The sequence below is a fragment of the Cupressus sempervirens genome, chromosome 8, assembly GCF_028749045.1.
Source record: "Cupressus sempervirens isolate cs-2001-9-10 chromosome 8, ASM2874904v1, whole genome shotgun sequence".
Lineage (NCBI taxonomy): Eukaryota > Viridiplantae > Streptophyta > Pinopsida > Cupressales > Cupressaceae > Cupressus > Cupressus sempervirens.
Genome location: NC_143125.1, coordinates 377,779,230 through 377,851,318, shown reverse-complemented (window position 1 = coordinate 377,851,318; position 72,089 = coordinate 377,779,230). Strand labels below are relative to the sequence as shown.

The following is a 72,089-nucleotide window of genomic DNA, read 5'->3' as shown; positions in this document are numbered from 1 at the left end:
TGATGCAGAGAAGTTGGGTATCCTAAGGTTTCTTCACTCCAAATACTACTTTGTTTTCTCTAACCACCCAATGGTTTAGAACCTTTCCTTAATTAGGATCTCCAAGATCCTTGGGATCAACTTATCTCCAAGGTATAGCTGATCTTTGTAAGATTCCAAGCTTACAAGGTGGAATTAGTCCAACTAGTACTCATATACCTAGTCTTCTTTGCTAGATTTCCCTCCTAGAATGTCCAATCTCCTACCTAGGGTCTCTCCACATACTTGCTTAGACACTTACTAGTCTATTCAATTATTTAGAATTCCTCTAAACCTTCACCCACACTTCTAGACTCTTCACTGACCTAATTGGTTTCAAATTCACTGGGAGACCTAATTGTTCCAAGGCCTATTAGGCTTATTTTCATTGTTTGATGAAAAAAATCCCAATTTCTCCAAATGAATCCACATAAGACCTTAAGAATCTCTAAGTTACTTGTGAACACTATTAGATTCCAAAATCTTGACTCTTGATTGCACCCATAACCCCAATTTTAACCAAGCCCTAGTTTTAAGCCTATTATGCCTTTAGACCAGTGAGCACAAAAAAATGTCAAAATGCCCCTCAAACTTAAGTTATACTCCTTCCATCTCTAGATCCTATTAGGGGACCATCTAGGGCTTTCAAAAATACCTTTCAATCTTTTCCACAAAGCTATGGATGCATGTTCCAAAGCATGTTGTCCCTGTGCTGGCTTACCTGCTCTCAATAGTCAACCGTAGGCCTTCCAATTTGGCCATGGAAAACCTTTGCAAAAATAGAAATGAAAAAAAAAACCTTATTTAGAAGCTCTAACCCTACTTACACCATGGTTTTAGTCAATTCCACCAATGGGTTCTTAGGTTAGAGTCATTTATTTACAAACACCACTATGATTGCTCTGTACAAACAACAAGCCTCCAAAAACTCCTACCTCTACACGCCTACAACTTGAAAGAAAACTATTTAACTTAAATGTAAGTCAATAAAACTCTCTACATTCCCACGAGCCTTGATCTTCCAAATTAATCTATATAGTCCATACAACATCAAAGAAACAACAAAGTTCTAGGCTAATACAATCAGAACAGTTCTTACAGAAGTGCATAAAATATGAATTGTAACCAAAACTTCCATTAACCTTCTCCAAGAATCAAATCCATGCTTATATCCCAAGAATGGGTGATTATAACCGATCGAACCCATAGTTGCAAAAGTTGTCAAAGTTGCTTGAGCAACTTTTTGCACAATGAACATTTTAAACCCATATAGACAACTTGATGTGAGTGTGAGAAACTTGACTCTAGAAAACATACATAGAGTCCTAAATCACCCATCAACCTCATCCTACCCCAAAATAACACTATTCCCCTAATCTAAGCCAAAATGGCAACTTTTAAAACCTTTCCCCCTATAGAGCACTATAGTCTCTTACAACATATTTGTGATCGACCATAGATCAAAGCCCATTGTAATTTATTCCACACACCCAAAAACATCAAAAATAAAGGTTCCATGCACCATAATCCCCAGGGAAAAGAAGTCAAGTCCCTTGAGTTAGGAGGTCAACAATGGTGACCCCATGTTTCAAAATGTCTTCCTATGTCATCCAAGTAGTCTTAGAATCAGGTAGCCCCTGCCACCTGGTGAGGTACTCTTTATAGTTACCCTTTCTATTCTTCCTAAGGACTTTAGAATCCAATATGTTGTCCAACTTCATAGGTGTGGGAGTAGGTAAGTCTTTTACCCAATCATCATCCTCTAAAGCTCCAAGAGTGGATTGACCTAAGTCTAAAGGTGTCCCCTTGTAAGGATACATATCAAAAACATTGAAGATTGGTGAGATTCCTAAATCAGGAGGTAGCTCCACTTCATAAGCATTCTTTCCATATTTGTGCAAAATCTTCAATGGGCCTATCTTCTTCATGAGTAGCTTAGATGGATGACCCTTGGGTAGCCTCTTTTTTTTGAGGTAAGCAAGGACCAAATCCCCTACCTTAAACTATAAATCTCTTCTTGATTGATCAGCTTTAGCCTTGTACTTCTACACTTGTTTGTTCAAAATTTTGGTGACTTGTTCATGAAGCTCCTTCATCTACTCTGCAAAGGACTCCCCTTGTGTACTCCTCCTATCTAATAAGTTGAGATCCCTTAGCTCTAAGATCACTCTAGGATGAGCCCCATACACCATTTCAAAAGGGCTTTTACCAGTGCTCCTACTAATGGATTCATTAGAGGAAAATTTAGCTTGCACTATGATGTGATCTGATGACTGGCCATGTTGCTTAGTTAAACATCTTAGGAGATTCTTAAGTGATCTATTCACCACCTTTGTTTGACCATCTGATTGAGGATAGTAGGCTGAAGAGAAGGACAAATTTATACCAAGTTTCTTTTGTAAGGTCCTCGAAAAGTGACCTACAAACTTACTATCCTTATTACTTACAATATTTAGAGGCAATCGATGAATTCTCACAATGTCCCTAAAGAATAGGCCTACAATTTGAGATGCACCATTAGTTTGTTTAGAAGGAATAAAATGTGTCATCTTGATGAAATGTCCCACTACCACAAAAACACTGTCATTACCCCTTATCTTTGGAAAACCCAACACAAAATCTATACTAAGGCACTCCCAAGGTGTTTGGGGTATGGTAAGTGGTTGATACAACCCACTATTGCTACTCTGTCCCTTTGCTCTTTGATAGATTTGGCATTCTTCCACAAAATTTCTGATATCAGACTGCATCTTATGCCAATAATAATTCCTATTGACTTGTTCTAGAGTTTTATCCACTCCAAAGTGTCATCCTAAAATACCTTGATGTTTCTTCTTTACTATATTCTCCCTCATTGACCATTGAGGTATACACATGAGATGTCCTTTAAACAATAAACCTTCCTACAATACAAATTCACTAAAATCTACCTTGAATCCCTGTTAGAATTGCACACATGCTTAATAATCTTCTCTAAAATGTATGTCCTCTTTGTAGAGGTCCTTCAAATCATCTATCCCTATGCTCTATAGTTGGATTTCTTGTATGGCTAAGACCCTTCTACTCATAGCATCAGCTACCTTGTTACTAACTCCTTTCTTATGTTTGATAACAAATGTATAGGCTTACAAAGATTCTACCCACTTTAAGTTTCTTTGATTTGGTTTGTCTTGCCCATTCAAGAAACTTGGAGCATGATTATCAGTGTAGACCACAAATTCCCTAGGTAATAGATAGTATCTCCATTTTTTAAGAGCTTGCACCATAGTATATAACTCCAAGTCATAGGTGGAATATTTTGTTTAGCCTCATTCAACTTTTTTGAGAAAAATGCCATAGTGTGTCCTTCTTGGCTTAGTACAACTCCAATTGCCAATTTTCTGGCATCACACTCCACCATAAACAACTGGTTAAAGTTAGGAAATATATAGTAGGTAGCTTTGCAATTCTCTTTTTCAACATCTCAAATCCTTGATTCATTGCTACTATCCATTTAAAATGAGGTTTGATCCCACCTTTAATGGTGTTGAGGATAAGGGCACATACATGATTGAAGTTCCTTACAAATTTCCTATAGTAGGAGGCCAAACCATGGAAACTCCTAACATCCCCTATGGACCTAGGTGTATATCATTCCAAGATTGACTTAACTTCATCAGGGTCCATCTTTATACACCCATTAGCAACACAACACCAAGGTAAAACTAATTCAGTCATGGAGTGCAAGAGGCATACAAATAAGCTTGGAGGGCTCTCAATTGAGCCTTATAAATGCAACCCTTGCTAGTGAACCATGAAATGGGAGACTCTTTAGACAACATCAAGAGCACTAGTGTCAAAGAAACCCTTGAGCATGCAATTCAAGAATAAAACTATGCTAAGATGAGATGTACAATGAAACTAAACTAAGAAAAATGAGTGTATTACAACCATATCTAATTAAGCTAAGTGCACTATGCCATAAAAAAGGAAACTAAGCTATTCTAAATTAATCTAAGCTAGAATAAAAAATACAAGAATGAGACAAGAAGATAGAAATTCTCCATAAATAGTCCAAGAAAATATGTAAAGAAAATTGTAGCATAGCAATAACTAAAAATCGAGACCCTTAGAGAAGGAGAGAGTTCTCCCTTTTAAAGGTGTACAGACAGTTGAGATCAAGATCAAGAAGGGTATGATCAAGGGTGGGAGTTGACTTTTGGCATGATCCATGTGAAAGATCATGTCAAGCAATGAGAAAGAGTTGACTTTTCATGTGAGACGAAGTCTTTTCTTTTAATTTGTAAATAGGGAAAGAATAATTATGTATACATTAGATTGAGTTAGAAGAATGGGGTCTTTTATTTGATTAAAAGGGGACATGTCCTTTTAATCAAATGTGGACTTATGATATTATAGTCAAACTATAGGTTAAAATTAAATAAATAATTTTTTAGTAATTTGGCCTCTCCAAATGATTAAATAATTTATCCAAAATTTTGAGAAGGGGGCTAATAGTCTAGAGGACAATTTTTAGGTGATTATAGTGAGGAACTACTAAATAAATGTACTAGTGCTAGCATCATTAGCACGAGGAGGCAATGATGACCTAGTCTAGGTGACTAGTAAACTACTCAAGTATTGAATGAATTTAATAGATGATGCACTAGCCTCAACAATGGCATCATAATTATGAATTGGAGGAGGGGCAAGCATATTAGGGGGATAAATGTGGTGGCTTTCTTTTTCTTTGCCTTGAGTCTATTCTCCAGAGCTCCACCTCCTATGTCCATGTTGGGCTTCATGATCCAATACTTAACTTTATGCCCTTTGATAAAATTGCCATATAAGTTTCTAAGGAAATATATGGGCACCTCCATATTGTTGTGTGGTGATTTGTCAAAAGCCATCCACCAGCAATCCTAGAAACACTTTCTAATGACCTCATTAGTGCACCATTTGATTAATTTTTTTGGTTTTCTAGGATCAACTACTATACTATTTTTGGGGTCGTAAAATAGGTCATTTAATTCCTTTTTACTAATATTAAGGGTCGCAACCCCATCATAATCCAAGTCATAATCAAACTAGCAGTGCATCTTAGTAAGGGTTTCAATATTAGCCACAATAGTATTAAGGGTGGATAGCATGTGAGATAAAGAAGTGATAACGTTATATGTTTGTTGCACAACCCTCAATTGATTTATATTTTCTAGAATTAAGTCTTGAATGTGAGGAGGGTTTTGAGGGATGGTGGTGGTTGTGGATTGTTTTGAGGATCATCATTTGATAGGGGATTGTTCAGAGGTTGGTTAGGGTTTTTCATGCATGTTTATAATGAAAATAACATAAAATTATAATTTAAATGAAAAAATTATAAATCAAATTAAAAAAATTTCCATTTTCTTTACAAAAACTTTCATTTTCATTTACATCAAAAAAATGAAACTAAATAAATTGAAAAAAAATTTGAACCTACTTGTGGTTGGATGCAAAATGAAATGAAAAAATAGATTAGTTTTCATATACTTAATCTCCTTCCCTGTACCCAATTTTGGAGGTTGTTGTTGTTGGAAAATAAATGAGAAAAAGCATTTGGATTTTTTTAAAACTATGTGCAAGTATTGAGTATCAGATATATCAAATACTTGATATGCTTAGGAATTTTTTTTTTTTGCACTGGTATTAGTATTGGGGGGGGAAGTCAAAGCGAATATCAAATCACTTTTGGATTTTTTTGACTACTTGTTTTCACATCACCATTTTTTGGCCCACCGTAGTCCTACACATGCCCAGCTAGTATATATTTCATTCTGGCATTGGTAACACAATGTAAATTCCTTTAAATCAATTAAGTGTTTAGTCATTCTAGTTTGCTAAAAATATATTGGTAGAAGTATTCTCTTTAAAAATATTAATCTCTGGGATGTATAATTCTCATCGCAAGAAGAATATTACAAAATGATCTTGTATAAGTTGGCCTAATATTGGCTTATATTTCAATAATACTTTTTAAAAAAATGCATTTTGGCACAATCACATCCTTCGTGAGAAGATAATCATATCATTTAAAATTAGTAGAATAGCATAGAAAATATTTAATACTTCAATCATGCAATATTATCTATTTGCAAAATATATTGATTCATATGAGGAGATAACAAAATGACTTGGTTGTTGGTCAAACTTGCACAATAGGAGCAGCTTTAGATGATGCACATAATGCCTTCTCCAAGAATTTTTTAATTGCAATGATTGATTATGCACTGATATAGAAACTTTATTTGTAACACTATAAGTAGTGAATCAATTTCATAAAAAGTATAGAAAGAAAAATAGAGATAAAAAATAAGGTAATAATAATGTCTCGAATTGCAAAGAAGAAATATACACAGAATCAAGAGCTTTCATCTTAAATGAGTCATTCTTGGGTTAGTTACAAGAAAGATACAAAAGTGGCATGAGTTACAAGATTCCTTGTCATCTTCTCTTGTAATAATATTAATATTGATAGTGTGGTCATCCAAAATAATAATAAAAGACTAATGAGAGCAATATAGAAATGTGGCTGCTAAAAGAGAAAAAATATACTATTTCCAAGAATTATTAATTCATGTACAGTAACACTTAGTACACTAGTTTCATCTGCCACCTATTTATACTTGTGTATGTGTGTACACACATATCTCTATACACCTAGTCTATCAACAACATATTTAACATATACATCTGATTCATGCATACATACAAACATGTGTATGTGTGTGTGTGTGAGAGAGAGAGAGAGTCTAGGTAAATGATATGACATTAATGTACTAAGGCATGTCAACATCACAAGGAGTTCTAATATCATCACATATCAAAAGGAATTTCACTTTAATTAAATGCTTAGTGTTTTCTTATTAGTGCACAATTATTGACTAGGTAGCTCATGGTATTCCTTAACATACTCTTCTTTGCCTAGTCATTTTATCCCTTAGCCTTGGTGGTTAGGTTTCAAACTTGTTGATTCCTAAACAAAGTGGTGTCCCTCACACAACTCCTTTCTTGGCAATGCTTTCCCCCTTCGACATGTTCATATTCTTCAAAATATTCAAAATTATTTCAACAAGCTTTCAATCATAATAGTTAACTACCATTTTATTTCTTATGAAGGAATAACCAACTTTCCAATATTTCAAAATAGGAGTATAACAATATCTTAACTGATAAGTAACATGTCATCTTCACATGAAATCCTAATGATTAACCATCTTAGTATTTCACATGATTCATAACCGATTCTAACTGCCAACTGACTTCACATGAAAAGAACGACTATATGAGTAGTTTAAAAACTAAGTAAAAATTTTAATGTAATGAGATTGGTATTTAGTCTCTTACTTGACAATTCTTTTGATAGTTTAGAAGGAATTATTAAATGCAAATGTTTAATTTTCTTCTACAATTCCTCATGATTTATTTATTTTGTCTTTTCTTCTTCTTTATCCCTTTGTCACTTTTGGAGGGAATTAATCAAGAGATTTATTTTTTATTCTCCTTTTTCTTTTGATTATTGACATTTAACTTTTCCTTTCCTACTCAACCAAATTTCTAGAAATAAATCAAAATTAATATTTACTCTTTTTGCTATTATTTGTGCAATTTTCATATAAATAGCATTAACATCAATGAAATAAAAAGATATGATTCTATTAAAAGGAATTTATGAATTTGGTTTGCAAATGTATTGTTGTATGCAAAACTTATATCTAAATTAATTAAATCTAATTGACAACTAGGTTGTGTTAATTTTACATACACAATGAAGAAATGTAAATGAAGTTAAATAAAAATATGACTCTTACCTTCAACCTACCAAATGTAGCTTGCCTCCATTGTCCTCTTAATTTTGAGTTTCATGGTTGGTGAGCTTTCAAATTCTAAAAATATTGTCCTTCTTCAAAGATGCTTCAAAGGTTAGGAGATTATGGAATTCAATGCAAAAATAAGAGAAAAATTGTAAGAACTGAATTCCCTAAATCAAGCCACTGAAGCAAAATTTTCCCAAAAATACAGAAATAAGTTTGAAATATCAAGAAAATGATATATATTACAAAATTTATTCCATTTATTTAAAGTTGAAATCATACATAACGACATTTATTTGAGTTGAAACTGGGATAACATGTCATCATTACATAAGCACCGGGTAAGTGCACCAAATTGTGGTGCCAAAAGGGTGGGTATAAGTGGCCACATTTTTTCTGAAATCAATAATTTCTAAACTTCAACAAGAATTTGAAGATAGTTACGCTCAAAAATTTAAGATATGACAAAAAAAAGGTAGTAGTCCATTGAATCTAGTTTCTAAACTACTATTTTTTTTTTCAAAATGGTATAGTTTTAGGTCCTCAAAAAAGGAGGCCATAGAAAGTGGTATTGTTCATTCAGAAAAAACATAACACAGTACAAAGAGTGGCCCCCCTAAAATTTTAACTTTTTTTTTTAAAATTCTTTAATTGAACTAGTCAAAAGTTACCTAACATTGTGTAGTTTATCCCAGATTGTTTGAGTAATTTTATAATTTGTATTTTTAAAATTTTTTTTAATTGGACACATCTCAAAAACATGAAATATCTATGTGCTCCCCCTATAAATGATTGAAAACTAATCTAAAATCAAAACTTCTTTTTTTCAAAGTGTGTAGAATGGAGTCTAGTTTCTAAAAAAACTAAGTTGCTATGAAATTTGATGAACGAGCTAAAATCTATAGCCTAATTAGTACACATTGGTTTTTGACAAAAAATGGACACACATTCAAAAGAAATTATAGTTGAGAGGCTTGAAATAGTTGAAATCAAAAATAAATTATATGGTTATATAGCTAACACAAAGACCTACAATGTCATGTAACCTAATTTTATCAATGCCCAACCATGAGGAAACTTGAATGAGAGCACACAAGAAAAATAAATCATTTTTTGTATGTTTGCAGAAAAACATGTCTCAGACCAATTTAGAGACTCCAAACCTTTTGGTTGGACCCCCAAGGCAAAACTAAGCCTTAGGCTTGGTAGAATCCAAAGCTTTAAATAACACATGCACTCAATAGCATGCACACGCTATTTAAAGAATTTTTAAATTTAGGCCTTTATAGTGCATACACACTCTTGAAGCCTAAATTTCAATAGAGAGGGAAGGAGAGAGATTAGAAGATGGGGAGAGAGTAGGAGGTGGGATAGGGAGAGAGAGAGGGAGAGAGAGAGAGAGAGAGAGAGTTGGGGATCAAAGAAGGTGGGATAGGGATAGAGAGGTAGAGAGAGTAGGGGATGAGAGTGTGTGAGAGAGAGAGAGAGAGTAGGGGATGGGAGAGATAAGGGGTTGACTATGTGTGTGAGAGAGAGTAGAAGATGGGAGAGAGAGTAGGGGATGGGGGAGAGAGAGATTAAGAGAGTAGAGAGAGAGTAGGAGATGGGAGAGAAGAGAGAGAGAGAGAGAGAGAGAGAGAGAGAGGGAGTGAGAGACAAAGATTAGGGAGATAGGGAGAGAGAGAGAGAGAGAGAGAGAGAGAGAGAGAGTAGGGGGTGAGAGAGAGAGGGATGGGAGTGTGTGTGTGAGAGTAGGAGATGGGAGAGAGAGTGTGAGAGAGAGATTAGGGGGTGGTAGAGAGAGATTAGGGGATGGAAGAGAGAGAGTGGAGAGGGAGAGGGTGAGAGAGAGAAGAGAGGGAGAGAGAGTGGGAGAGAGTAGGGTTGAGAGAAAGATAGAGAGAGAGAGTAGGGGATGGGAGAGAGAGAGTGAGAGTGAGAGTAGGGGATATGAGAGAGAGATTTAGCAGTGAGAGAGGGAGAGTAAGAGAGAGGGGGGATGGGAGAGAGAGAGTAGGGGATGGGAGAGAGTGAGTAGAGAGAGAGTATGGGTGCGAGAGAGAGAGTAGGGGATGGGAGAGAGTAGGTGGTGGGAGAGTGAGAGCGAGAGAGAGGGGAGATGGGATTGTGTGTGTGAGAGAGTGTGAGAGAGAGTACCTTGAGAGAGAGAGAACATAGGGGATGGGGGAGAGAGAGAGTGAGAGAGTATGCGGTGGGAGAGAGAGAGTAGGGGATGGGAGAGAGAGTGTGTGAGTGAGAGAGAGTAGGTTGTGAGAGAGGGAGTGGGAGAGGGAGAGCAAGATAGAGAGAGAGGGAGAGAGAGAAAGAGAAAGCAGGGGATGGGAGTGTGGGTGAGAGAGAGAGAGTAGGGGGCAGGAGAGAGAGAGAGAGAGTAGGGGGTGGGAGAATGAGAGAGAGAATAGGGGATGGGAGAGAGAGTGTGAGAGAGAGTAGGTAGTGGGAGAGGGAGTGGAAAAGGGAGAGTGAGAGAGAGAGGGGGGAATGAGAGCGTGTGTGTGTGTGTGTTAGAGAGAGTAGGGGGTGGAAGAATGAGATAGAGTAGGGGATGGGAGAGAGAGGGAGAGAGAGTAGGAAGTGGGAGAGGGAGTGGGAAAGGGAGAGAAAGGGGGGATGGGAGTGTGTGTGTGAAAGAGAGAGAGTAGAGAATGGGAGAGGAGAGAGAGTGAGAGAGAGAGAGTAGCACGAGAGAGAGTAAGGAATGAGAGGGAGAGCGAGAGATGGGGTGATGGGAGTGAGAGAGAGAGAGAGAGTAGGGGGTGGGAAAGGGGAGAGAGAGAAGCCTAAGAGAGAGAATATGGGATAGGGGAGAGAAAGAGTAGGTGGTGGGAGAGGGAGAGTGAGAGAGAGGGGGGATGGGAGTGTGTGTGTGTGTGTGAGAGAGAGAGTAGGGGGTGGGAGAGAGAGAGAGTAGGGTATGTGAGAGAGAGAGTAGGTAGTGGGAGAGGGAGAGAGAGAGGGGGTATGTGAGTGTGTGTGTGTAAGAGTGAGAGAGTAGGGGATGGGAGAGGAGAGAGAGTGAGAGAGAGAGAGAGAGTAGCCTAAGAGAGAGAGTAGGGGATGAGAGAGAGAGTGAGAGAGGGGGGATGGGAGTGTATATGTGTGTGAGAGAGAGAGTAGGGGGTGGAGAGAGAGATATGGAGAGTGAGAAAGAGTAGGGAGTGGGAGAATGAGGGAGGGAGAGTAGGGGATGGTAGAGAGAGGGAGAGAGAGAGTAGGTGGTGGGAGAGGGAGTGGGAGAGGAAGAGCGAAAGAGAGAGAGGGGGATGGGAGTGTGTGTGTGTGTGTGTGTGAAAAGAGAGAGTAGGGGATGGGAGAGGAGAGAGAGTGAGAGAGAGTAGCCTGAGAGAGAGAGAGAGAGTAGGGGATGGGAGAGAGCAAGAGAGAGGGTAGGTGGTGGGAGAGGGAGTGGGAGAGGGAGAGAAAGAGAGAGAGGATGGATGGGAGTGTGTGAGAGAGAGAGTATGGCATGGGAGAGGAGAGAGAGAGAGAAGCACACGAGAGAGAGAGAGACAAAGAGTAGGGGATGGGAGAGAGAGTAGGAAGTGGGAGAGGGAGTGGGAGAGGGAGAGCGAGAGAGAGGGGGATGGGAGTTGTGAGAGAGAGTGAGAGTAGCATATGGGAGAGAGAGAGAGAGTAGGTGGTGGGAGAGGGAGTGGGAGAGGGAGAGCGAGAGAGAGAGCGAGGATGGGAGTGTGTGTGTGAGAGAGAGATTAGGGATGGGAGAGCAGAGAGAGTAAGGGATGGGAGAGAGTGAGAGAGAGTAGGCGGTGGGAGAGGGAGAGAGAGGGGGGGATGGGAGTATGTAAGAGAAAGAGAGAGTAAGGGATGGGGGAGAGAGAGAGTAGGGGGTGGGGGAATGAGAGAGAGTAGGGGGTGAGAGATAGAGAGAGAGAGAGAGAGAGAGAGAGAGAGAGAGAGAGAGAGAGAGAGAGTGAGAGAGAGTAGTTTGAGAGAGAGTAGGGGATGGGAGAGAGAGTGAGAGAGAGTAGGTGGTGGGAGAGGGAGAGAGAAAGAGAGAGAGCAGGATGGGAGTTTGTGTCAGAGAGATGGTAGGGGATAGGAGAGGAGAGAGAGTAGCCTGAGAGAGAGTAGATGATGGGAGAGTGTGTGTGTGTGAGAGAGAGAGTAGGCGGTGGGAGAGGGAGTGGGATAGGGAGAGAGAGAGGGGGGATGGGAGTGTGTAAGAGAGAGTAGGGATGGGAGAGAGTGAGAGAGAGAGTAGGGGGTGGGAGAATAAGAGAGAGAGTAGGGATGGGAGAGAGAGAGAGAGAGAGTGAGAGTAGGGGGTGAGAGAGAGTAGGGGATAGGCAAGAGAGAGTAGGTGGAGGGAGAGGGAGAGAGTGAGAGAGAGAGTATGGGGTGGGAGAATGAGAGAGAGAGTAGAGGATGGGAGAGAGAGTGAGAGAGAGTAGGCAGTGGGAGAGGGAGTGGGAGAGGGAGAGTGAGAGAGAGAGAGGGGGGGATGGGAGTGTGTGTGAGAGAGAGAGAGTAGGGGATGGGAGAGGGGAGAGAGAAAGAGAGAGTAGCCCAAGAGAGAGAGAGGGGGGATGGGAGTGTGTGAGAGAGAGAGAGTAGGGGATGGGAGAGGAGAGAGAGCAAGAGAGAGTAGCTTGTGTGTGTGTGTGTGTGTGTGTGAGAGAGAGAGAGAGAGAGAGAGAGAGAGAGAGAGAGAGAGTGAGTGAGAGAGAGAGAGAGAGAGAGAGAGAGAGAGAGAGATGGGGATGGGAGAGAGAGTAGGCAATGGGAGAGGGATTGGGAGAGGGAGAGAGGGGGATGGGAGTGTGTGTGTGTGTGTGTGTGTGTGTGAGAGAGAGAGAGAGAGAGAGAGAGAGAGTAGGGGATGGTGAAGAGAGAATCCAAAGAGAAAGAGTAAGGGATGGGAGAGAGAGTGAGAGAGAGAGAGAGAGAGTAGACAGTGGTAGAGAGAGATGGGGGATGGGAGTGTTTAAGAGAGAGAGTAGGGGATGGGAGAAAGAATGAGAGACAAAGAGAGTAGGGGGTGGGAGAATGAGAGAGAGAGAGAGAGAGAGGGTAAGTAGGGGTTGGGAGAAGAGAGTGAGAGAGAGAGTAGGTGGTGGGAGAGGGAGAGTGAAAGAGAGAGAGAGGAGGGATGGGAGTGTGTGTGTGTGAGAGAGAGAGAGAGGGAGAGGGAGGGAGAGAGAGAGAGAGAGAGAGAGAGAGAGAGAGAGAGAGAGAGAGAGAGAGAGTAGGTAGTGGGAGAGGGAATGGGAGAGGGAGAGAGAGTGTGGGGGGATGGGAGTGTGTAAGAGATAGTAGAGTATGGGAGAGAGAGTGAGAGAGAGTAGGTGGTGGGAGAGGGAATGGAGAGGGAGAGGGAGAGAGAGGGGCGAATGGGAGTGTGTGAGAGAGAGAGTAGGGGATGGGAGAGGAGAGAGTGTGAGAGAGAGAGAGAGAGTAGGGAGAAAGAGAGAGAGTAGGGGATGGGAGAGGGTGGGATACAGAGATAATTTTTCACATAGTGTGTACACACTATAGAGCACATGTGCTTTAGAGGGCGTACATACTATAGTACATATGAACTATATTAAAACACCAAAAAATGGTTATAACGAAAGTTTGGGTCCCTATTGATCCATATTCTATTTTTTGTCTGTTGTGTGTTTTGTTGTTATGAAAGAAAACATGGGTTTCATGCTATTGGAAGTTAGAAAACACCATTTTCAATCATTGGATACACTATTTGAAGGCTTTTTGAATATTCTTTCTATAGAAAAGGTTAGTGCAGTCCTTTTAAAATATTCTTTGTTACTATATAGAGACAAATTTGATTATAATTTGACAAGTTATTTAATATATAGTAAATTCATTAAAATTTGTATGTTTGAATGAATTGTTATTTGGAAATGGTTAGAAATTTGACAAGTTGTTTAATATATATTGTGTATTCATTGAAATAATTGTAATTTGTATATGTATTTAAATGATTTGTAATTTACAAATTGTAAGTAATTCAGATGTTTGAATAATTTGACATATAGAAATCATCATCATACTAAGAAGGAAACCAAAAAATCAAACAACAGAAGAGAGGGAGAGAGATTTGGCAATTAAAAGAGATAAAATGAAGCTACTACGTGAACAAAGAGAATTGCAAAGCAATAATGAAGAATTGTCTTTCCAATAGGAACAAGAACCACTGATAGAAAGAAACAAAGAGAAAGATTTGGAAAGACAAAGAGAATTGCAAAGCAATAATGAAGAATTGTCTTTCCAATAGGAACAAGAACTAGCGATACAAAGAAACAAAGAAGAAGAATTGGAAAGACAAAGAGAATGAATGAGACTATTGTGCTCAAGAAGATAATTGAATTGTGAATCTACACCATCTTCCAATGTTGGACTCATATCATCATCTCATGTTGAAAAGATGCTAATTTGTACATTCGATGATGTACACACTCCATCATGTCATGCTGAAGGCGCAACATTAACATATCAAGTAGGTAATATTCCATCTTTTTCATCTTATTGCCAAGGCACATTATCTTCGGTTCAAGGTATGCAAAACACTCAACCTTATGTTGATGTTCAAAATGTTGAGGGAACGGAAGAGATTATAACACCTTCTATTATTCAGTTTAGAAGACTAAAATATTTGATTGATATTGATACTAACATTTTGAAATCAATGCCTGACAAGATTAGCAAGCGTACTTGTCAAAGAAAAGTTAATCATATGTGGAGATTATTCTTTGGATAATTAAATATTATAGGTCAATCCAATTATTTATTAAAATGATGAGGAATTTGAAATCTAGGCCTATCATGAAGATGCTTGGGCTAAGAACAATGGACAATTGAAATGGAAAAAGCATTGTAAAGAATCTAATGAGTGCTTATGAAAAAGAGGATTCTAAATCACGCACCAAAGATAGTAATATCACAAGATGAGTACTTACATCGAAAAAAGTAAGTACCCAAATGAATAAAGCTCGACTCATGAGAAAGACAAGAAAAACATTGAAAATCAGTGGAGGTACTCTAAGGAGAGCCATGCTAAGGCGTGAGATTGGGAGATCCAACAAAAAATGAGTTATGGACATTTAGCAGTAGACTACAGAAAAAGAATAAATAAATTAGTGAAGCTTTGGAATCATTCATCAAAGATTTTTGAAAAAATAACACATGTCTTTCCCTAATCAAAAAGATGTTGTAAGAAGGAGGATTGGTAGCCAAAATTGCAACCCACATGCGAAACATTTTTTGAACTCAACTCAGACACAACTTTTTGCAAAATTTATTGGTGTGTCTCCTCAAATTTGAATAAGTCAAAGATTTTTTGAGATGGGTAAACCTTTTTATGTTAAGATAAATCACACATGCACAACTTGTTGTAGGATACATATTGAATTTTCTAACCATTTTGATGTTTTTAGGCATATATGTGTTTTTTTGCATTCTAAGTTTGTTTTACAGGATTGTGACATGAATGAGCCACCTAGATCTTCAAGGGAATTCATATCAAACATTTATGTGAAATAGGGGATGACCAACAATTTTATAAGACATCAAGTTTGGATGGTACATGCTTATTTTGTGGTTCTTTGCAACTATTATGAACTTGTGAACATATGGATAGTACACATGCAATTGGAAATGAAATAGTAGATTACGAGAAATATAAGATAGTGGCATATGCTCTAAAAGATGGGAAACAAGGTAAAAGATGTGATTTATTCATTAAAAACATTTCAATTTATGAGTTCAAGAATATTTTTCATGAAAACATTATTTACGAGTATTCAAGGTATACACATAGATCTCGATGGTTGAATTTGCAATTCAAGTTCTCCAAGGATACATTTCCACTGGATACCACTATTTCAGTTGTAGACTTCGTAGAGAACTACACACTACAACCACAAAATGACAGGAAGATTTTGAGGGAGTACCATTTTTACATCAACGATGATCGATCACATTCTACGGAGTTTGTACATGATTTTTTTCAATTATTTTATGGAGATTTGGCTAACAGGGGCATACCATATTGTTAGCACATTATTTGGTTAGACAATTGAGCATCTTAATTCAAGAATGCACAGATGTTCTATTAGTTAAGCAAGATGCACAGGTTGTCTAGAATTCAATATATGTGAAATTTTAGAGAGGTTGGTCATGGAAATGGAGAGCACGATGGTGTAGGTGCATATATCAAAAGAGCTTTAGCTCATGAATAACTAAAGTAAAAAGATGGAGCAATATTGATAGATGCAAAATCCATTGTCCAGTGGTGTAATGCTACAATTTGTCTAGGTAAGGAAGGTGAGTCCATGGTTCGTAGAATTTTTTGGTTGATAGATAATACCAACATTGCACCATATGAGGATTGTTGCACACTAATAGGATCAAGTGAGTTACACTCTTTTAGAAGCTCTGATGTGGGTTTATGGAGTATCCACACACAAAAAATGGCATGCTATTATCCATCATGTGTAGAGGAAAATTGGGATGAGTGTGAGTTGACTAAATGGGTGGACAAATGGGATATATGGGTTTTGGACCCAATTGATACCTATCATCCCCCACAAGCATTGGAAATGGTAGAGATGGATTCATCCATTGACTTTGACTACTTCTATGATCTAGTGTAATCTTGTTTCATACATACATACATACATACATACATACATACATACATACATACATATATATATATATATATATATATATATATATTTGTTATTTCAATATGTACCTTTATAAATTTTACCTAAGTATTTTTCGAATTAATGACTGCATTTTGTACATTTATCACTACAGGCCATGTTTTTTCTATTATTGCACCTAAAGATAATGAAGAAGGAACCGATTATTATTTGTGTCATTGTGTCCAAGCTAAACAAAAATAGGATCACTCGATTATAGATGGTGAAGGTTTAGAGTACCATATCGGTGTGGTTGTTGTAACTGGCATATGGCTTAGACAATATTCTATGAAGAATCTTAACTTGTGGTTATTTGAGGATTGGCAAACAGAGAGGAAGATTATTCATTATTCGAAACTTGTTGTTGCATCAAATTTCCACTTGATAAAATATGGTAGAAAACCACATAATAAGACTCTTTCAAAAGTTTGTGAGTTAGACCACGAGGCAATACTTGAGACATTAAAATATAGAGTAGATCCATTTGGTTCATTAGATTGAATAGGGAGAGAGAGAGAGAGAGAGAGAGAGAGAGAGAGAGAGAGAGAGAGAGAGAGAGAGAGAGAGAGAGAGAGGCAACTTGAATCATAGGGCCCTCACTTTTTCATTTTTGTTGTGTTATGCTCCAAGTGAGCCTTGTAAGTAGAATAAGGGTCATTGGACCTAGGTGTGGTAGTTAGGGTATTGGATGTCATTTAATGTCCTAAGAAGAGTCACTATTTTGGCCTAAAAATCAAGGCATATTGTACCATACTGCAATGAGTAACCTAAGGGATGAGTCATTAGCTTAGGGAAGGATCCCTAGGATTGAATTGCTAAGGGATAGCCTAAATAACAAGTTAGAAGTGTTAAGAAGAGCAAGCGAGAAAAATTGCAAAACTTGCTATATTGCAATATTGTAATTTTCACAAAATGCTAATTTTGCAAGAAATTGTGGATTTTCCTTTTAAAACTTGAAGGAGACCGATGCAAACCATAAGGATGAAGGGGAAAGACCTAGGAGGAGATATAAAGACTTTCCAAACCCTAAAATGAGAGAATTTAATATCATTGTGTACGGTCAACATGCTATAGCATGATATTTGAAGGAAAAATTACTGAGTTTCTAAGTTTTAAGTCATTTTTAACATTATTTTTGTAGACTGTACTAGTTTCCATGGTAGATTGGGTTTTTTAGAACAATTTTGTTTTAGGAAGTTTGATTTGATTGTCTTTCTTTTCACAGTTTTAAAAATCTTTCTCTTTTCACTAGTCTATTGTCCTATTTTTAGTAGCTTGTATTAATAATGGTGTAACTCACTATCCCATTGTTGGAATTGTATGGCCTCTTAGAGATAGTGAGTATACACAATGTAATATATTGTGGCAAAGCAGGGCCCTTCAAAAATTTGGCAAGCAATTTAAACCTCTTTTGCTATGTGAGCTAGGACATGTCTGGCAAGTGTATCCAATAAAGAAAAGGAACATAATTGAAGGATATATATGCAGATATGAACATTAACCAATAAAAAATATAAAGGAATATGAATATTGAGTATTGTATACAACAAAGATTTTTCCAAACTAAAGGCAATAAGTCATTCATAATACTCGGATAATTAAGAACCAGATATATATATATATATATATATATATATATGAACCAAATTATTCTTACATATGTATACAATATTATTGACCAAATCAAAATTAGCAAAATGATATTGCACATAATCTCCATTACAACAGCATGGAGGCTTTGTGATTTTAATAGTTGTATTCTTTAGTCCCAAAAATGGACATTTCAGATATTGCTCACTAATCCTTTACAATAGAAAAATGTTTACAAAAAATGGCATGTACTTGTATGCAAAAATTATATATTACAGAAATCCCACACTGAAGTAGTTGGCTAGACACTCAAAAAATAGCAACTAAATGCAAGTGGGATGATAAAGATACCTTAATAAACTAGTATCCCCTTTACTCAAGCAACATCTTGGTCATTGATGCAACAATAGGCAGTAGAAGTCTTCAAACAACAAGGAATGGTAGAAGTTCTTAAATCCCCTCAACACCCAAGGTGAAGGGTCCTAGTGCCAAATACCTATCATAGGTATAGAGATGGGCTTATAGGAAGGTTATCACAACCCCACAAGAGACTCTAACCTAATCACTTGGTCTACCAAAGTTCTAAGCACCAAAAACTCAAAATGCACTAACGAATTCCCTTAGCCAAAGAGGGATCAAACCCCAAAAAATGGATACAAAGACTAGGGGTTTCCTACAATCATTGATTTGGCCTATTTAGGTCCTAATCTACATGAATCAATGATTCATTTCATCAAAGACAACTTATAGCATCAAGTTTCTTTGAAAACCAATTAATTGGCTTATAACCCTCCTAGAATGAGAATGTGACATAAGTTTGAATTCTTCCAAACAACATGGTGAGATGACTAGGGATTTGGATACCATTTTTGGTTTTATAAAGCATGCCAATGTTCCCAAGGATGGAGAGGAACAAAGGTTTCTGGTGTTGCAACATTAGACTGGATTCCTAGGCCTAATTAGGGCTCCATTTACTCTACAAATGTGTTTTATACAAAGGATAAGCTCAATAAAACTATTATGATGTGTGGGGGAATTTAAAAGAAACAATAATCCAAGGTTTTAGCCTCTGATGAATCCAACTCAAACTAGAAAGAATTGTTACAAATGATGTATGGTGTACTCATGGTGATGCACACCTAGGGTATGGCGGCAAACTCAACTCCTTGTACTTCCTAGAAAACAACTTATAGAATATAAAAGCACATTGTTACACCTTTTATTCCACCAAATGGAATCAATTTCCCATGTTGGAATGTGTCAAAATGACCCAACCCTAGCAGAGTGTTGATTTCTAGTTTGAATCCTAGGCAGCAAGCAAGAAAATTTGATAACTTTCAACCTATGAAGAATTAGAACATGAGACTTGATGAAAAATGAAATAGATAAAATTATCCAACTTCTAGATCCATTGGCACATTCCCTCTTGTCTGTATAATTTTGTACAAGGGTTTGGAACACGTGTTTTGCAAGGAAAAATGTTGATTTGTATTGATTTCAGTGCCAAATTACAATTGTGCTTCCTATCATCAGCCTATAAGGATTTATAGGAATTCACTAATGGTTACATGGTAATTTTAAATTTCCTAGCCATTGGAGGAAAGGATTTGAAAGTATTTGACACTTTTTTGCAAAGTTGTTCAAAAGTTGCTAACAACTTTTGAGCAATTTTTGCGAAAATGCAAATCTGAAGACCAAACTTTGTCCAGACCTAAAGTAGGTGATCCAACATGGATCTAGTTATTAAAAAAAATTAAAAAGCTAGAATTCTATTCATTTTTTAGGTGTATTGATCATATTTGGTCTTAGTTAACCAAGGGCTCATATTTATGCCTAATCCTAGAACTAGGTCTAACAACTAGATCAATGTGCCAACCTATCCTAAGTGAACTATCTAGGATCCTTAGGTTCCTTATTTGATGAGTCTAGAGTGGGTGCTCTTGCACCAGTCATCTACTTGACTGGGACATGTTTGGGAAATGACAATCTCTGTTTAAACTCAAGTCTCCATTTAAAGGTGGCAATGAGCTTTTTGTTCTTTTGTTAAGATCATTAATATATTTCAATGAGAACTTTGAGGGATCATGCCCAGCTTGAGTATCCTGGCTTCCCAAGTCTTGTAAATGCAAAACCATTGATGAATAGACATTTCTAATTGAAACATCTATGGTGCTAGAATGAATTGTGTGACCAGATTCTTTGCCTACTAATGAGCCACTTTGAGGCTTCACTTCACATTGCTCCATGGATAATTCTATAGCAGTTGTTACCTCTCTATCTAAAAATTTTGTGTCTGTGTACATGTGCACTCTTTCCCAATAGCTATAGGTTTTGTCTCTTCATCCTAAGTAATTGGGATACCTTGGATGGCACCAAGATAACCATTTTCTTTTGAAATGTCATTTTCTCTCAGATTAATCTATCAATTAAGCAGGTTTTCTATATCTTCCTCTATATATTTAATAGGTGTAGTTACAATTCCTCTGTATATATTCCTCTATATATTAAGCTTTCCTCTGTAGGAATGAGAAGGCATGGAGAGTCAAACCAATTGTTGGTCACTGTATTAAAAAGGTAGTTCTTGGCCATGCCACTAATGGGAATCATTTCAATATTATTTTTAGAATCAATACCTCATTTTTCTTGAAAGAATAATATATATTGTTTCCAATATCTTTGAAATATCTATAGTTGGTAGCCAATTTCTTATTCATCAAATTTCACTATTCATGGGAAACTAAGGTATTTGGTTACCTAATTGGTCCTAGGAATCTTAACTAGGTTCCTAGAATAGTCCTAGATGGACCCATTTGACCTAAATATTTAAAGAGCAAAAATTGCTCAAAAGTTTAAATGTTGCTCTCAAGCAACTTTTGCAATTAAGTTTGGGAAGTTGTAACTATCCATGCTTGGGTATGTGAGCATGGAAAACATATTTTTGAAGGTTAGAAGGTTTCCAATCAGATTTGCATTTTTAAGCAACTTTTACAATTTTGCACAAAAGTGCAACTTTTGCAAAGTTCACTAGATTTCACTTCTAGGACTTAGAAAAGATTCTAAACTATTAAAAGATAACTAAAAATACATAATCCTAGTCTATTTTGACCAAAAACTCAAAAAGACCCATTTTTTTTCTAATTAGGAACTTTTGCTCATATCTTGCACAAAGTGGCCTAAGCATACATATCTTGCTCATATCTCTCTCACTATTTATCGTGGGATCAAACTGTCTATTCTGTTAGCTCTAGGTGGCAAGTTAAACCCTAGTCCCAAGCTCCTCTTGTCTTGTTAAGTGCTCAAACATTCTCAGGCATTCCATACCGAATTGTCCCTAAGAGTCACTAAATGCCATAGGGAAGCAATCTTTGACAGGGCATATCTCAGAGCTCGTATGAGGTATGGATGTGATTCTAGGTGCTATAGGACTATGTTTTAGAGACCTACAATAATCTCTCTCTCTCTTTTTGGAGATACGATTTTGTTTAGATTTTGCGGCCCCATCTTGGGTGATGTTGAAACTTGTAGTATTGGCTAGTACAAAGGTGCTAGCTCTTACCATTCATCATGGGATCAAACTATCTATTATGTTAGCTCTGGGTGGCTGGGTAAACCCTAGCCCCAAACCCCTCCTATCCTGTTGAGCACTCAAACATTCTTGGGCACACCAAACTAAATCATCCCTAAGAGTCAGTAAATGTCATAGGGTAGCGATCTTTGATGAGGCATATCTCGAAGCTCGTGTGAGCTATGGATGAAATTCTTGGTGCTACAAGATCATGTTGTGGATGCCTACAATAACCTCTCTCACTTTTTGGAGATTTAATTTCGTTTAGATTTTGTGGCCCCATCTTGGGTGATGCTAAAACTTGTAGTGTTAGCCAGTATAAAGGTGTCAACTGCCAAATCTCTCTCACCGTTCATCATGGGATCAAACTATCTATTCTATTAGCTTCAAGTGATTGAGTAAATCCTAGCCCCAAGCCCCTCCTGTCCCATTGAGTGCTCAAATGTTGTCAGGTACATTGAACTAAATCGTCCCTAAGAGTCACTAAATGCCATAGGGAAGCAATCTTTGATGGGGCATATCTCAGAGCTCATGTGAGGTATGGATGTGATTTTGGGTGCTATGAAACCATGTTGTAGAGACCTACAATAAACTCTCTCACTTTTTGGAGATCCAATTCTATTTAGATTTTGTGGCCCCATCTTGGGTGATGTTGAAACTTGTAGCATTGGCCAGTACAAAGGTGTCAGATGTTGAATCTCTCTCATCATTCATCATGGGATCAAACTGTCTATTATGTTAGCTCTGGGTGGTTTGGTAAACCCTAGTCCCAAGCTCCTCCCATCTTGTTGAGCATTCAAACATTCTCGGGCACATCGAACTGAATAGTCCCTAAGAGTCACTAAATGCCATAGGGTAGCAATCTTTGACAGGGCATATCTTAGAGCTCGTGTGAGGTATGGATGCAATTCTAGGTGGTCTATAATAACCTCTCTCACTTTTTTGAGATCCAATTCCGTTTAGATTTTTTGGCCCCATCTCAAGTGATGCTAAAACTTGTAATGTTGGCCAGTAAAAAGATGCCAGCTATCGAATCTCTCTGACCGTTTGTCATGGGATCAAACTGTCTATTTTTTTAGCTCCGAGTAGCTAGTTAAACCCTAGCCCCAAGCCCCTCTCATCCTATTGAGTGCTCAAACATTCTTTGGTATGCCAAACCAAATTGTGCCTAAGAGTCACTAAATGCCACAGGGCAATGATCTTTGATAGGGCATATCTCAGAGCTCGTGTGAGGTATGGATGTGATTCTAGGTGCTATAGGACCATGTTACAGAGACCTACAGTAACCTTTCTCACTTTTTTGAGATCCAATATATTTATATTTTGTGGCCCCATCTTGGGTGATGCTGAAACTTATAGAGTTGGCTAGTACAAAGGTGTCAGCTACTGAATCTCTCATCATTCATCATGGGATTGAACTATCTATTCTATTAGCTCTAAGTGGTTGGGTAAACCCTAGCCCCAAGCCCATCCCATCCCATTGAGCACTCAAACATTCTCGAGCATGCTGAATTGAATCATCCCTAAGAGTCACTAAATGCCATAAGGGAGCGATCTTTGACAGGGCATATCTCGGAGCTCCTACAAGGTATGGATGTGATTCTATCTGCTACAGGACCATGTTACGGAGACCTACAATAACCTCTTTCTCTTTTTGGAGATCCGATTTCATTTAGATTTTGCGGCCCCATCTCGGGTGATGCTGAAACTTGTAACGTTGGCTAGTACAAAGGTGTCAGCTATCGAATCTCTCTCACCATTCATCGTGGGATCAAATTATCTATTTCATTAGCTCTAGGTGGCTACATAAACTTGAGCCCCAACCTCCTCCCATCCTTTTGAACACTCGAATGTTCTTGGGCACGTCAAACCAAATTGTCCCTAAGAGTCACTAAATGCCATAGGGAAATAATCTTTGACGGGACATATCTCAGAGCTTGTGTGAGGTATGGATGTGATTCTGGGTGCTACAAGATCATGTTGTAGAGACCTACAATAACCTCTCTCTCTTTTTAGAGATCCAATTCCATTTAGATTTTGTGTCCCCATCTTGGGTGATGCTGAAACTTGTAGTGTTGGCTAGTACAAAGGTGTCAGCTGTCAAATCTCTCTCACCATTTATCGTGGGATCAAATTGTCTATTCCATTAGCTCTAGGTGGTCAAGTAAACCCTAGCCCTGATCTTCTCATGTCCCATTGAGCACTCAAATGTTCTCGAGCATGCCAAACTGAATCGTCCCTAAGAGTCACTAAATGTCATAGGGAAACTATCTTTGACGGGGTATAACAATAAAAATAAACAAATGACATAAGGTCTACACATCAAACAGGTGTCAAAAATATGTCGACTTGCATATCGAACATAAAGAATCATTAGCATGTCAAATGAGATAAACATACAATAACGTAAAACGTACATAAAATAACATGTCATTAGACTTGTTAGCCCATTTGCATGTAGTCTTGTCTCCAAGCCATTCAAACATTATCCATCTTATATCATGAGACGAAAGAGTGGCCTAGGCTCTTTTACTGTCAAACCATGGAGTGATTAGCTCCCCGAGGTTATTCAGTTATGAAGAACTTTTTGACCCTAGCACAAGAAGGCTAGCAACTCAGGATGACTGGATTGGAAGGATCTGGTGCAACCATGTGACTAATTTATTGTGAAACCATGTGCCTAAGTAGCATCTAAACATGGATGTGGAAGAGGGAAATAAAATTTAACCATGCATCTCAATCATATGCATTTAATTTTATAGCTTGGCCAATCAAATAAGCAGTGTAAGTAAAAGAACAGGTAAGTAGCAATGAAAGAATATCATAGTACTTCTAATTTTCTACCCTCCCCTTTTTTACCACATTCAACACCTTTCAGAAATAATAGTAATTTTCTCAAGAATGTATTTAGTGAATCATGTAAACATCAATTTATAAGGGAACATCTTATTTGTGTGTATGCATAAGCTAAATTATGAGTAGGAAATGCATCAACAAATCTAATAGATCGTTGAGGTAAGAAAAGATAACTTCTCTTGATTTACTTTAAATTAATAACTTGGTATATATTAAAACAAAATAATACCAATCCTATTAATACATTAATAAGTTGGAATTATTTAGTATCCTTCAACAATGAACATGAATTCCTTTGTTATGGTTATGTTCAAAACTGTAATTCGGCTTACTCCCTAATCCTAAAGTATGTGTATTAAAGACTTGGTAACTTCTTCACAAAAATGTTTTTATTTCTAAGTGTAATGATGTTTATATAAATTGAGCACTATTGTTTTATTTGATGATAAAGAAATAGATAATCTTCTAAGTAAAATTATGAGTAAGTGCACAAAGTTGTGGTGCCAAAAGGGGGGTATAAGTGGACACCTTTTTCCTGAAATCAGCAAATTTTGGACTTCAACAAGAATTTGAAGATAGTTACGCTCAAAATTTTAAGATATGACCAAAAAAAAAGTCGTAGTCCTTTGAATCTAGTTTCTAAACTACTAATTTTTTTTCAAAATGGTTTAGTTTTAGGTCCTCAAAAAAGGGGGCCATAGAAAGTGGTACTGTTTATTCCAAAAAAACATAACATAGTACAAAGTGTGGCCCCCCTAAAATTTTAACTTTTTTTTTTGAAATTCTTTAATCGCTCTGGTCAAAAGTTACCTAACACTATGTAATTTATCCCAAATTTTTCGAGTAATTTTATAATGTGTATTTTTTTTTTAATGAATTTTTAAATTAGACCCATCCCAAAAATGTGAAATATCTGTGTGCTCCCCCTAGAAATGATTGAAAACTAATCTAAAATCAAAACTTCTTTTTTCCAAAGTGTGTAGAATGGAGTCTAGTTTCTAAAAAACTAAGTTGTTACAAAATTCAATGAATGAGCTAAAATCTACAGCCCAATTAGTACATGGTGGTTTTTGACAAAAAATGAACATACATTCAAAAGAAATTATAGATGAAAGACTTAAAATAGTTCAAATTAAAAATAAATTATATGGTTAGATAGCTAACACAGAGACCTATAATGTTATGTAACCTGATCTTATCGATACCCAACCACGAAGAATCTTGAAGGGGAGCACACAAGAAAAATTAATCATTTTTTGTATGTTTGCTGGAAAACACATCTCAGACCTATTTATAAACTCCAAACCTTTCGGTTGGATCTCCAAGGCAAAACCAAGCCTTAGGCTTGGTTTTAATGCAAAGCTTTGAATAGCGCGTGCGCCCTATAGCGCGCACGCCCTATTAAAATGCTATTGAATTCGAGGTAGTGCGCACACGCTATAGTGCGCACGCACTATTGAGACCTAAATTGCAAATCAAAACCAAGAGAGAGCTGGGGGGGTGGGGCGAGGGAATGGCTATTTTTGTGTGTGAGAGAGATAGAGAGAAAGTAGGGGATGGGAGAGGGGAGAGAGGAAGTGAGAAAGAGTAGGGGTGGCAGAGAGAGTATAGGATAGGAGATAGAGGAAATGTGAGAGAGTAGGGGTGGCAAAGAGAGTACAAGATGCAAGAGAGAAGAAGTGTGAGAGAGAGAGTAGAGGTGGCAAAGAGAGAGTATGGGATGGGGGAGAGAGATTGAAAGTAGGGGATGGGAGAGAGAGGAAGTGTGAGAGAGAGTACAAGTTGGGAGAGAGAGATTGAGAGTAGTGGATGGGGGAGAGAGAGAGTAGGTGGTGGGAGACAGAGTGGGAGAGGAAGAGCAAGAGAGAGGAGGATGGGAGTGCATGTGTGTGAAAGAGAGAGAGCAGGGAATGGGAGAGGGGGAAGATAGAGTAGCTTGAGAGAGAGTAGGGGATGTAAGAGAGAGTAGGGGATGGAAGAGAGATTAGGTGATGGGAGAGGGAGTGGGAGAGGGAGAGAGAGAGGGGGGATGGAAATGTGTGTAAGAGAGAAAGAGAGAGAGTAGAGAGGGAGAGAGTGAGAGAGAGAGAGAGTGAGAGTAGGCAGTGGGAGAGGGAGAGCGAGTGAGAGAAAAAGTAGAGGATGGGAGAGGAGAGAGGGGGGATGGGTGTGTGTGAAAGAGAGAGAGTAGGGAATGAGAGAGGGGAGAGAGAGATAGAGAGAGTAGGGGATGGGATAGAAAGAGAGTAGGCAATAGTAGAGGGAGTGGGAGAGGGAGAGAGAGGGTGGATGGAGGAGAAAGAGATTAGGCAATGGTAGAGGGAGTGGGAGAGGGAGAGAGTGTGAGAGAGAGTAGGGGTGGCAAAGAGAGAGAGTGAGAGTAGGGGATGGGAGAGAGAGAGAGAGAGAGAGAGAGAGAGAGAGAGAGAGAGAGAGAGAGAGAGAGAAAGAGATAGTAGGCGATGGGAGAGGGAGAGGGGGAATGGAAGTGTGTAAGAGAGATAGAGTTGGGGATGGGAGAGAGTAGGCAATGGGAGAGGGAGTGAGAGAGAGAGAGGGGGGGGAATGGGAATGTGTATAAGAGAGATAGAGTAGGGGATGGGAGAGAGTGTGAGAGTTTGAGAGAGAGTAGGGGGTGGTAGAGAGAGCTTATACAGGATGGGGGTGAGAGAGAGAGAGAGAGTATGAGAGAGAGTAGGGGATGGAAGAGAGAGAGTGAGAGTAGGGGATGGGAGAGAGAAAGTAAAGAGGGAAAGAGAGTACTTGAGAGAGAGAGAGATAGTAGGTGGTGCAAGAGGGAGTGGGAGAGGGAGAGAGAGGGGGGATGGGAGTGTGTGTGACAAATCTAGAGAGTAGGGGATGGGAGAGGAGAGAGAGAGGGGGGGGATGGGAGTGCGTGTCTATGAAAGAGAGAGAGTAGGGGATGGGGGAGAGGGAGTGGGAGAGGGAGAGAGAGAGAGGGGGGGAATGGGAATGTGTGTAAGAGAGACAAAGTAGGGGATGGGAGAGAGTGTGAGAGTGTGAGAGAGAGTAGGTGGTGGCAGAGAGAGCTTGTATGGGATGGGAGAGAGAGAGTGATGTTAGGGGATGGGAGTGAGAGAGAGAGAGTAGGGGATGGGAGAGAGAGAGAGTGAGAGTAAGGGATGGGATGGGAGAGAGAGAGAGAGTAGAGAGGGAGAGAGAACTTGAGAGAGAGAGATCTAGTAGGCGGTAGGAGAGGGAGAGGGAGAGAGATAGGGGGGATGGGAGTGTGCGTGACAGATGTAGAGAGTAGGGGATGGGAGAGAAGAGAGTGGGGGGATAAGAGTGTGTGTGTCTGTGAAAGAGAGAGAGTAGGGGATGGGAGAGAGTGTGAGAGTGTGAGAGAGAGTAGGGGGTGGCAGAGAGAGAGTACGAGATGGGAGAGACAGAGTGAAAGGATGGGAGAGATAGAGTGAAAGGATGGGAGAGAGTGAGAGAGAGAGTAGGGGGCGGAAGAGAGAGAGAGAGAGAGAGTATGGGATGGGAGAGACAGAGTGAAAGGATGGGAGAGAGTGTGAGAGAGAGTAGGGGATGGGAGAGAGTGTGAGAGAGAGTTGGGAATGGGAGAGAGAGAGAGTAAGAGTAGGGGATGGGAGAGAGAGAGTAGAGAGGGAGAGAGAAATAGTAGGTGACCTAGGAGAGGGAGTGGGAGAGGAGGAGAGAGAGGTATGGGAGTGCGTGTGACAAATCTAGAGAGTAGGGGATGGGAGAGAAGAGAGAGGGGGGATGGGAGTGTGAGTGTGTGTGTGTGTGTCTATGAAAGAGAGAGAGTAGGGGATAGGAGAGAGTGTGAGAGAGAGTAGGGGGTGGCAAAGAGAGAGTACGAGATGGGAGAGACAGAGTGAAAGGATGGGAGAAAGTGTGAGAGAGAGTAGGGGATGGGAGAGAGTGTGAGAGAGAGTTGGGAATGGGAGAGAGAGAGAGTAAGAGTAGGGGATGGGAGAGAGAGAGTAGAGAGAGAGAGAGAGAACTTGAGAGAGAGAAATAGTAGGTGACCTGGGAGAGGGAGTGAGAGAGGAGGAGAGAGAGGGATGGGAGTGCGTGTGACAAATCTAGAGAGTAGGGGATGGGAGAGAAGAGAGAGGGGGGATGGGAGTGTGAGTGTGTGTGTGTGTCTGTGAAAGAGAGAGAGTCGGGGATAGGAGAGAGTGTGAGAGTGTGAGAGAGAGTAGGGGGTGGCAAAGAGAGAGTACGAGATGGGAGAGATAGAGTGAAAGGATGGGAGAGCGTGTGAGAGAGAGTAGGGGATGGGAGAGAGTGTGAGAGAGAGTTGGGAATGGGAGAGAGAGAGAGTAAGAGTAGGGGATGGGAGAGAGAGAGTAGAGAGGGAGAGAGAGAACTTGAGAGAGATAAATAGTAGGTGACCTAGGAGAGGGAGTGGGAGAGGAGGAGAGAGAGGGATGGGAGTGCGTGTGACAAATCTAGAGAGTAGGGGATGGGAGAGAAGAGAGAGGGGGGATGGGAGTGTGAGTGTGTCTGTGAAAGAGAGAGAGTAGGGGATAGGAGAGAGTGTGAGAGTGTGAGAGAGAGTAGGGGGTGGCAAAGAGAGAGTATGAGATGGGAGAGACAGAGTGAAAGGATGGGAAAGAGTGTGAGAGAGAGTAGGAGGTGACAGAGAGAGAGAGAGAGAGTACGAGATGAGAGAGACAGAGTGAAAGGATGAGAGAGAGTGTTAGAGAGAGTAGGGGATGGGAGAGAGTGTGAGAGAGAGTTGGGGATTGGAGAGAGAGAGAGAGAGGAAGAGTAGGGGATGGGAGAGAGAGAGAGAGAAAGAGTAGAGAGGGAGAGAGAGAACTTGAGAGAGAGAGAGAGATAGTAGGTGGTGGGAGAGGGAGTGGGAGAGGAGGAGAGAGAGGGATGGGAGTGCGTGTGAGCGATCTAGAGAGAGGGGGATGGGAGAGGGGAGAGAGAGAGGGGGATGGGAGTGTGTATCTGTAATCACCTAAAAATGGTCATCTAGACTATTAGCCCCCTTTTCAACATTTTGGCTAAATTAATTTAATCACTTACTTAAGCCAAATTGCTAATAATCAATTTATTTGATTATAATCTATAGTTTGACTATGCTATCCTAAGTTCATTATTTGATTAAAAGAACATGTCCCCTTTTAATTAAATAAAAGACCCCATTCTTCTAACCCACTTAAAGTGCACACATAAAGTCCTTTTTCTATTTTACAATTAAAAGAAAAGGCTTTGTGACTTTTGTCTTATATGACAAGTGAACTTATATTCTATTTGTTGACTTGTGTGTGCACATGGATCACTCTTATTTTTGAATTCCACCGTTGATCATCCACCATCTTCATCTTGATCTCCACCGTCCATACATCTTTAAAAGGGAGAGAGCTTTCCCCCTCAATTCATCCATCATTTGAATATTGTTATGCTGCAGGTTTTCTAACAGGTTTCTTTGAAGCTTTGTGGAGAACTTCTCTTTCTTGTCTACATTCTCTCATCCATGGCATTCTAGCTTAGCTTAGCTTTCATCTTTACATGTAGCTTAATATCACATAGCTTAATAATGGTGTTGTAACACTCTCATCCATGTTTAACATAGTTGCATCTTGCATTTCCATTCAAGTTTAGTCTTCATTTGCATTGCATTCTTGAGGAACTCCTTGGGACATTTGCATTCTTGCATCTTGTCTTTGGAACCTCCTATTGCATGGTTTACTAGTAAGAAGAGTATCTCTAAGGCTCATCTGAGAGCCTTCTTATACTTAAAATATACTCTCTTGCACTCTGTGGATAGGGAGCTCTAAGCCGGCATCCAAGCATTCTGAACTCATGGAATCATTTGGATAGAAGGGTTTAGAGTGTGACACTTTCGAGTGTATAGTATCTGCAAAAGAGAGAGTTTAGGGGATGGGAGAGGGGAGAGAGAGAGTAGCGGATGGGAGTGTGTGTAAGAGAGAGTAGGGGATGGGAGAGAGTGTGAGAGAGAGTAGGAGGTGGCAGAGAGAGAGAGAGAGAGTAAGAAGTGGGAGAGGGAGGATGGGAGTGTGTGTGAGAGATCTAAAGAGTAAAGGATGGGAGAGGGGAGAGAGAGAGAGTGTAGGGGATGGGAGAGGGGAGAGAGAGTAGGGAGAGAGAGAGAGAGAGTAGGGAGGGTGGAGAGTGATGTGTTCTAATATAGTGCGTACGCACTATGTGAAATCACCTAAAAACGGTCAAAAAGCAACTTTGGGGCCTGTTTCATTCATTCTCTGCTTTTGTTCTATTTTGCACTCTGTTATCCCGACAGAAATTGCGGGTTTCAACACAACAAACATTCTTTCAAAGTGGCAAACACTATTTCAAGCTAACAAACACTATTTCAAGGTGGCAAACACTTTTGGAAGCTAACAAACACCAAATTCAATCATTGGATACACGATTTGAAGACTTTTTGAATATTCCTTGTATAGAAAAGGTTAGTGCAATCTATTTTAAATATTTTTTGTTGATATATAGATACAAATTTGATTATAATTTGACATGTTGTTTAATATATAGTGAATTCATTGAAATTTGTATGTTTCAATGAAATGTTATTTCAAAATGGTTAGAAATTTGACAAGTCATTTTATATATATATTGTGTATTCATTCAAATAATTATAATTTTTATATGTATTTGAATAATTTTTAATTTACACATTTTAATTAATTCAAATGTTTGAATAATTTGACATGTAGAAATCATCATCATGCCAAGGAAGAAACCAAAAAATCAAACAAATGAAGATAGGGAGAGAGATTTGGCAATTAAAAGAGATAAAATGAAATTACTACGTGAGCAAAGAAAATTGCAAAGCAATAATGAAGAATTGACTTTCAAAGAGGATCAAGAACCACCGGTACCAAGAAACAAAGAGGAAGAATTGGAAAGACAAAGAGAACGAATGAGACTGTTACACTCAAGAAGACAATTGAATTGTGAAGCTACACCATCTTCTAATGTTGGAGTCATATCATCCGCTACACCATCTTCCAATGTTGAAGTCATATCGTCCTCTCATGTTGAAGAGACACCGATTTGTAGATCCGATGATATACACACTCCATCACGTCATGTTGAAGGCACAACATCAACACATCAAGTAGGTGATATTCCATCTTTTGCATCTTATTGCCAAGGTACATCATCTTCGGTTCAAGGTATGCAATACACTCAACCTTATGTTGATGTTCAAAATGTTGAGAGAATTGAAGAGATTATAACACCTTCTAGAATTTGTTTTAGAAGATCAAAATATTTGATTGATATTGATAGTAACATTTTGAAATCAATGCCTGACAAGATTAGCAAGCGTACTTGTTAAAGAAAAGTTAATCATATGTGGAGATTATTTTTTGATGAATTAAATATTACAGGTCAATGCAAATTATTTGTTGAAATGATGAGGAATTTAAAATTTAGGCCTATCATGAAGATTCTTGGGCTAAGAATGATGGATGATTCAAATGAAAAAAATATTGTAAAGAATCTAATGAATGCTTATGACAAAGTGGGTTCTAAATCACGCACCAAAGATAGTAATATCGCAAGACGAGTACTTACATCGACAATAGTAAGTAGCCAAATGAAGAAAGCTCGACTCATGAGAAAGACAAGCAAAACATTAAAAATTGGTAGAGGTACTCTAAGGAGAGCCATGCTAAGGCGTGAGAGATTGGAAGATCCAACAAAAAATGAGTTATGGACATTTAGCGGTAGACTACCGCAAAAGGATAAAGAAATTAGTGAAGCCTTGAAATCATTGATCGAAGATTTTTGGAAAATAAACACACATGTTTCCCCTAATCAAAGAGATGTTGTAAGAAGGAGGATTGGTAGCCAAAATTGCGAGCCACATGCAAAACATTTTTTGGACACAACTCAGACACAATTTTTTGCAAAATTTATTGGTATGTATCCTCAAATTTGAATAAGTCAAAGATTTTTTGAGATGGGTAAACCTTTTTATGTGAAGATAAATCACACACACACAACTTTTTGTTGTAGAATACATATTGAATTTTCTAACCATTTTGATGTTTTTAGGCATATATGCATAATTTTGCATTCTCAGTTTGTTTTGTAGGATTGTGACATAAATGAGCCACCAAGATCTTCAAGGGAATTCATATCCAACATTTTATGTGAAATAAGGGACGGCCAACAATTTTACAAGACATCATGCTTGGATGGTACGTGCTTATTTTGTGGTTCTTTGCAACTTTTATCAACTTGTCAACATATGGATAGTACACATGCAATTGGAAATGAAATAGTAGATTATGGAAAATTTAAGACAGTGACATATGCTCTAAAAGATGGGAAACATGGTAAAAGATGTGATTTAGTCATTGAAAAGATTCCAGTGTATGAGTTCATGAAGATTTTTTGTGAAAACATTATTTACGAGTATGCAAGGCATACCCATAGAGCTCGATGGCTGGATTTGCAATTCAAGTTGTTGAAGGATACGTTTCCACTGGATACCATTGTTTCAGTTGTAGATTTCGTAGAGAACTACACACTAAACCACAAAATGAGGTGCAAGCAAAGTATTATACTTCTCAATAGGTTTCCATATTTGTTCACATAACATTCATGCATTCACCTACAAGTACAGAGGATGACAGGAAGATTTTGAGGGAGTACCATTTTTACATCAGCGATGATCAATCACATTCTACGGACTTTGTACATGGTTGTTTTCAACTATTTTATGGAGATTTGGCTAATAAGGGCATCACATATCGTTAGCACATTATTTGGTCAGACAATTGTGCATCTCAATTCAAGAATGCACGGATGTTCTATTGGTTGAGCAGGATGCACAAGTTGTGTAGAATTCAATACATGTGGAATTTCACAGAGGCTGGTCATGGAAAGGGAGAGCACGATGGTGCAGGCGCATGCATCAAAAGAGTCGTAGCTCGTGAAGAACTAAATTACAAAGATGGAGCAATATTGATAGATGCAAAATCCATCATCCAGTGGTGTAACGCTACAATGGGTCCAGGTAAGGTAGGTGAGTCTACGGTTCGTAGATTTTTTTGGTCGATAGATAATACTAACATTGCACCATATCAAGATTGTTGCACACTAACATGATCTAGTGAGTTGCACTCTTTTAGAAGCTCTGATGCAGGTTCATGGAGTATCCACACACAAAAAATGGCATGCTATTGTCCATCATGTGCAGAGGAAAATTGGGATGACTGTGAGTCGACTGAATGGGTGGACAAATGGGATATACAGCTTTTGGACCCAATTGACACCTATCATCCCCCACAAGCACTAGAAATGGTACAGATGGAATCATCTATTGACTTTGACCACTTGTCTGATCTAGTGCAACCTGGTAATATATATATATATATATATATATATATATATCTTTGTAATTTCAATATGTAACTTTATAACTTTTACGCAAGTATTTTCTGAATTAATGACTGCATTTTGTACATTTGTCACTACAGGCCATGTTTTTGCTGTTATTGCACCTAAAGACAATGAAGAAGGGACAGATTATTATTTGTGTCATTGTGTTCAAGCCAAACAAAAATTGGATCACTCGGTTATAGATGGTGAAGGTTAAGAGTACCATGTTGGTGCGGTGGTTGTAACTGGCACATGGCTTAGACGATATTCTATGAAGAACCCTAACTTGTGGTTATTCGAGGATTGGCAAACAGAGAGGAAGATTCTTCATTATTCAAATCTTGTTGTCGCATCAAATGTCCACTTGATAAAATATGGTGGAAAACCGCATAATAAGAATCTTTGGAGAGTTCGCGAGTCAGACCACGAGGCAATACTTGAGACATTAAAATGTCGAGCAGATCCAGTTGGCTCATTAGATTGAATACAGAGAGAGGGAGAGATTAGAGCATTGAACATATCAGAATGTGATTTATGCTATGGGAGAAGAGGTATGTTGGGAATACTAATTGATTCTAGGGCTAGTGCAATTACATCTCCTTCCACTAGTGTTGTAAATATAATTTCTATAGTTGTTGAAGGTGCACCTCCAATATTTGGTCTATATCTCTTTCAAACATTTAGATTATCCTCTCTTTCTTTCCTCTTCTATTCCTTTAGTGCAACCTTCTCCGCAACTCATTTTCCCCTCTCTATAGCATATAAGATCTCATTTCTTGCAATCTTTTCCTCTCTCTCATCTTTCCTATCCCTGATCTTCTCCTTCATGTAAAGTGCATTAGCCTCAAATAACTTCTTAGTCTCTCTTTTTCCTTAGAATTTTGTATCCTTTTCTTTGGTAGCTATAGGAATCTATTGGGTAAACCACTATGTTGTTTTCTGTCTAGTGGCATGTAACGTATAAAATCATCATCTCCATCATAGTCATTTTGGGCCTGGGTATCAAAAAATTGTTAACTATTTATTTCATCATGGTTGCCACCATTTTCAAAGCATTAGATGACGTCCTTGGGGTCAACATGTGGTGGGTATGGAATTAAAAGGGAAACATTTTCATCCCCACAAGTATTTGGTTACCCAAGGTTTGTGACAACCTCCTACAACCAATCTGGTTGTGAATCTTGCATTAGCAAGCTTAATCTAATATCAATGTTTGTTGTATGCTCAAGATTTTATCTCCTATAATAGTCCACTGGCTGGTTCAGGTTTTCTGGTTGGGTATTTTTAGGTGCAATTGTACCTAGTCCCTTCATATTTTGTCCATAACTCCTCAACAAAGTGTTAATTGGTTCATCTAATAAGCCATTGATTTTTAGGAAGGATTCAATAGTGATTTCCTCCCCCTCGCTTTACAACTCGTCAATATTTGCATCATCTACAGTAGTTGTTTCTTGCAACTCATCTCTTACACTTTCTCAATTTTGCCTCTTCTAGGCTTGTTCCAACTAGCCCTTGCCAGTCCTAAACTATTGGGTGATTAAAATACCCTTTTCATCACTCTAAAATATACTCCAAAACCAACTACACTTGTTTTGTAAAATATCACTCAAAACTGGCTATTTCAGTCTGCCAACTAGGCCTAGTTTGAGGCCATTTACAAAGCAACTCACAATCCCTTGACTTTTGGAACTCCCATGACCCAAAAAAGTCTTAAGAAATGACTCAAATGCAAGGATTCTTTTATTTTTTTGGTCTCATGATCAACTTTACAATGGTTTTTACAAAACCCTCCTTTCTAGCCCCTTTACCCTAGGGCTTTCTAGAACTCTTACTTTGCAACGTCTCTAGAACCCCAAAATGGTTCAACCACCTTCACTTTGGTTATATTAGATTACTTCAAACATAAAATGCAACTCTTTTTTGGAGAAAACACTAAATCCACCTTGGGAGCAATCACATACCCCTTTTTATGCACTCAAATTTTAGGGAAAACTATGCAAATACTTCTTAAATGGTTTCAACACTCAACTTTTCAGATGGAAATGGTTATTATAGACTCAAACCAACAAGAAAAATCCCAAACTTGAGGTTTCTCAACACTCAACAATCAAATTTCAAAACTATTACCAGCACTTACTACTAGGACAATTTCTAGTTTTAATGGTCAAACTCCCAAACCATACAAAGGACCCCCCGCTGTTTTTGCATTTTTAAACACTCTTTTTGGAGACCTACAATAACCACTCTCACTTTTTGGAGATCACACTCCGTTTTTATTTTACGACGCCATCTCGAATGATGCTGAAACTTGCAATGTCGGCTAGTACAAAGTTGCCAACTGCCAAATCTCTCTCACCTTTCCTCGTGGGATTGAACTGTCTACTTTGTTAGCTCTGTGTGGTTGGGTAAACCCTATCCCCAACCTCGTCCTATCCCCTTCAATGCTGAAACGTTCTCAGGCACGCCAATCCAGAATGTCCCCAAGGGTCACTAAATGCCATAGGACTGCAATCTTTGACGGGGCATATCTCGGAGCTCGTGCAAGGTATGGATGTGATTCTAGTTCCTACAAGACCGTTTTGCGAAGACCTACAATAACCTCTCTCACTTTTTGGAGATCACACTCCATTTTTTTTTTACAACGCCATCTCGGGTGATGTTGAAACTTGCAATGTAGGCCAGTTCAAAGTTGCCAACTGCCAAATCTCTCTCACCTTTAATCGTAGGATCGAACTGTCTGCTCCATTAGCTCCAGGTGGCTGGGTAAACCCTATCCCCAACCTTGTCCTATCCCCTTCAGTGCTCGAACGTTCTCAGGCACGCCAATCCGAAATGTCCCCAAGGGTCACTAAATGCCATAGGGCTGCGATCTTTGATGGGGCATATCTCAGAGCTCGTGCGAGGTATGGATGGGATTCCAGTTCCTGCAGGATTGTGTTATGGAGACCTACAATAAACTCTCTCGCTTTTTGGAGATCACATTCTGTTTTCATTTTACAACGCCATCTCGGGTGATGCTGAAACTTGTAGTGTTGGCCAGTACAAAGTTGCCAACTGCCAAATCTCTCTCATCTTTCGTCATGGGATCAAACTGTCTCCTCCATTAGCTCCGGGTGGCCGGGTAAACCTTATCCCCAACCTCATCCTATCCCCTTCAGTGCTCGAACGTTCTCAGGCACGCCAATCCGAAATGTCCCCAAGGGTCACTAAATGCCATAGGGCTGCGATCTTTGAAGGGGCATATCTCGGAGCTCGTGCGAGGTATGGATGGGATTCCAGTTCCTACAGGACTGTGTTGTGGAGATCTACAATAAACTCTCTCACTTTTTGGAGATCACATTCTATTTTCATTTTACAACACCATCTCGGGTGATGCTGAAACTTGTAGTGTTGGCCAGTACAAAGTTGCCAACTACCAAATCTCTCTCATCTTTCGTCATGGGACCAAACTTTTTGCTCCATTAGCTTCGGGTGGCTGGGTAAAACCTATTCCCAACCTTGTCTTGTCCCCTTCAATGCTTGAATATTCTCAAGCACGCCGAACCAGAATGTCCCTAAGGGTCACTAAATGCCATAGGGCTGCAATCTTTGACGGGGCATATCTCGAAGCTCGTGCAAGATATGGATGAGATTCCAATTCCTACATGACTATGTTGCAGAGACCTACAATAACCTCTCTCGCTTTTTGGAGATCACATTCTGTTTTCATTCTACAATGCCATCTCGGGTGATGCTGAAACTTGTAGTGTTGGCCAGTACAAAGTTGCCAACTGCCAAATCTCTCTCATCTTTCGTCATGGGATCAAACTGTCTGCTCCATTAGCTCCGAGTGGCTGGGTAAAACCTATCCCCAACCTTGTCTTGTCCCCTTCAATGCTTGAATGTTCTCAGGCACACCGAACCAGAATGTCCCTAAGGGTCACTAAATGCCACAGGGCTGCGATCTTTGATGGGGCATATCTCGGAGCTCATGCAAGATATGGATGAGATTCCAATTCCTACAGGACTGTGTTGCAGAGACATACAATAACCTCTCTCGCTTTTTGGAGATCACATTCTGTTTTCATTCTACAATGCCATCTCAAGTGATGCTGAAACTTGTAGTGTTGGCCAGTACAAAGTTGCCAACTGCCAAATCTCTCTCATCTTTCGTCATGGGATCAAACTGTCTGCTCCATTAGCTCCGAGTGGCCGAGTAAACCTTATCCACAACCTCTTCCTGTCCCCTTCAGTGCTCGAACGTTCTCAGGCACGCTAAACCAGAATGTCACTAAGGGTCACTAAATGCCACAGGGCTGCGATCTTTGATGGGGCATATCTCGGAGCTTGTGCGAGGTATGGATGCGATTCTAGTTCTTACAGGACCGTGTTGCAGAGACCTACAATAACCTCTCTCACTTTTTGGAGATCAAACTTCATTTTTTTTTTACAATGCCATCTCGGGTGATGCTGAAACTTGCAGTGTGGGCCAGTACAAAGTTGCCAACTGCCAAATCTCTCTCACCTTTCGTCATGGGATCGAACTGTCTGCTCCGTTAGCTCCGAGTGGCCAAGTAAACCCTATCCCCAACCTCATCCTATCCCCTTTAGTGCTCGAACATTCTTAGGCACGCCAATCCGAAATGTCCCCAAGGGTCACTAAATGCCATAGGGCTGAGATCTTTGACGGGGCATATCTCGGAGCTTGTGCGAGGTATGGATGCGATTCTAGTTCCTACAAGACCATGTTGCGGAGACCTACAATAACCTCTCTCTCTTTTTGGAGATCACATTCTGTTTTCATTTTACAACACCATCTCGGGTGATGCTGAAACTTGTAGTGTTGGCCAGTACAAAGTTGCCAATTGCCAAATCTCTCTCATCTTTCATCGTGGGATCAAACTGTCTACTCCATTAGCTCCGGGTGGCTAGGTAAACCCTATCCCCAACCTTGTCTTGTCCCCTTCAATGCTTGAATGTTCTCAGGCACGCCGAACCAGAATGTCCCTAAGGGTCACTAAATGCCATAGGGCTGCAATCTTTGACGGGGCATATCTCAGAGCTCATGCAAGATATGGATGAGATTCCAATTCCTACAGGACTGTGTTGCAGAGACTTACAATAACCTCTCTCACTTTTTGGAGATCACATTCCATTTTCATTCTACAATGCCATCTCGGGTGATGCTGAAACTTGTAGTGTTGGCCAGTACAAAGTTGCCAACTGCCAAATCTCTCTCATCTTTCGTCATTGGATCAAACTGTCTACTCCATTAGCTTTGGGTGGCCGGGTAAACCCTATCCCCAACCTCTTCATGTCCCCTTCAGTGCTCGAACGTTCTTAGGCACGCTGAACCAGAATGTCCCTAAGGGTCACTAAATGCCACAGGGCTGCGATCTTTGACGGGGCATATCTATGGGCTGTCAATACTTTGACTATACTTTAAGTCAACGATTATCAATATGTGAAAAAATGGAACTCGTTGTATTTTGAAGTACTGAGAAGATGGCCTTGCCCTTCCCCAGGAGTTTCAAAAATGGGAGACATTAGGTAAGAGAGTGAAAATGTTACTATCACTTAAACGCACGTGACGCAATTGGAAATGCAAATTTTGATCATAATCATTTTGTGATAAGGGAGAGACTAGGGATGATCATTGTTACTATCTCTTTAGTAGTGGAATTTTGTTTTCTCTTGAATTTGGTGGTGGGGGATCAGTGGTAAGACTCCTTGGATATTCCTTCTTATGATGTTAGTGACAAGTGCTGCTCTTTGAAAACACTTGTACAATCTTTTTTAAATTATTAGATAAAAACAAAGAATTGTAAGTATTGAACATGATTAGCCTTTAGTTCCTAGAAGATCTTTATTTCCCCATCAATGCATTTAGAAAGTTAAGTTTGAAGAAGATCATAAATAGAAAAAATTAGAGAAGTGATTTAAACATTTATATTGATTGGAAACATGTGAGTCTTGAGTTTCCTCTACCTTTTAAAGAACATTCCTTAGCTAGCAGACCTAATTCCACATTCCATAAGACTGTCATTGCGCTAAAGATTTAGGAAACCAACTGCTCTAAGATAAAGCTTCCCGGTCAATAATAATCTAGCCTATTGAGGTACATAATACTTCTCAATTAAACTTGTGTTAATTCAGTATTAATTTTGTAATTAACTACAATTTCAGTATCTGTGTACAGGGGGTGATTGAGAAAACTATTTGAGGTCCAATTTGAAAATATATTTGTAAGGATCTCGACCAAGGTTCACAACTTCGATGATTAATACATTCATTCAGGCCAGAACCTCACTACAAAAAAATAATATATAAAAAAGGTAGTGAATAACATCATGTCTAGACCCAAATCAACCAATGAAAGTCAAATTAGCATAATGTGGAACAACAATATATGCATTGAGTGGGTTGTCATAAAAAAGCTTCATAATAAAATTCATGTCTAGAATTAAAAGACCTTAAAGAACATTTATGCTTGTAACACAAATGGCCATTCAAAACTGAATATGATTACAATATGTGAAATAGCATTACAAGAACTTGTAATGCTCTTGTGAACATCATGTTAATTCTTGTAAGAATCCCTGAGATGCTTGTTATACTCTAAATTTTGTTGAAATTGAATTAATTTTTATCCTGTCAGTTAATTGGCTTAGGGTGATATATGCTTCTTGGATGGAATAATGAGTTCATGATTAACTCTGTATTAAGATTCATAGCATCTTCTAGTTATTTGCAAAGGAAATTTATAAATTACTTGCTAATGTCATATGGCTTGCTTGAGAAAGATGTTTGTGTTCTTATTGATGGGTACTAATGACTATCCACATTTAGTTCTTTAATATCCTATTTGACAAGCTTTCCATCAACATTTCTTTGCCATACTAAGTATTTTTGAAAACATATTTGAGTAGGACTATAGTAGATACTACCAGAAACAACTTCTTTGCAGTTTTTGAGAAATACTAATAAAGCAAAAAAGAACATCTACTAGTTGGTAGACATAATGGCAACTCTCTAGCAATTGAATTTAATTTCATACATGCACATATCTAATTTAATGTCATACACGAACATATCTAATTTAACGTCATACATGAACAAACATATAATATAAAATGATAACCAATAATGTCATATACATTAACAAACACATAATATATTATGATAACCAATAATGTCGTATATGAACAAACATATCATATATTAACCAATAATGTCATACATCAAATATAGAATGTCATATGTACATCAAATGTGTATCGAATATGTCTCTCAGATGCCTATATATATACATGGGGAAGGAAACAAGTCTCTATATATATGTATCAAATATCTCAACTACATCTTTTCCTTCCCACGAGGGGAAGGAAACAAGTCTCTCGACGTCCTCTACCGTCGTGTGGAGGGAGACAGTGGAGATGATGGGGCCTTCCTGACACGCTCACTTGACCTCTTGTTGAGGCTCTTCTCTAGGTCCAACTAATACAAAGAAAGTAGATATGAATCAATATTTATTATACGTTGAAATCAAATATATGTACTCACAAAATCAATTATTTTCTTACCGCCAACAAATAGTCACTTTGTAAGTCCACCTCAAATGCTCGTGGACGATCAAGCGTGACAAGACCCTACAACAATTCAATAAATATAATCACTTATAAATAACATTAGAAATTTTGAGATTAACTATTATAAACAACAACTAAAATGAAGAAAATTCTTTCATACCTCCGTCAGTGGCTGTGAGCTAGCCACAGCTGCGGCCACTCCACTATCAACAGACTGTCGCAGATGAGGAGGTGTGTCCAACATCATGAGCTGCACGTCATACAATACACGTTATATCTAACATGAAACATGGAATAAATATAATCAAATGAATTAAATTAACATGAAATAACTGTACCTGTGTGAAGCTCATATGATGTCTCTGCTCTGCATCTGTGGTAAAGGTTGAGGGTCCTGTGGAGAACTAATGCACATGCATTTTTTTTTTGGTCAATCCTTAATATGATTACGTAATAAATATATGTATTAATTAAAATGATTAAATTGATACATACCTCAGGACTCGTCGAAGGGACAAAAAATGGGCCTGGAGGATCACTGCTAGGCCCAGGAACACTTTGACCCTAAATTTTGAACAATGTCAATAAATCCTAATTAATTAATCATTCACTATACGTATGAAATGTGATCAAATTAGTAATTTACCTGTGTGTCAATGCCAAATGTCTCATTCAGGAACCGATCGGTGACAAGCCCATCATCTGCACCATCTCCGACATGAGTGCCAAATGTGCATAGGGATCCGCATGAAGTGCACATGTGACCACGATGTATAGAAGGCTCCCCCTCAACTAATGGGCTCGTGGAATGGATGAGGGTCTGTGTCAAAGCATTAATGGTCCCTAGAGTGCTAGCCTCTACATGTTCCTTCACAACTGAAGGAATAATCACATGCTCACGTTGTGGATGGACCACAGGTGCCCTAACTACATTAGGGTCACGACATGCTCCAGGCCTCTCAAATGATGACCCCCCACCTCTACCCTGGGAGTCTAACATATCAAAATAATTGGGGATCTCCCCAAGGACAAACTCACAATATAATTTCTTCAAAAAATACATGGGGACCTCGTGATTGTTGCAAGGAGGGGCATCAAAAACCATCCACCATCTATCCCAAAAATTATTTCTAATAGCATCATGTATGCACCAATGGATGGGGAATCGTTTAGTACCCTCTCTAACAGTATTTTGCTCACCGGGTTTTCTAAATAATGCACATATACTACCTTTTGGTATTTCCTTTTTTTTAACATCTTCATATGACAATTTATTTGCATAAAATCTTTTTGTTCATCCCTCTTAGCCTGCCAAATATCTAACTGACCACTAACTGAGGCTATCTGAGTGTTAATGGATTCGAGGGATGATGCCAATTGAGCCCTCATTGGATTCGTTTGTTCGGATTCTTTCAACCGAGCAATGATTCCTTCTAATTCAGTTTTGCCTCTCTCTATTTCATTTCTTAGATTTTCTTGTGTGCCTGGTGGAGGTCTTGCAATTGGTTCGGGTTGTGGAATTTGTTCTTCTTGAGGAGGGTTTTGGTTTTGGGGTTCTTGAGGGTTTTGATGTTCTTGTGGATTTTCTGGTTGATTATGAACATTTCCTGATAAAAAATCAATTGAAATTCAAATAAATAAACAAATCTAAATGAAATTTGTAAAAACCCTACAAAAGAATATAAAAAACTTACAAAACAATATGAAAAATATATCAAACAATGCAAAGTTAGGTTTATATCACTTACGGCGTCGTCGTGGGTGCGCTTGTGGTCTTGGATTTCGTCGACGAGGAGGCATTTTGGCAAATGGTGGTGCAAATTTTGAGTCTTCAACTCGCGTACGCGCTGCTTGCTGTAGGAGTAAAAGAAAATGGTAATGAAAATGATGGGCTGCGGGTTTGCAGCCCATCATACATACTTTTTATTTTTTAGAAAGCACGTACACGCTATAGTGCGTACGCACTATAGCGCGCACGCGCTGTTTAAAATAGGAAAAAAAAAATTTGTTGTCACCTTTTTGGCACCACAACTCGGTGCATATGCCCGTATTGCAAATATGAACTTGGCATTTAATATTGTCAAGTCTACATGTTTAGTTAAATTTCAAACATTTTTTTTTTTTAATGAGTAGCCCAAAAAGGAGATGCAACTATGGTATTTGACCTACTCTATAAATTTCTCTGTCCAAAATAACTAAGCATCTGATGGAATAAAAGAATAGTTATGGACAAAAACCTAGTCTATTAGCGATTTACAAACCTTGGATATGATATTGAAAATGTGTTTCAAATAAAACACTCCACAAGGAAATTATGCATGGAAGTTGTTGTTCTTTTGGCCACTTCAATTGGACTTAAAATTTTGAACCAAAAAGAACATCAATTGGAAGAAAACTAAATTTTTGCATTAAAGAGAAAATATATAAAATGGAGAATTTAATAGCTAGAATGTGGTTCAAGATTTTTCTTTGCTGAGATGAGTTAAAGTTTTTATGAATCTTTGGAGTTAGAACATTCTTCTCATTGCCACCTAACACCTAGAAAACAACTATAGATGGAAATATTTAAGTTTTTAATGCTTCTAACTTGTCATTTCATTACGAAATTTTTTTTAATCTAGTTTATCTTACTCATTTAATTTTTCTCAAAATCAGTAATTTGTATTTAAAACCAAAATGAAAAAAACACACTCTTTTAGTCAAACAAAATAGACAATGATTTTTACCCATCAACAATCTTCATTGCCATCATGAAAACTTCAAAGCAAACAACGATTAAGACCATCTACTCAAGATGCTAAAAAAATAAAATAAATAAATGTGTCAATGAAACAAAAAGAGAAGAATCACATGCAGAGAAAATTATTACTAGATCTTTGTTGACCAAATCTAACATATTTGTGTTTATACAATGTACAACAGAAAGAAAGTTTGAGTTATTATCTGAATCGTTCCAAAAACACTACAGAAAGTTTAATTTCAAGAAGATTTCTAGACAACAAGCGTTGGGGATTTTTTTCTAAAACTACAACCATATAAAACCAACAGCGCAAAAGGAAAATAGGGGAACTTGTGTAAACTTGTTGATCTTCTCAATGAAATCTTTGGCTTTTTCCCAAGCAAAAGCACTCTAGCTCATACAGTTTATGTTCTAAACTATAGAATGTTCCTTCCAATAAAAAAAAAGTCCACTCAAACTTAAGTTCTTCACTTCTTAAAGAACAAGTTCTCCATTGCTTACATTCCCTCTAATTCTACTAACAAACATTATGGTAATTAATTGAAAATCATCGTTAATAAATTTTCTTCCTCCAATACAGGAAAGTCACTCCAATTTAGTTGGTGGAGTAATAAAAAAACTATTAGTTCTACTTATTTCATTTATATCCCTCAAATGTTATCTCATATTTCAAATTTGAAAAAACTAATTAATTACTAATAAAAGAAATTAAAAAGTACTTTATATCTTTTTTATTACCTTTTTCTTTCCTAGATCAAATAAATAAATAAATCCACACTTTTATCCATCATACTAACTTGAAATGAATTGCAAAAATCATCTAACTTGAAATCAAAAGAAAAATAATTTGAAATAAAATAAAACATTTAATGTGTGTGCCTACACTAGACAATCTAGGCCAACCCTACCGAGGAGGTGAACTTCTCTACCTCAAGCATTCTTTTGCCTTATGTTTCGTGCATACTCACAAACTCGAAAGATATCACTCCATCAGTATTGCCAACACTACAATAAAAAGATGACATCATTACAATAAAATATTAATATATCTCATATATGAAATTTCATGATTCCATTAATTTTCCATAATATGAACTTAAACATTCATCATTCATATAAACACAAGCTTTGAACATAACAAAATCAATCATTTATTAGTAACAACATGATAACTAGGTGCCCATGAATTGTATCCATCTAATCAAATATTGACTATCAAATCATAACAAATATCGACTATCAAATCTAATCAAAGTTTATATTGTTTTTGACTCAAGTCGAATCATAACATAGTCTAAGACAAAAGAATCAAACACATACTAAGTCCCCAAAGATAGTAGGTCGAAAATTGAGTCGTGACAAAAATCCCCATAATAATACTAAAAACTAAGATGAATGATAGATGGAAAATGATTAAAATAATGATATTAAAGCCATGGATATATGTGTTAATGCTAATGTCGCGGAGTTGTTGTTGTGATAATATTTTAATTAAATTAATATCTATCTTTTAAAAAACTCAATCTAGTGAATTGATGAAATTAAAACTCATTATTTCTAGTGACCCTCGTCGCGTAGACCAAATCCCTACCGGGGCGGAACTTTGTAGCAAATGTGGGGCGAGGAAAGCATAGGAAGAAAGGAATAAAGAGGCATCTGTATATGATTTGAAGAGATTTGAAGTATAGGGCGACAAAAAGTGAAAAAGGATCCGTGGGAATAAGGGTAAAACAAGGTGGTGAAGGAATGAGTGTGGAGTGAGGACTAGAGGAGGAAGCAAGGCACATATGCAAGTACGGCGCCTCTTTAACTCCCCCTTCCCTGACTCAGCTGAAGTCAATACCAATTATGGGGAGACCTGCGTTTCTGCTGCTCGTAGCCACAGCAACGGCGCTCGCGTTCATCACAGGTAACAAGTAAACTCCATTAAGCTGTTGTAGAAATAGGAGTGTATAAGATGAATATATATATATATATATATATATGAGTATATGTGCATGTGCGTGCAGGAGGGGCGAGGGGGGCGGTGTTCCGGGTGGAGAACAAGTGCTCGGAGACGGTGTGGCCGGGGATTCTGGTGGGGCAGACAGCGGAGGAATTAGAGGGAGGTGGGTTCAAGCTGGAGGAAGGGGAGGCAAAGGAGTTGCACCCGCCGGCCAACTGGTCGGGGCGGCTCTGGGGCCGCACCGGCTGCAAATTCGACAGCGCCGGCCAGGGCTCCTGCGAGACCGGCGACTGCGGCAACGTCCTGCAGTGCAACGGCGCCGGGGGGAAGCCGCCGGTGACACTGGTGGAGCTGACGCTGGGGGGCGCGAGAGACTTCTATGACGTGAGCATGGTGGACGGGTACAACCTCCCCGTGTCGGTGGATGCGGTGCACGGGACCGGCAACTGTACAACGGCGGGGGCGTGCAAGGGGGACCTGCGGGAGAGCTGCCCGTCTGAGCTGGCGGTGGAGGTGGGGGGCAGAGTGGTGGCCTGCCAGAGCGCCTGCGAGAAGTTCAACTCCTCCGACTACTGCTGCACGGGAGCCCACGCCAACCCCTCCACCTGCCACCCCACCTCCTACTCCACCCTCTTCAAGAAGGTCTGCCCCACCGCCTACAGCTACGCCTACGACGACGCCTCCAGCCTTTTCACCTGCACTGCCCCCGACTACACCATTACCTTCTGCCCCACCAAAACATCCCGGTTAGCAACTCTCCTTTCTTTCTTTTTCGGTTATTGACACATATATTAATTAGATTTTATACTATTAAATGTGGGCTTATCGTGTCCCGTACACATTTGAGTGTAATTATTAACTAAATTGACCTTTTTAACTAGTCTTTAAAATAACTTCTACTTTAATATTTTTCTTCACTAGAAATTCATATCTTTTATATAATATTTTATTTAATATAAAATTAAAACAATTCAATAATTTCCTTTTAGAATGATGTATTATTTTATTTGTCAAATTTCAATTTATAACACCATTTAGAATCAAACAAATACAAATATTGTAATATTTTAATTTATTTTTCTTATTTGAAGTTTCATTGAAGATATATTTTTATGTGCAGGAAAAGCCACGGTAATATAGCCAATGGAATCAATGGAGAGAAAATTGTTACCCACCTTATTCATGTTTCTTTTACATGTATATTGTTTTTATTTTTTATTGTATTGAATTGAATTTATATAACTATAAATTAAATTGGCTTTGGCATAATTGGTGTACCAAAGTCTTTCTTGTAGCCTTATATAATAATAAAAATTTATATTTTTTCAATATTTATTATACCTTTCCTCTATAAATAATTGAATATATTTAAGGATATGTTTCCTTTAATCAAATAAACTATATTGATGTTGATAGATAAATATTTTGGACAATAAAAAAGTGTGTAATAGTCTAGGATAACATATGTCTAAATTTGCTGAGTCTATTGAAAAAATTCAAAGAAATTTCCTTTGGACTGGTTCTGAGGAGAAAAGGAGTCGCCTTTAATTGCTTGGGATAATGTTTGCAAACCGTTAAGAGAACGGGGTTTGGGAATCAGGAAAATCAGATGCATGAACGATGCTCTTTTAGCAAAACAAGGTTGGAGAGTCTATCATGACAACAAAGAGAGGAGCACCATTTGGAAACAAAGTACCTCTTTAATGCTAAATCCCTTCCTGATTTCCTCTCTGCTCTTGATGTTTTTCATCCTTCCTCTATATGGGGGGTTGTTCAGGGGACCAAGAAAACTCTAGGAAAAGGATGTTCATAGAAAATTGGTAATGGGCTACAAGGGAAATTTTGGGAAGATGTTTGGTTAATGGATCATCCCTTGTTTGAAGATTTCCTTGACAATGATCTTGTTGACCGATGCAAGCAGAGATGTGGCATATTCGTTAGTCATTATTGGAAAAATGATTCTTGGGTGAATTTAACTGATATTGACAAGGCTTCAACAATATCCAATTATCTCTCAATGTTGTTGCTTTTTATCCTAATCTTGAGGATGAGGTTATTTGGCATGCTGACCCTAGTGGCCATTTTAAAGTATCTTCTATATTTGCCCCAAAGGATAAGGGAAGTCAACCTCTTTGGTCTCATCCTTGGATTAAGGGTCTCATTCACAAAATTAATATCTTCTTTTGGATTCTGCTTCAAAATAAAATTTTGACCCTAAATAATTTGCAAAAAAGAGGTATTAATGTGGTTAACAGGTGTATTTTATGCAAAAATGGTTTTGAAGATAGAGACCATATGTTTTTGAATTGCTCCTACACCCAACAAGTCTAGACTGAGATTTTTAACTTCTGGGGTATAACATAGGTCCATCAAAACAATGTGGAGCTCTCTTTTAGAAGTTGGCTTTGCCCCTCTAAGGATCCTGATGCTCTCTTTCTTTGGAAACTTACTCTCCCTCATCTCTGGTGGGAAATCTAGAAAGAAAGAAATAATCAAATTTTTAGGAGTAAAGATCTTCCGAGATGGGTGCTTGGTCAAAATATCATTAGAGCCATGAAGGAGAACTTTATTTCCCAGAGAATTTCTAAGCAAACTTTCCATTTTGAGAACCCTTTATGATCTGAAAACTGATAATCCAAGATTGAGTATAAAATGGAAGGCGCCTCCTTTTGGATGGATCAAAGGGAATTTTGATGGGGCTGCTAAGGGAAACCCGGGAAGAGCAGGATGTGGAGGGGTCCTAAGAGATGAGGTGGGTAATGTTATAGATGCTATTGCTATCCCTATTGGTAAATCTAATAGCCACATTGCTAAAGCTACTGATACCCTCTATACTATTAAGGTAGTTGTCGATTTGGGGTATTCCAAATTATGGTTGGAAGGTGATTCTTTGAACATTATAAATACACTAAATAATAAAAATGCAATCTCATGGTCTATTGAAGCTATGGTTATGGAAATCAAAACCTTAATTCAAAAATTTGAAAAGGTGATAATTTCCCATACTTACTGCAAGGCCAATGGTGTTGTTGACTGGATAGCCAACTGTGCTATTCAAACGGGGCATAAGGTGAGGTGGCATGAGGAATTAAAAAAGCATGTTGATCTTAAAATGATTATTAATTATGAAGCCATTCACTCCGAACTAGGAAAGATTTGTTTGGATTAGCAATTTAATGATTTGGTGGAGTGGCCTTACGGTTGTCAGATTACCTTCCATGAGGAGGTACATTCATGTGAATGTAATGTGGTCTCAGCAAGTATCTTCTAAAAGGCGACCTCCAAATCACGCAACTAAAAATTGGTTTCCTTTCAACCTCTCTGCGTACTGTATCTGGGTGTTTTTGGTTTTGTGTTTGCTTGGCAGAATGGGGGGTGAGCTGTGGAAACAAGAACCCAAAAAATGTGATGAATGGAAGGCTCATCAGGATGTTTGGAAGATTCTTTAGAAAGGGAAGGTGGTTAGTTATCTGGAGCGTTTGCATGGCTTCAAACCCCATATCACTACCGCTTTCTTTAAAAATTGGGCTAATGATAGAGTCACTCTCCGTGGTGGCATTGTGAAGCTTACTGAGGACTTGTTTGCTGAGGTCACGAGGCTCCCCATGGGTGGCATAAAGTTCTCAAAATAGACTAGTATCTCCAATGCGGCCTATAAAAAATATCCAAAGACGGATGATGAGGAGAAGCAACTGGAAAAGAGTGGAGACTTCTTTGATGTGGAGCAGATTCAAGGTATATGGCATGATGTGCTTTGCTACATTCGTGAGTACTTTATCCTGGATGGTAGGAACAAAAGAGTTCATAAATTTCATTTTGTTTTTCTCAACCACTTTAGATACAAGGATAGAATTTATTTCCCTTTCTATCTACGTTTTTCGTTGCTTCAAAGTTTATTTGCCCATAGGAAGAAGGAGTCTCGACCTATTTTACATGAAGGTCTGATACTTCTTATTGAGGGCTTTTGTAAAAATAAGTCCATTGCTTTGACTCCTCTGACAATCAAAAAGGTTCTTAGTCCAAGAAGTGTAAGAAGGATGAGAATGTTAAAGGGAAAGAAAAGGTAAAACCTAAACCCTACAGTTCTCAGAAACATATTGTTGAAACTGAGTCTGAGTCAAAGTGTTCTGAGGGTTTTGAGAAGGATATCCTAGAGGAAGAGGAAGGGATAGATGTTGGGGAATTCAGCTCAAATTTGGAGGGATATCCGAAAACAAAAGGAAAATTTGATAAAGAAAAAGAGGAGGATACATCAGAGGGTAACTCAGAATAGAGCATCTCTGATAATGCAGGTAATCAAATTGTGTATGGGGGGGGTGTTAAAGACAAATATAACTTAACTGATGACCCAGTTACTATGAAGGATGTGGATCATATGGTTCAAGCTTTGACTCCTACTACGGAGACTAGGGAACAACAAAAGGAGGATCCAGTCCAGCAAGATGCCCCTGTTGAGAACAGAGAGCGGGTCCAGATGGATAGGGAGGAACAAATGGAAAAGGTTGGTTCCCCTTTACATGAGAGTACTAATGACATTTTTGACTCACCACAGAGGGACAACAAGCTTTCCTTCTTACATTCTGCCAAGCTCAAAGCGGACTCTATTCTCCAAGTTGATTCTTGGATCTATAATGAAATTATGGGGCTGAAGAAGAAAGTGGAAATAGTGCAACACAACCAGGATGCTGATCGGGGCATAATTAATCACCTGGAGGTGCAAATGGGAGGTATCCCTAAAAAACTTAAAGATTATGAGTTAAATCTTAGAATGCTCATCAAGGAAAGTGGTACAAAAATGGAGATAACATCAAACATTTGTGCCACTGCTACTAGCCTTCAAAAAAGAGTTAAAGAAGATACTATTTCTTCAGAGGGCCCGAGTAAGAGGACAAGGCAGAGTTCGAGGAAGAAAGCCTTGCAAGTTGCTGCGACTTCGGCTGCCAACTCCATTCAGAACACTGTTACGATTAGGAAGGAGGTTGTCAAGATTATTACAGAACTGCAATAGAAGCTTTTGGTCTTCTGTGTTGTTTCTGTTTATGTATAGGTCTTTTTTTTGGTCTATGTTTTTGGTTCTGGTATCTAGTTCTGGTTCTGTTTTTGGGTAAAACTTTATTTCAGGTTCTAGGTCCTTGTAAAACCTGGATAGTTTTATTGAACTTTGCTAGTGGTTTCAATTCCCTATAAAACCTTATTTTCATTTTTCTTTTCAGTAGGTTTCAGGACTATTCCTGGTGGTCTTAATTGCCTATCTTTCTTGTTTTAGTTAATAGGGTTTCGGGGCCCCTTCAAAACGTGCTTTTATCGTAATCTAAAACATATGTTATCAATACAATTAAATTTATTGATATGATTAATATGATGTGTGCATGTAGATAAGAGCATGTAATGTAATTTTAAATGGATGAATAAATTTATTCTAATTGTAATGTAATAAAAAATCAACATAGTCATGCACTAAGATAGTTCAAAACATATAGACAAAGTAAATAAATGAATTTTTGAATTTTAATTGTTGAGGTTTAGATTCACAATTGTATAAATGACCTAGTAGATATATAAATTTGATATAGGATGGAAAATTGAAACTTTAAAATTCATGTTTACCATAAAAAAATGTTGACATGCTCACATAATACCTATATAATTGACTAATTTTGAGTTATTCTTATATAATAAATGACATCTACATAATTGATATGCAAACTAACTAATATGAAAAATAATCTCCATAACAACAATGATCTAAGATATCAAGAATCACATCCTATCCTAGGTCATCATCATGTTCTTTTTTAACCATTCAACTTTGACTACTCTTTTTCTACATAAAAGATACACTTTCCTCTTAGAGCACAATTCTAGCATTGTCCCTTATAGTGTGAGGGTCATGAACTCAACTAAACTCTATCCCTAGTGGGCTCATTCAGAACCATTCAACTTCACCAATAGACCAAAGACACATTGACACAACTTATTTTTTAATAATATTACTCTGCAAAATTGAACTATTTAACATAATGATTTTTTTCCACATTTTTTAATCTATCTAATTTTTCAACACATTTTTATTGTCTCTTTATTAATTGAAGTATTTTTACAAGATAGGTATGACCTACAACATAATGATTACTTCTGAGCCTCTTAGCAGCTCTTGGGTTGAAGTATGCTCCAACTTTACACATGAAAATAATTAATTACTAAAAATGATAATAACTTATCTGGGCTTTGACCCATTGTCAATTTTAAAAAATTGTATTTTTACAAGATAATATATCTTTTGTTCATCCACTTATTATTTTGTTTCTTATAATCTTCTCCACGACTTTTTGAATCAATAGTATAATGTTTCTCATTTTTGTTTAGAGAACTTGAAAAATAGATTCTTACCAAAAACCTCATCCCAAATATTTATTTCTTATAAGGAGGACTTAATTTAACTTTGAATTATTCATTTCCCTCAATCTTTTTTTTATTGATTCTTGGCCTGCATGCTATTATTTTTTTGTAATCTTGACAATGGATCATGGAATATAATATGAAACATTGATGTTATAAAACTTACACAAAATATTATCCAAAAGCATAACAATAACATCATGAATTGTGAAGATCTGTTATTGTTAATTCTTCCTTTCAAGAATGAATACAAATAGACTAAAACTACCAGAGTTCCACAATCCACATAAATTTTCACGAATTCTTCTCAATTTGATTATGTAAAATTTTTCACCATCAACTTTTCGAAAAACATATAGACTAAAACTATTAGATTTCCACAATTCATATGAATGCTTATGAAAGCTTCAAGTATGATTGCAATCCAAAATATTTTATAAAGAAACTTAAGATCCATTTGATTGTTGGAATTGAATTGGAATTAGAAAATCCAAATACAAGAATTTCTGAATTCCATTTCTATTGTTAAAGATGAAAATGAAATAGATTTTCCATATTCGAATGTTAACCCAAAACAAGCATAAGAATTTTCCACCTCAAAGCTGGAATCGGAAAACCAATTTCAATTCCACTATTTGCAAAATCAAATTTCATAAAAAAAAAAAAAAAAATTGGATCCACAAATTGTCCAATGTTTAAAGAAATATATCGATTGTCCCTCTCATCCACATCAGACCCGGTATCCCCTCAACTTGTGTCCCTTCTTTCTTCCCTCACTCTGCAACACCATATGGCCTGAGATGGGCACGAGCACTGACCAAGCCGCCATTAAGGCAGATGTTAAGTAGTTAATCACATTTTTCTCAAAACTCTTCTCTTTAGATTTGCTAACGGGTGAGCAATTAACAAGGTAGTCCAGACATTCAACACCCCAACATAACCTATTGTTGGCCCTGATTCTTCAGTCGATCTGCTGACCATCATCACAGTCATCCGATGGTTTGATTTATGCGCAAGTGAAGCACGTGTTTCAGAAATTAGGCAACGTGATCGGGCTTGTGGTTTGGGCATTCTATAATTCAATTGTGGACATTTTCACGACTGCTTTTATCATATAACAAATTCACATTTTCTCTTTCCATATGCCGTGCAAATGGTGTTAAATGACTCTGAAACTTTTCCCTTTCTGTTCGAAGCAGTAAAGGGTATAAAGTTAGAGATTGAAGACGAGTTTTGATATCTTCTTACTTGTTTTTTAGGTGAATCAAATAATTTCAATCATTTTTCGAAAAACTATTTTTTGGATTTTAAATTTTTAAATTGTTCAATTACAGTTTTACAAAATTCTATCATTATGTAATTCCCACAACCAAACAGGTCCTTATAAATTTCAAAAAGTGAATATGACAAATGTTTGAGAGAAAATCAAGTATAGAAATGAAGCCGAATATCTTGGGCAGGTACTAGTAGATATCTTAAATAAATCTATTTAAAGAAATGCCGATAATATTCACTACAAAATAATTATAATTTAATTTACTACATCTTATTTATATTTCCTTTATCTTCATTTATTTAGTTTTTTACTAACTTGATCTTTTTATTTTTATTTCTTAAAAAATGGATGATTTATATTTCCAAATATGCTAATTTAAACGGATATTTTGTGTGGTATTTATTAAATTATTTTTAAAAGTATGTTCTATTCATAATAAGATTTAAAATTTTGACATGTAGATGGTTGTCAAATTTAACGTGGAAGAATAAAAGTTAACATTGACACCCTCACACTATCCCACTCCCCCCATTGTAGAATGCCTATCGGCATTAAAGAAAATTAAGTATAGAAATGAAGCGAAATGTCTTGGGCAGGTACGAGTGAAAAAATTAAAAGGGGGCTCCATCACAATATATAGTTGTTGATTGGAGGCGTGAGAAGGAAGATTGATGGTTTGGAATTTTTGATTGCACTCTTCAACAGTAACACATGGACAATCCAAAATAGTAAAAATCACATTGGATCCCAATAGATTAGAGAGAATAATTCAATTTTAGTACTAGAAAAAATTAATTATGAAGTTAGGGGTTTCGATCATTTTGGCAAAGGAGCATCTTGAATCCTACATTGAATTGGATGAGATATTTGCTACGAATTAATGTTTTTTTACAAAAGATATTTCACAAACTCAAATGGAAGAATAGACTTTGGAAAACTGGAGGAAGGAGATTAAATTATGAAATTCGGTAAAGAGTTTCTTCATAATTGAATGCCTAAATAATCTTTGTAAGCTTGAATTATGGAGGGGTGTATGTGGTTGATGAATATGATTAGTATTCACTTATGAGATTCAGAAACTCACTATGATGTCCCCTCTCAAAGATCCCATGTAATTTTATATTTTAACCATCCCATGGAATAGTGTGATCCTTGAATTTTGATAAAAATTGGAAACACCCTAGGGTAGATTTTGTCAAACTTAGATGAAAATGTGTTGAATGGATTTGTATTCCAAAGGATCCCCCTCCTCAAATAGAATTGAGATCTTTTGTGTTTAGGTGGTTGCACTGGTACAAGTGGATTCAATAATTATAACAACTTCAACCAACAATTGGTGTATTATCAAAATAGAGATAAATTTAGGTCAAACCCATAAGATTAATGAGGAAAGATTGGGGTCTCTCTCACTCATGAAATTTCCTCTTTATTAGGGGAGATGATATGGTAGTTGTGCACTCTTATTTCACAATTCTCAAAATTCTATTTAGAAATTTCAATTAAGTCTCAAATTTTATAGCAACTTATTTAGCAATTCCTTTTTCTATAACTAAGCTTTAGGGGTACATCATCATATATTTAATGTCGCATTAGCATGTTTTCACCAAGGTGTTCAAAATAACCCAATAAAAAAGTGAAGATTAATAGGTATCCAAAAGAAGCACCCATACTTAAGTAGCTAAAGTGGCAACAATCATTGGTAACTTTACAATAAAGGAATCTATTCAATCATGGGTAGTCATCATTGACAATAAAAACTATTAAGTCTATTATTAGTATTGTGTTATAAAAAATGTTGTACATCAAACCAACGACTGTAGATATTAAATTCATAGGTATGGTATTAAATCAACAATTATTATCGCGACAAGTAGTACACATTTAGATTCTAGACCTACTCCCTACTCAAAAATAAATCTAAGTCCTTGAAATAAATTGGACAAAGAGATTCAAATTATTTGGAATCAAGATCATTGAGTCAAATAAACCTCCAAAATTGAAAAGCCAATTTTGAATAGAAAATGAAACAAGAATTATTTATCATGAAGAGTTAGTTAAAAGGTTAAAAGATGTTGCTAAGAAATAAATTTTATTTCCAAACAACCAATAAAGACCACTTGGAGGCATATTAGGGATTTATAATGTGTTTAAGCTAGAAGTTAAAAGAGTGGAAGGTTGAATTTTGTTAGCCATGTTTTTTAACTTGTAGAAATTTTAACTTTTGGCATTTTGTGAGCTAGTTCTAGTTTTGACAAGTCTCTAGTCATCTTTCACTTTTTAGCCTCATGTCATATCGAGTGAAATAATAAATTCATCCTAAAAATCATTTCAACCAAGATTTTAATGGACCAATGAGATGCATGTTTTCTTGGGCTTTGTCACACCCCCACCAAGGAACTCAAAAGGATGAGGCCTAAAGTTTTCAAGTCTTTTACAACAATTTTTTTTTCATAATTAGATCACATTATTTATCTCACACTAAGTTCCTTTAGGTTCCCTTACATTCACTTGTATGCTTAGTGATTCCATTAGCCATTTGTATGAATTAAGTTTGAATAACAAAGATTAAATATTTATTGTTTCGTAACTTACAACTATCATTTCCTATGCTTAACTCATTGGTTTTTAAGTAAAGATACTTTGCAAAAGTAAATCAACACATCACATCTTTCATTTAATACTTTTCTTTTCCTTTTTATTTATTTTAGTATAATGTTTTAATCTTTCACTTTATCTTTATTAATGTGTTAACCTAAACCCCCATAACCCATTCATTTTATTGGTGTTTTAACTTAATTTATCCTACTCGGTGTTTGGTCTCTATTCATAGGATCTTCTAGTGACCACTTATGGGTCCTAGCACATATGGTGGCCACACAAAGAAGACATCAAAACATTGAACATGAAGGTTTAGTAAGCATTCTTAGGTCCCATACCCCTAAGATGACCCTAAACCCTAATCCCACCCTTGAAAGTTCCAAACACATCAAAAAGTTTAGAAAGACATCATGTGTGAAGTATAAGCATGAAACAACAACACAAACATAAATAAAAAATAATATCATAAATTTCTATGGTACTGATACATCATGCTCCATCAAGGAACCCAGAAGGATGAGCCAAAAGTCACTAGACAAGAGCAAAAAAATTATTTTTATTTATTTTCTCAAGTTTAACAAATAAATAAGTCCTTTTAGGTTCCCTACAAGATAAGCTTTTTCTTTGTCCTTTCAAGTGCATTCTAAATCTCATTAACCTTTCATAGAACTAAAGATAAAAAAAATTACGAAAGTATATAATAATTTCATTCAACTAAAATATGTGTGTGTGTGTGTGTGTGTGTGTGTGTGTGTGTGTGTGTGTGTGAGAGAGAGAGAGAGAGAGATTTGAACAATATTTTTCTTTCATATTCAAATCCATAGTATTTCTTTTAATTAATTCTCTTTCACAAAGAAACAAGTTGACATTTGATACTATAGGACCAAAAAACGAGCTAAAAGCATAACATACTATGAGCAAATCACAAACTCAATAATCATATGTTAGCACCCACTAGTCTACCATGAAAGCCAAACTAAACAAAAGAAAGCAAACATAATCAAAAAGTCCCTTTTCCGTTTGTAGCTCCCATGTCCTTCTTTCTTCTCCAAATGATTGTAGCTCCAAAGTTGCCTATAGTGCACACAAAATTGAAGCAAAAGCCTATGATAGTGATAATGCCATGAGAATACTTGAAGTGTGATTTTATGTGAGAGAGAGAATGCAAAATGAAAATTAGTAGAGACTCAAAAACTCAAAGATTCAAGGACTCAAGACTTAAGTATTCTAGCTCTAAAATGAGAGGAAGGGTGTCCATTTTATAATTTTCATGTAGGGTGAGAGCATTGGATTTGTCACCCACAGACATGCGATGTGGCAAGAGATTCCTATGACGCATATGACGGAATATGCCAAAAGTAGGATTCTATGACACATGAGAGTCAAATTTGGAAGAGAATCTATGACGCGTCATAAGATTCCTCAACCCACTTAAAGCCAAGAATCTATGACGAAGAAGCCAAATAGGGACATGCGTAAGAGGTAATAATATCTGATTATGAAGAATCTCAGCCAAGTGTCAAAGGAGGATCCACGAGGTGTCACATCCAAGTGTCATGATGACGCAATATTTTATGGAATATTTGAATTTAAAATCCTCTTATCCCACAAAATAAGAATTAGTAGAAATGGATTTAATGATGAAAAATGGAACTTAGGAAATTAAGAATTTCCATGGTTTGCAGATAATGAATCAATTAATTAATAAAATTAATTAATTGAGGATGATGATTGGGAAGAAAAAATAGAAATAATGGGATTAAATTATGGGTTATTTAATCCTATAGAGAAGATTAGCAGATGATTGGCCAATTTGATTAAATGAATGCGACCGTATCCTTTGATGAAAATGTAATGATGATGGATATGGAATAAGATGATGACTAGTAGATCAAAGTCATGATCAGATTGATTGATTAAAGTTGATAACATGCCAAGGACACATGACATGAATTGGTTGATATGTAACATTTAACCAACATTGTAAATGCTACAGGATTGAAATTGATTGATAAGGTTTGATCATAATAACACCAACGAACATTGTCAATGTTATTAAAATGGTTGATGATGTCGTGATTTGAAATTGAAAGCCTCGACAATGTCAAAGATTGAATGACATGAATGATAGTTTGACCTAGCACTGAGAGCCATGACAGTACTAATGTCAGATTGATAAGATTGATAAGTTGATAGGTTTCCAAGGCACTGAAAGCCACAACAATGCCTAGGAGCAGATAAATGATGATTGATTTGAGATGTTTGATATGTTTTGGGTTGATTAGGACCGATTTTGAGTGATTTCGAGTTGATTTAATATGGTTTTGAGTTGATTTGATATGATTCCGATTTGATATGAAATTGATGTGAAAGCAGATACAAATGATGAAATATGGTCAATCTGGCCAAAAGATCAAAGTTAGTAGAATGAAAAAATGGGACAAATTAGTATGAAGAAGTGATGAATTCATAGATGTGAACCATTTTTGAGTGTCTACAGGTATAACCATAATTGAATTCAAGTTATATTACATCTTTTGGATCATATTAGAGTGTATCATACAATTTTCCATCTCTCGTAAAGTTATGTTCTTTCTCTTAGCAACACCATTCTACTAAGGAGTGTGGGGTACTATCAACTGATGTAACAAACCATGCTTAGTGAAAAAATCATTGAATGACTGATTCACATACTTCCCCTCATTATATATGCATATCCTCTTGATAAAAAAATATAATTCATGTAAAATTGATCAAAAAAATCTGATTTTTTTGTAGGCTCCTGATATCAACCTTGATCTGTGATAAAAAAAATCTCATTGAAAAACTTTAGATGATTTAGGAGATATGATAAAATCTTTAAAAACTTGCATGTAAAAATCAATTTGCAAATAAATATCAGTAATATGAAAATTGAGAATTCGAGGCTAAAAATCACATTCAGCTCCACGGTGGGCACTATAAATGTGTGTATAAAAATGGGTCCTGCACCTGCGACACACACTTCAATAGATTATTATATGTTAGATAAAATTACTTAAAGCATCTAGAGGAATAAAAATGATTAAACCAACAAGACAAGAAAGAGTATGAACGCTCCTAGAATCAAAAGCCTTCAATGACTATAGAGTGAACCAAAATAAAGGGTTTTGAATTCAAAGTAAGCATTTTTTTGTATTTTTCTATGAAATATTATGAACGAATTTTGGTGAAGTGGTCTAATATGCAAAATGAATCTCAATGACAACAAATATAAAGTAAAAAATAATAATCTTTAAGCTTGATACACAACATCCCAAAAGTCATTCCAACAATGTGCATTTACTCTTCAATTGTACATATCAAATGAGAGGTGATAGTCTTCTTTTTATAGAAATATCAGGATGAAATAAAAGTTGAGTTAGAATTGAGTTAACAGGGTAATCAAAGTTGGATTTAGAATGAGTTATAACTGATTTAACAAAGTAATTAAAGAGGTTAACAGATCAATCAGGAAAGTTAACAAAGCAATCAAGAAGAGTTAACAGAGCAATTAGAACTAAGAATCTCAATTAACAACCTTATCACATTTTCATGATTGGGGGTGAGTCAAGGATTTGATTGATCCATCTACTAAGAAAGCTTAATTAACAAACAAATCTCCTTTTTAGATTTTGAGTTAACTAATTTGTCACTTTTATTGATTTATTTATTTATTTAAATTGCTCTTTTCTTCAAATTTTGGATTTTGTGGATCTTTTGAGAAAATATTGGAATATTTATCTTATTTTAATATTTTCTCAATAGTTGAATATTAAATTCAATAAATTAATATTTTGACATATTAATTCTATTCAATTAATTTAATTCCTTTTTATGTGTGAATTGGAAAATGGGTGCAATTTAATTAATGTGCTAGGAAATTAAATTAAACTAATTATTTTATAATTATTTAATTGTCAATTAATATCAATGATTAGGAATAAATCAATACTTGATGATAATTGCAAACATGATGGTTTATGTGATTTTGGTAGTTTAAATCAAATCGATTGATAGAAGATAATGTGCCTTTTGGTTAGGACTTTGGTGATTTTTGATCGATAATTGAGATTAAAGGCATCTATTTTGAAGGACCCATTTTGGGTGATTACAACAAAAGTTAGAAAAAGCTTCACCTACCACTAGACATGAGTCATTAATGCTTTCAATCATCGATTAATGATCACTTTTCATCCTTCATTTTTGTGGGTAGTTCCTACTTGTTAATGGAACGATCACCAATCATCACAATGTGACTTACCAGTTTAGACTAGGGGACTAGTGTAGAGTGTTTCCTTTTTTTCCTAACACATTTAAGCTTGTCATTTCTTAATTTTTCTTTGGGGTCTCACTAATGACCGGTAAGCTTATGACCTCATCAGGCATGATTGTTTGTACTACTTCACACTTCTCCATCTGCATTTTGGCAAAGTCCTCATATTTCTCTTTATTTATAGCCTTGCTCTTCCCTTTACTAATAGGAGTTTTTTCGTAGTCTTCTACCGCTTATGCAATCTCTTGTTAGATGACCAATCTTGTGACATTTATGGCACCTCACTCTGGTACCTCTCTATGGTCTAGTATTGCTCCTTTGGTTCATCCTTAACCTACAGTGAGTTGTTAGTTGACCATCATTCCCACATATTGTATAGACTGATGTGGAGAACCAGTCCCTCCCAGTGAAACTTGTTATTTTTGAAGATGAATGGTTAGATATTAATCTCAATCTATAGTCCTCAACTTTTTTCTTGTAATTATTGCAGTAGTAGCAATGTCCATTTATTCTCTTCTCATTAAATTGAGATATACATTGTTGTGTTGTGTGACCATATAGATGGTATTCATTGCAATACCCATCAAAGGTACACTTCTTAACATGTGTTATCTACTTAAACCAACACATGTTAGGAGTATGTCCCTTCTTACCACAATAATAATAGGTAGGTTTAGCAGGTTTTTTTACCTTTCTTAGATGTGGTTTCCTGACCTTTTGTAGTCTAGGTTCTCTCTTCTTGAGATTTCACCTTCTTCAATCTTATTGTCACCTACATAACCAAGATTGGTGGTACTCTTGTTTCTTCTTTGATATCTCAATTGTTCATTGATTTTTTCTAAGCTCTTGTTGAACTTTTTCAACTTCCCATTTCTTTCATTTGTATTCTTCAATTCTTCAGTCAGCTTGAGCACTTGTTCAGTCATATGCATGGACTATTCTATGTGAGGATGGTTATTCTCCTCTCTCTTCTACACGTCCTTTCTTCTAGTTTCTCCTTCAACTTCATGGTTGAGATGAAATTGTCTTGTTCATCTTGAGACTTTCTTACTTCTCTTGTCAGCTCTTCTTTCTCTGTCCTCATCTACCTAATGGTTTCCTTTAACTTTTCATTTTCAGCCATTAGATCAAATATGGCTTCTTTTGATTCCTTAGATCCATTTTAATCTTTAACTTGATTATGGATTCTTGGCTTTCACTTAGCCTTTTCATTATCTTCTTCCTTTTGGTCAAGGACTTTCTTAGCTTGTCCTTCAAACCTTCAATGGTGTCGAGTGCTACATAGAGCTACTTCTATAATATATAGGCTACCATCAGATTTTTCCCTCAAGTTATCAAGCTATTCACTGCTAGGGTCTAAGCTTTGATACGAAATATTGGTCTCAACCAGTACTAAGAGGGGGGTTAAATCATAATGAACTTTTCTATCAATCAACTGAGATACTACAATATATATTTCTAACACCAATTTTCTTAGCAATAACGCAACAATGAGAGTAGTTAAAGAAAAGCATGCAAACTCACACACGAATGCATACATCAAGTGACACAATGATTTTGTGCATGAAAACCCTTGATGAGAGGATGAAAGCCATGGTGGGAGTAATATACCCACTAGCCCTTATAATGCATGTAAAGGGTTGCCTAGTTAAGAGTTACAATTGTTCATTCTAGGAACACATCCTGTTAGGAATATCTATTATGTATTAGGATTACAAAAGCCTATGAAAGCTACCTAATCAGAGGATTTAAAAATCTCCTTTTGATAGACACCCTATTAAAGGATTTACAAAGGCTTGTTGCTAAAGCTTTTCTTGTTAAGAGCTACAAATAGATGCAATGGTAAGAGAGAAATCTAAATGAAAATGATCTAATGATAGCATTGTCTTTCCTTCTAGATATAGTTGCATACTATTGAATATGTATTGATCATCTTCTTCAATCTACTTGCCCCATATACCCTTTAGTCTCACCTTTACCTCATCTAGCTAAACAACCTATATGTTGTTTCACTATACTCTTTAATTGTGTTCTTCACTAGCTTACATTTTGAAAACAACAATACCAATACTGTCTTGGCTGCAACAACACTCTGCTTCTCTAAAAACTTCACAAATGAACTCTGAGTGCCTTTATACACTTTGCATTGTTAGAGTGTAGTTACCCAAAACAAAATCTCACTCATTTTCAAATTTGAAATTCATGCTCAAGTTGTTTGCAGAAAAATTATGAAACCTACTAGTAGGTCCTAGACTGGTATCCCTACCAATCCATCTGTGAACATGTATGTAGCCTTTGTCCTTACATCCTTCTGCCAGGTTGGCCTATATCCTTGTCACATCAACTTTGACTGACCTTCCATCTTGTCACATCCATGGTGACTCATCATAGATGATACGTGATCAACAAACCTTTATTATTGTCTGATGATGGTGGCTTAGATTGTATTACCACACACATGTAGACCTATTCACTCTTCTACTAGTGCCAGTGTTACCTTGTAATGTCTACATCTTTGACCAATTTCCAATTAATGCCAACATCAATTTACAAACTTCATGCCAATGAGACTTGTAAGTCCAACATGTAGTTATTTTCTTCCAAATTGATGGCACCATTACCACCTGTCAAGGCCACACATGACTGTAACACATTTAGTAATATATGTTTAATTGTATCATGTTCCACATAATAGTAGATTGATTATATTCCTTATTGTTATTTTTCCCATCTTAAGGGGTTTATTAGTTGTCAAGGCATGGGTTTACATATGTTTTCCAATCGCCTATGAGAAAGGTCACAATGCTTGACTTGCTTGGTGGTAGGGATGTTATTGCCAATCACCTTATTATTATTAAATATTTGATGACATATTTGATTATCATTATACCTAATTAAAATGTTAATTATGCTATTTGAGTAGCCATATTAAATTGAATTAACATTTATGTTCTAATATTTAACATGTGTATTCAATATTGTAATGTCTAATATAATCATTATATCAATGTAGTATATATTGATAATTATTCATTTTATTAAGCTATTATTAAATTATTATCATAGGTTTCTGGATTTGATTGTGTATTTTTTTGCATCAACATTTTGGATCACACTCTATGATCCATCACCTGGATGAATAGAAAGGTATATGTAGCATAAAATGTGTTGCAACTCTAGACTCACTCTAAATATAAATAGGAGAAAAGATAAGAAGGTACAACAATCAAGAAATAAGGACCACAAAATGAAAAACTAATTAAATCAAGAAATTAAAAGAAACAAGCTAGTCATAAACAAAAGAGAGAGAAGGAAACAACAAAGCCAAGCTAACTAATAGAGAAGACCAAAAGCACCACACGAATCAACAAAAAGAAACAAACCTACATACTAAAACCAAAAAAGGAAAAACAAAATAATAAATGAAAATAAAGAAAAATAAAATAAAATAAGAATGAAAGGTTAATAGATTGAAGAAGATATGTGTGTGTGTGTATGTGTATGTACGTATTTATGTATGTATACATACATACATATATATATCAATACATATACATATATATATAAATACATATATATGTATATGTACATATACATACATACATATATATGTTGTGTGTGTGTGTGTGTGTGTGTGTGTGTGTGCGCATACAATATATGTATGTGTCTATATATGTATATATATGTATATCTATATATATGTGTATGTATGTAGGTATATCTATATATACATATATACATATATGTGTGTGTGTGTGTATACATATACATACATATAGATATATATGTGTAATTACCTAAAAATGGTCATCTAGACTATTAGCCCCCTTCTCAGCATTTTGGCTAAATTAATTTAATCATTTATCTACACCAAATTGCTAATAATCAATTTATTTGATTATAACCTATAGTTTGACTATGATATCCTAAGTTCATTATTTGATTAAAAGAACATTTCCCCTTTTAATTAAATAAAAGATCCCATTCTTCTAACCCACTTAAAGTGCACACATAAAGTCCTTTTTCTATTTTACAATTAAAAGAAAAGGCTTGTGAGACTTTTGTCTTATGTGACAAGTCAACTTATATTCTATTGGTTGACTTGTGTGTGCACATGGATCACTCCTCTTTTTGAATTCCACCATTGATCATCCACCATTTTCATCTTGATCTCTACCGTTCGTACGACTTTAAAAGGGAGAGAGCTTTCCCCCTCAAAGCATCCACCCTCATTTTGAATATTGTTATGCTGCAGATTTTCTAATAGGTTTCTTTGGAGCTTTGTGGAGAACTTCTATTTCTTGTCTACATTCTCTCATACCATAGCATTTTAGCTTAGATTCATGTTGCATGTTAGTTTAGCTTCTATTTTGCAATAATCTATCTCACATAGCTTAATATTTGGATTGTAACACTCTCATCCATGCTTAGAATAGTTGCACTTTTCATATTTATTCTAGTTTAATCTTTAGTTGCATTGCATTCTTGTGGAACTCCTTGGGACATTTGCATTCTTGCATCTTGTCTTTGGAACCTCCCATTGCATGGTTTACTAGCAAGAAGAGTATCTCTAAAGCTCATTTGAGAGCCGTCTTATTCTTGAAATATACTCTCTTGCACTCCATGGATAGGGAGCTCTAAGCTGGCATCCAAGCATTCCAAACTCAAGGAATCGTTTGGATAGAAGGGTTTAGAGTGGGACACTTTCGAGTGTACATTTTTGGCACCCACCGTGGGGCTTGAATCAAGTTTCTAGCTCCATTTGCTTTTATTTTTCATCTCTAGTTTTTTATAGCAGCATATTGGATCTAATCAAGTTCTTTTGTAGAATTATCACTTGGGTTTTAAGGCCAACCCATAGGTAGATTGGTTTGAAGGCCAAAAATCTAGTTGGTTTAAAGATTTGATTATATCTTTTAAACCGCTTGGATTTTGGTTCTGAAATTATTTTTTCAAGTTGGATATGTTTCCACCATGTCTCACTCCAATTTTCATATAATTTTGACATGATTTGTAGGAGTTATGATTTTTTTTTTTTGTTTTTCATAAAAAGCCATTTTTGATCGCAAATAAGTGTATTTTTTAGAAAAACTTACATTTTCAGGAATATTTATTAATTCTAAGAGGGGTACTCTCTTTGTGTTTTGACTTTTGAGGTCATATAGGGATCAAAAGCCCGATTTGATAAATCTGGTCTGTTTTGACAAAATGGGCGCCTAGGGCACAAATGAAATTTTTTTTTTGAATTTCTTGCATTTTTGGAAAGCTCTCTGATTTTTATCAAGGGTCTCTTCTTTTTATTTCTATTTTTGGATCTGAAATCATATCAAAAAAGTCCAATCTTATTGACTAGGTCAAAATCAAAGAGTAAAAATAAGAGCATTTGTGATTAACTTGCACTTTCTTTGCATGCACTTGGTTGGAAGATAAATTGGCTTTTTGAGGAAACTAACCACTTTTTATTGTAGAATTTTTATGTTATTTAACACTAAATTTTGGTGCTAACAAGTTGTGATTTCAGGTTGCCATCCTTGTCAAAAAATTGAAACATTGCATAAAAATAACGCATGTCAAAGCTTCAAATGCGCAAGGGCTACTAACATTGTTTGCAGGGCTGTCCAAAGCATAAAAACCCAAACTTTTTTGCTTTTTTTTTTTTTTATGTGTGGCATTGACTAATTGTTCATTTTTCATAGGCACATAAAACTTGTGATTGGAGTCTTTTGGTAATAGGAGAGTATGCTCTTCAGAAATCTTGACTTGCCATTTGGTTTCAAAAGCAAGGGGTAACTAAATCTTCTTGGTGTGTTTGGGAGAAAATGATTGGAATAGGAGAGTATGCTCTTCACCCTTGTGGTGAATTAGAAATCTTGACTTCCAAAAGTTGATCCACTCTTTGTGTAGTTTAGAATCCTTTAGAGGGCCTGCTCTCGAACAACCTGAGAGGAATGACCCAAGTGGGGACAAGAAAATTACCTAGCTCTTCCAACCCACTATAAACTCAAGGCTATCAAGGACACAAAACCTTAGTAGACGTAGTGTTTTCTCTTCGCCTAGTGTGATCGCTTATGGGATTTTGACCATAAGGAGATCACTAGGCAAGAATGCTTAAGGTACTCTTGTGATTGCGAGATCGGTTACTCATCGCAAGGTGAGGTGTCCCGTAATTGGGAGCAAGAGGAACACTATGAACAGAAGCCCTATCTAAACACCCTAAGTTAGTAACTACCCTTTTCAGCTGCTTAACTTCTTGGTGCAAGGATCGATCCTAGTGGACTACCCAGATCACCCCAAGATTTTACACTCACCATATGTGTTCCCTTGGTTGTGATTATGGCACTTCTATGACAAAGCCAATATCTCTTGTGGGCAACCACTTGGTGTGAGGCGAAGGAGCATCAAGCATGGGCCAAGTTTTTGAGTAATGAACCATGACTTCTAGGTAGATATTTCTTGATGTGTTCTTGAATGTGCTAGACCTGTGAAAATATTTGGAACATACACATGATGATAGTTATATGGATTTATTTTAAGACCTCACATGTGCTTGTATCATGCAAGGTTGCTTTGTCCCTTGCTTGATTGTTTGAAGACTACTCCATGTGTCACTATCTTGCTTGGAAATATATTTTTTTGAACATCAAACTTTCTATGCTATCAACTATTGTCAAACTTTGTCAACCAAGTCAAAACATCAAGTGCAAACATTTTCTTGTGTCGCTTGCTAAGAGGAGTCTCATCATTTGACTTTTCTTTTATGTCTCTAGTTCTTGAACATGCTTAAAGTGGCTCTTTGGTCGTAGTGCTCTTGGTCTTTTTTTCTTCATGGTCTATGCATGCTTGCTACTTATCCTTTTGCTAAAATGGTTACCTTGATTTCTTGACTACATTGTTGGGTTGGTAAAGTTGTTCACTTGTTACCCCACTTGCTCTATCTATTTGGCTATTTGGGAATCTTGCCTAGCTATTGACTTGAGTTATTCATGTCGTAAGTTTCTTGGACATATTGTTTGACAAGTCACTTTAATCTCTCTCTACTATCTTGGCAAGTGAACACTCTACCTCCTATAGTTTCAACATCAAGTTATCTTCTAGGCTGTTTTATGCTTGGCTTTGCATCTAAAACTATGGGATCTAAACCTTGTGCTACCAAACTTCAACTGAATCTAGATGATCATGATATCCTCCATGTCACTAAAGAGTTTCAAGATATATATGTGAAATACAAATATCTAGAAGAGACAAATGATCTTTCTTACCTTCATCTCTCTAAGTGCATGACAGAAATGAAGTCTAAACTTAAGAAAAGGTTAGAGGAGAAGATTTCATCATTACATGAATCTTCCTTAAGGTCTTTACATGCATGTGAGTCACCTTCTTTGAGGTCATCCTCTTCTTCTAGGTCTACATGCTCTACTTCAAGACATCAAATGTCTTCATCTTCTAGATCTAAAGACCTTTGTAGAGAACAAGCACTTGAGCCTATGCCAAAATTTCATGATGGACCTATCTTTGATGAAGATAATGATGAAGACATGAACGCATGTTATTCACTTAAGAAACAACAAGAAGATCCTAGACATATTTTTGAGAGGACTTTTACTCCCTTGGAACATTCTTATGATGACATTTTGCAAACACTTCTTGAAACTAAGCTCATCATGCTGCCTAAGTCTAGCTCGTATGGAAATCCTTTCTTGGATGCTTATTGTGCTTATCATCAATCTAATGACCATGCTACTTTTGATTGTATAGAGCTAAAACATAAAATCCAAGATCTCATTGATGATGAGATTGTTGATCTTGGAACCTCTAGTGACTCATGTGGAGAAGATACTTCTCTTGAGCAAGATTACATTAATGAACCTATGTCTAGTAGCGGCTCTATTACATCTTCCACTTCTTCCAACACTCGTGCATGTCCCAACACTTCAAAGCTTTCCAACATGCCTCCATCAAATAAAGAACCTAATGCTTTCCACATTGACTATATGTATCATCAAGGGCTACCTCTAAAAGAAACTCAAGCTAACCTTCACTTGGCTACAAACCTTTTCCATGCTACTAATCCTAAACATCCTCAACCTTCATGCACTACTATGCCTAATCCAAGCATTACTCCATTCACTTCATTCTCCCTTGTCCTTAGAAGTGGCTCCATGTCAAGAGGACTCTCAAAAAGAAAAAGCTATAAATGTCAAGAAAGATCAAGATCAAGCACCCTTTCATCTCTTTCAAGATTTTTCCCCTCCATATCCTATATCTTGTCCACCTCCTAAGTATGATGAAGATACCACTTCCATTATCTCCCTTGAGCTTACTGAAAATTATGAGAAAAGTTCTCTTCATATGCTATCCAAAGCTACTTGCCAAGATCAAAGCATCCCCTCATGTTCTACTTCTCCACATCCACTTCAAAATTGTGCTCAAGCTTCAAGTGCTTCTATTAAAAATTTTGTTCCTATGAAAGGTACTCTTGAGTCTATTGATGGCTTTGACCATGTTGCTCACTCTAAAGATGTTGATATCCCTTCCCACTATCCCTTTGCATCTTCTAAATCTATCCTTGGTCCTTATCCATCTAAGCTAAAGCATTCAAACCTTCCATCCATTTTGGGGTCTTATGTTCCTCCATCTCCTACATTCACTCATAGCTCATTCCCTAGCTCTCCTATAATACCTCAAGATCAACAAAGACACTCATCCTTGGTGACTTTTCACCCATCTATACATCTAAACCAGTCATATCATCCTTATTTATCCACAAATCCCAAGTCCTTTGGAAGTAAGAATAAACATAAGAATCCATTGAAAAAGAAAGATCACTATGTCCCATCTAATCGACATGTGAATGCTAAGAAGGAGAATGCACAAAAGAGACCGCAAAGGTCCACTATTAAAAAAGCTAAATAAAAAAAAATATGGTTTCCTAAACCCATTATTGAAGAAATGTGTTTTGAAGTATCCAAAGGAAAATCTAAAGCTATATGGATTCCCAAGTCTCTTTTAGAAGACTTGAATATTGTAAATACTTCAAAGTTGACATTCAAGCTTCCAAAGGCTTCCATTCCATCTTCTTCCAAAAATCTTCCTAAAAATATTCCAAAGCCTTCCACTCCACTTTTTTCCAAATCTCTTCTACCACCTCATACATCTAAATCTCAAGCTATTTCATCCATGATTCCTCCATCATTCCAATACCCTTCAAGGTGTGTGTCAATGTTGATCTTGTCCAATATTTCAGCTACCCTCATGAAATCCTCTAAAGCTTACACTTATTTTCTATACATGAACTCTTATCCTCAATATATTCTTCCTATTACCATTTCTCTTTCATCACCCTATCAACATCTTTGAGCATACCTTTCTATGGTCTTGTCTTATCATGATTTATCTTTCTTATAGGAGCACTATCTACATTCAAAAAGCTTGAGCTCTTTCTAAAAATTCAAAAAAAGAAAAAAAAAATGAAAATGTGCCTTGGTGAAAACCACTTCTTGTGGCACCTTGGATAAGTACCATGATGAAAACCTGGCAAACAGGCATCATGCATAATTCTTTCATCATCCATCTATCCCCTCTTCTCTCTTTGATCTTGACAATGTTGAGCTATCTTCGCATATTGATTATCTTATCCATGATATTTTCTATTGTGCTCTCCCATTCACTCATAGCCTCTATCTTGAGCTTTATTCTTATTGCTCTATCCCATTGCTATACTATCTAGTTGACCCCTTGGTCTTGATCATAATAAATGAAACATGGTTCTCATAGGTCTCTTGACATGGCTACTCTTTTGGACTACATGCTTTAATGCTATCTTACTCATTAGCTTCCATCGCTTATCTTATATGCTATCGCACTTGTTGGCTTCACCAGTTATCCTACACGCTATCTTTCTCATTACTTCCATTGCTTATCCAAAACATGCTTCATATGACTATTTCACCTCTTTCCCTAGCTTGGGTACTCTTGAGGAGTCAGTCCTTGAGGATCACTTTCACTTGCTTCATACTCCTTTCTTATCCATCTTTGTCTATCTACCAACTTTCTCCTCCATCATGTCCTATACCTTACTAGACATTGGGAGAAAATGATGTGATCTTGCTTAAGAACTAGTGATCTCTAAAACCTTCTAAAAAATCCAAAAGATTAGAAAATGTCCTGAAAAAATGATCATCTTAGTTAAAACCTAGCAATAGGTGCTTTTATGTATTACCAAAAAAATAAAAAAAATACAAAAATACAAAAAAATTGAAAAAAAGTCCTAAAAAAATCTGTCAAGTGGCGAAAACCTAGAAACAGGCATTACTTGAAACCCTTGCACCTATGTCTATCAATCTTAGTCACCTACTTCACTACACATTTCCTGGCTTGGAATTGTTTCTTGTCCTTGTCTCGGGGGCATAGCTACTTAGCTGCTTCGATTTTCTTTGACATAATGTGTTCCCATATCGATCACGCATTAGTCAAAGAGGGGCAAATGTAATCACCTAAAAATGGTCATCTAGACTATTAGCCCCCTTCTCAACATTTTGGCTAAATTAATTTAATCATTTATCTAGACCAAATTGCTAATAATCAATTTATTTGATTATAACCTATAGTTTGACTATACTATCCTAAGTTCATTATTTGATTAAAAGAATATTTCCCATTTTAATTAAATAAAAGATCCCATTCTTCTAACCCACTTAAAGTGCACACATAAAGTCCTTTTTCTATTTTACAATTAAAAGAAAAGGCTTGTGAGACTTTTGTCTTATGTGACAAGTCAACTTATATTCTATTGGTTGACTTGTGTGTGCACATGGATCACTCTTCTTTTTGAATTCCACCGTTGATCATCCACCATTTTCATCTTGATCTCTATCGTCTGTACGACTTTAAAAGGGAGAGAGCTTTCCCCCTCAAAGCATCCATCCTTATTTTGAATATTGTTATGCTGTAGGTTTTCTAATAGGTTTCTTTGGAGCTTTGTGGAGAGCTTCTATTTCTTGTCTACATTCTCTCATACCATAGCATTTTAACTTAGATTCATGTTGCATGTTATTTTAGCTTCTATTTTGCAATAATCTATCTCACATAGCTTAATATTTGGATTGTAACACTCTCATCCATGCTTAGAATAGTTGCACTTTTCATATTCATTCTAGTTTAATCTTTAGTTGCATTGCATTCTTGAGGAACTCCTTGGGACATTTGCATTCTTGCATCTTGTCTTTGGAACCTCCCATTGCATGGTTTACTAGCAAGAAGAGTATCTCTAAGGCTCATTTGAGAGCCGTCTTATTCTTGAAATATACTCTCTTGCACTCCATGGATAGGGAGCTCTAAGCC

General features: G+C 36.9%; 1 protein-coding gene and 1 long non-coding RNA gene across 2 annotated transcripts; one reads left to right on the top strand and one right to left on the bottom strand.

The window, feature by feature from the left end:
• Window positions 1-41,656: 41,656 nt before the first annotated feature.
• LOC149542884 (uncharacterized) lies at window positions 41,657-42,142 on the bottom strand. Its single transcript, XR_016355201.1, has 3 exons — window positions 41,993-42,142; window positions 41,836-41,901; window positions 41,657-41,747 (listed from the first exon to the last, which is right to left on the bottom strand). It is a non-coding gene; the product is annotated as an uncharacterized LOC149542884 (long non-coding RNA).
• Window positions 42,143-45,995: 3,853 nt separating this feature from the next.
• Window positions 45,996-47,511, top strand: LOC149542883 (pathogenesis-related thaumatin-like protein 3.5). Its single transcript, XM_089797798.1, has 3 exons — window positions 45,996-46,146; window positions 46,247-46,928; window positions 47,303-47,511. The coding sequence occupies exons 1-3, from the start codon at window positions 46,086-46,088 to the stop codon at window positions 47,412-47,414; spliced, it is 855 nt and encodes a 284-aa protein (XP_089653924.1). The 5' UTR covers window positions 45,996-46,085; the 3' UTR covers window positions 47,415-47,511.
• Window positions 47,512-72,089: the final 24,578 nt, after the last annotated feature.

Coding starts and splice junctions, on each gene's coding strand:
- LOC149542883 (XM_089797798.1), top strand. CDS start 46,086: ATGGGGAGACCTGCGTTTCTGCTGCTCGTAGCCACAGCAACGGCGCTC. Junction 46,147..46,246: donor GGCGCTCGCGTTCATCACAG/GTAACAAGTAAA, acceptor ATGTGCGTGCAG/GAGGGGCGAGGGGGGCGGTG. Junction 46,929..47,302: donor TGCCCCACCAAAACATCCCG/GTTAGCAACTCT, acceptor TTTTATGTGCAG/GAAAAGCCACGGTAATATAG.